The sequence below is a fragment of the Arvicola amphibius genome, chromosome 10, assembly GCF_903992535.2.
Source record: "Arvicola amphibius chromosome 10, mArvAmp1.2, whole genome shotgun sequence".
NCBI lineage: Eukaryota > Metazoa > Chordata > Mammalia > Rodentia > Cricetidae > Arvicola > Arvicola amphibius.
This window is the reverse complement of record NC_052056.1, coordinates 80,174,716-80,228,647: the sequence shown is the minus strand read 5'-3', so window position 1 is coordinate 80,228,647 and position 53,932 is coordinate 80,174,716. Positions and strand designations below refer to the sequence as shown.

General features: G+C 49.3%; 2 protein-coding genes across 4 annotated transcripts; one reads left to right on the top strand and one right to left on the bottom strand.

The window, feature by feature from the left end:
- Positions 1 to 2,316: 2,316 nt before the first annotated feature.
- On the top strand, positions 2,317 to 37,177 carry Ccdc63 (coiled-coil domain containing 63). Of its 2 annotated transcripts, none has more exons than XM_038346385.1 (10): positions 2,317 to 2,510; positions 4,816 to 5,005; positions 6,672 to 6,791; positions 11,145 to 11,326; positions 12,821 to 13,002; positions 25,790 to 26,010; positions 29,236 to 29,310; positions 31,283 to 31,475; positions 36,006 to 36,209; positions 37,038 to 37,177. In XM_038346385.1, the coding sequence occupies exons 1-10, from the start codon at positions 2,452 to 2,454 to the stop codon at positions 37,175 to 37,177; spliced, it is 1,566 nt and encodes a 521-aa protein (XP_038202313.1). In that variant the 5' UTR covers positions 2,317 to 2,451. The 2 variants fall into 2 exon arrangements, with proteins under 2 accessions (XP_038202313.1, XP_038202311.1); XM_038346383.1 differs by having other exon boundaries at positions 36,006 to 36,213; positions 37,021 to 37,177.
- Positions 37,178 to 38,336: 1,159 nt separating this feature from the next.
- On the bottom strand, positions 38,337 to 43,737 carry Myl2 (myosin light chain 2). Of its 2 annotated transcripts, none has more exons than XM_038345895.1 (6): positions 43,654 to 43,737; positions 42,160 to 42,235; positions 40,810 to 40,914; positions 39,725 to 39,803; positions 39,594 to 39,642; positions 38,337 to 38,435 (listed from the first exon to the last, which is right to left on the bottom strand). In XM_038345895.1, exons 1-6 carry the CDS (start codon positions 43,687 to 43,689, stop codon positions 38,337 to 38,339), a joined length of 444 nt encoding a protein of 147 aa, XP_038201823.1. In that variant the 5' UTR covers positions 43,690 to 43,737. The 2 variants fall into 2 exon arrangements, with proteins under 2 accessions (XP_038201823.1, XP_038201824.1); XM_038345896.1 differs by lacking the exon at positions 43,654 to 43,737 and adding an exon at positions 42,440 to 42,451.
- Positions 43,738 to 53,932: the final 10,195 nt, after the last annotated feature.

Below are 53,932 nucleotides of genomic sequence, written 5' to 3'. Positions count from 1 at the left end.
CTCCCTGCCATGGTTATTAAATGGAATATGGTAAAGATGGCAGGGTGGCTAACAAAATGGGAGGTGTTCAAGATGGCCTGAGTAAGGTCATTCATTCAAGTTGTGTTTGGGAAGGCTCCAGAAACTGTCAAGACATGGCCTCATGGTCATGACCTCCTCACTGTCTCTAAGAATCTTCTAGCATTATTTTATCTTCAAGTATGGTATACTGAACCAGCCATCTCCATAATCCCCATGGAGTCTCTGACAGCTCACGCAAGCTAGCAGATGCCATGGGGCTACATTTTCCTTGCTTCTCAGCCTTCAGCCAGGCGCTCTCTCTGCCCAGAATTTCTCATCTCTTTCTTATTCAGCACGGCTTGGTGAGTTCCTATTCATCCCACAGAACACAAGGGCCACATCTTGTTGGAGCCTTTCCCACTCTTTCACCCTGGGCTGCCTTGGTAGCATCTTGAAGATGACTCATTGCTCAGTTCCCCCACGATATTAAGCACACAGTAGGCACAGTTTTGCATGCCAAATCGATTTGCACATTTGCACTGCCAGAACTCTGGTGGTTTACAGGCCCCAGAAAAGTCACTTCTGATTGCTTTCATGAAAGGTTCTGATTGGTGTGCTTGGACACGACCCAGAAGCATCTTCCAGTCTGGCTTTGGTGTCTATGGTTTATCTTGATTTAGCTTGATTCTCAGGGCCCTGTGGAGATGGCTGTCCACGCACCTGACCTCAGGTTCCCAGGGTAAAATTCATCCTGCAATAGCCTGAAGTGCTGAATTCTCTCCACACCTAGCAGGGAGCCTGGGAGACTGGGAGCCCAGGCCCACACTAGTGGGCAGATGTTATGCAGATTAGGTGAGCGTACTGATTGGCCTCTACCCTTTCCCGTTTTCCAGAGTGGAAACTGAGGTTCCAGAGAGCAGGAGGGATGCACCTAGGGTTCATCAGAGGCTGGGGAGGAATTTGAATTGAGACCCTGGAGTCCACATAGGACCTCCCAGTTTCTGGGACACAGTGGGTCTCACAGTCCTGTGGGGTTTGTTAGACTCATGTCCACTTGTCTGAGTGCCTCTGGCAGGTGACATTCAAGTTCTTTTTTTTTTTTTAAAGATTTATTTATTTGTTATGTATACAACATTCCACGTATGCCTGCACAGCAGAAGAAGGCACCAGATCTCATTTCGGATGCTTGCAAGCCTCCATGTGGTTGCTGGGAATTGAACTCAGGACCTCTGAAGAGCAGTAAGTGCTCTTAACCTCTGAGCCATCTCTCCAACACCAACATTCAAGTCTGATGTGCTAAATACGGGTCTGGGTTACTGGCTCCTGACCTGAGAGAGAGGGGCCACAGTGTGTGTGCATGTGTGTGTGTCAGTGGGTAGTGCTTGCCCAGCATGTGTAAGGTACTGGGTTCAATATAGCACCACCACATAAATTGGGTGTGATGGCACACACCTATAATCCCAGCCTGTTGGAGGTGGAAGCTTGAGGATGAGGAGTTCAAGGTCGTCCTTGGATACAGATTGACTTTGAGGCCAGCTTGGGCTGACAGGAAACCTTGTCACAAAATCAGAAGGCTCCCTCAGGGTGCTCACTATCTGCGGCCTTTGTACCCCTTTCCTTCAGAGATGTGGGGAGAAGGGTATGCGACAGGCTGGAGCCATCTGCCCGGGCCCTAATAATAAACTGGGAGAGGAAGAAGTTCCAGGCACGCTTGGCTCTGGGGGAAGAGGCTCTAGTCACACCCAGCACCATCTGCCATGTCCCCTTTGTATGCCAAGCTGTGGGCGGGAGAGGGGACCGTGAGAAGGAGGAGAGGCCCATGGGTCCTCACTGCCAGAAGGAGCGGCCCTCTTCCTTTTTTCCTCCTTTCCCTCTGGGCAGGATGTTGCAGAGAGACAGAGAAAGAGAACAAGAGAGAGAGGGGTGGGCTTGCTGGCTGTGGCCTCCAGGATCCAGTGTCTAAGCAGAAAGGAAGCTCAGATCTGTCTCAATGCCACTGGTAGGTGATGACCGCTGGCTACTCGCTATCCCTTCATGTACCATCTCACCCTACCCAACACCCCATCTCTGGGCATCAACTGCATAGACGGGAGGCTGGAGTTCAGGACTTTCTCAGGCTCACAGCAGAGTAGGATTTGAACTCAGGACCCTAAAGAACACCTTCTCAACTCAGCAAGGCACCTCCACAGCAAGTTCGACTGTCACCTGGCAGCCCTGGGTGGGTCTCCCCTGTGACAGACAAGCAGATGACATCACCCTGGAGTGGGTTACCCCCTCTCCTGGGAGCCACCTGAGGGCTTCTCTGATCACCTGGGCCTCCTCTCTCTCCATTTCGCCCATGTAAAGAAACACAGGAGGAAGGGCTCTTTGAGCTCTCCGGAGCTTTCCGAGAAGGTCAAAGAGCAGCTGGCAGAGGCGGAGCTGAGGAAACTGAGGCAGCAGTTCCGCAAGATGGTGGAGAGCAGGAAGTCCTCCAACTTCCGCAACCAGCGCATGATTGCCAACCAGTAGTAAGAGGGGTGTCCCCGGGTGGGCCTAGGGCACAGCGGGGGCAGGGAGCACCCTGAACCCACCTGGGGGCCGGGGATCTTTTATCCTACGCCCTAGAGCTTCATAGGAGGGCACCCAGTGAGCAGGATCCAGGGTTTTGGGGGGCTCTGAGGGACAGGTGACCCTCAGCCAGGCCCCTGACCCTCTGCTCCACCCTGTGCCTCGCAAACACACCCTCATCTAGTAACCCATCCAGCACGGGGCGGGGGTGAGGTGGGCGGGGAGGGGACTGATTGGTTTAGGGGTCTACTCCTGTCCAACCAGCTGTGGCAATGACGGGGCGTGGCCATTCTCTGGCTGGTGCCTCGTGGGAGGTTGCCAAGCTGCCTGGGCAGGGCCCAGCCTTTTGCAATTGGGGAGACGCGGTTGTGAAGCCCCTTCTGCAAGGCCAGAAACAAGCCTCCATCCACCCTTACTGTCTGCGTGCTTGGAGTTCAGAGGAGGGAGCGGAGATCTTTCATTTCCCCTGGATCCGTTTACTCTATGAGAGACTGGTCCCTAGGAGATATCCCTGTCAGTTCTTAAAAGAAGTGTTTGTTCCAGAGCACTTTACTGCCATCTGTTGGAAAAGTGTTTATTATATAGAACCAGAGGAAATGTCTCAGGCTGGGGAGATGGCACAGCCTGACTCCAAGCCTAATGGCTTGAATTAGATCCCAGAGAGCCACAAGATTAGACTCGCACGTTGTTTTCTGACCTGCATACGCACAACGCGGCATGCTAACACCCACGCACATGTTCATATATCGTGGACAAATAAATACATGTTGAAAAAAGAAGCTCAGCAATTAAGAGCACTTGTTGCTCTCGGAGAACATCTGAGTTCGGTCCCCAGCACCCACATCTGTCTTCCTGCCACCTGGAACTCCAGCTCTCTTCCGCTACAGGCGTCCCTTGTCACCCACTCCCATATAGATAAAAATGACAGGATAAATAAGAAATTTCGGTGTATGGTGGTGCACACCTTTAATCCCAACACTTGGGAGGCAGATGCAGGTGGACCTCTGAATTTGAAGCCAGCCAGGGCTACATAGGGAGACTGTCTCAAGATTTAACAGGAAAGCATGGGCAAGCTCTGACTCTGAGAGCCCCCTACACTCTAGGGCTCTGGCTCCCTTTCACCCAGTCCAGCCCTGCCCATCAGCCTGTTGCTTTTCCTTGTAACCACTGTCCTCCATGAGGAACTCAGCTGCTGCTGTTTTCCTTCCACCTTAACAAGGTCCGCCTCCAGGAGGGAGCTGAGGGGTGGAAAGGCCCAGCAGCCTTGGAAAAGACCAACTTCTAGATTCACCGGTCACACATGGTCTCTGAAACGGTAGTGGGTTAAAAAAATGAAGCATTTGGGTTTTGGTGCACACCGGAAGTGGGTCAAGGGTTCACTAGTCTCCTGACAGTGCAGGGACAGGACAACCTTGTTTGTTTGTTTTTGTTTTTTCGAGACAGGGTTTCTCTGTAGCTTTGGAGCCTGTCCTGGAACTAGCTCTTGTAGACCAGGCTGGCATTGAACTCACAGAGATCCGCCTGCCTCTGCCTCCCGAGTGCTGGGATCAAAGGTGTGCACCACCATCGCCCGGCCAGGGCAACCTTGTTATTGTCTTTGTAGACTGTCCCATTGATTTCGTCTCTGACCATGATCAATTGGTTGCTGGGTTTTTGTTTGTTTGTTTGTTTATTCAAGACAGGTTTTTTTTTTCAGTGTAGTCCAGGCACTCCTGGAACTCAGTCTGTAGACCAGGCTGACCTCAAACTCAGAGGTGCCCTGCCTCTGCCTCCCCAGTGCTGGGATTAAGAGTGTATGCCATCATGCCTGGCCCATTCTTGTTTTGTTTTTTTTTTTTTTTTTTTTTTTTTTTTTTTTTTGAGACTGTGTCTCTCATTGGCTTATAGCCCCTGATGAGGAGGGATCCTCCTGCCTCCACTTCCAACAGCTGACTTTGCATGAGTGCTTGGGTGGACTTCAAGTCCTCATACACAGGGAACTTTTTAGCAGCTGCTAAGCCATCTCCCAAGCTCCTCCGTGAAAGGTTCTGACAGGGCAGCCACCCCTAGAAGCATGTATCCCTCCAGGAAGGTGGAGAGGAGAGATGGAAATGACGAGGGTCAGGGACATGGGGTTTCAGATGTGGACCCAAGCCCCAGCCCTGAAGCTTTCTGCTCTCACTGGGACCCAGGCCTTTCCCCAGGCTCCTTTGGGGTAAGGAATCCTGTGGGTTCTGTGAAGGCATTTAGGGGCTGCTGGGTTAAATCAGAGATGCTTCCCCTCAGTAAGGAAATCGAGAATCTGAAAGCTCAGCAGGCAGAGACCACCCTGCTCCTGAGCCTTGTGAAGTCTCCCAAGAACCTAGACCTGAACCAGAAGAACTTCATGGAGCTGCGCTTCCTACTGCAGACCAAGGGGGACTACGAGGCACTTATCACCTCCATGAAGGTGCTGCTGGGAGAGCTGGATGACAAGGTGAGGCTTTCCTGGGAGACTGAGCAAAAGGGGACAAGGACAACATACCCATGATGCTCTAGGCAGAGTGGACCATAGCATGGGAGCTCAGCTCCATCAACCCTACAAGTCCAACCTCAGCATCCTTAGCATCGACCAACACAGGCTAGGTTTTGGTGCTGTAACAAAGATCACCGTTGGTTTTGAATGATGCTAGTTTCTCCCTCCTTCACCCTATGCATCAGTCTTTTTGTCCTGGCACTAAGATCTGGACAGCATCTCTCTGGGACATTGCTAGGTGTTACCGCAGGAGAAAAGCCTTTAAGAAGGTCTCAAGTGGGCCATGGTATACACATGCCATTCTGAGCATGATTCGTTGCCTCAAAATCGTCACTCAACACTACACATCATTAGTGTGATCCTCCTGGATGGCGTCATTGGCTAGGTCTGTCTGTGTCCCAATCATTCCTTGTAGGAAAGGGAATTTACTACTTACTGAGTTTGTGTGTTAGAAGTATATAACTTTATAATTTATTTGTATTTATTTATTTTTGAGGGATATATTTATAGCCCTGGCTAGCCTAGAATTCACTCTGTAGTTCAGGCTGGCCTTGAAGTCAGAGATCCACCTGCCTCTGCTTTTCAAGTTTAAAGCATGCCGTCATACTCAGCTACCCTTACTCTTATTTTTTATAAGATTTTATTTTATTTTATTTAAAGATTTGAGTGTTGTGCCTGCACACCAGAAGAGGGTACCAGATCTCGTTACAGATGGTTGTGAGCCACCATGTGGTTGCTGGGAATTGAACTCATGACCTCTGGAAGAACAGCCAGTGCTCTTAACCCCTGAGCCATCTCTCCAGCTCCTTTATTTTATTTTTAATTATGTATATATGTCTGCGTCTGTGTGAGAATATGTGCATGGGAAGGCAGTGCCCGTGGAGTCTAGGAGGTGTTGGATCCCTAGAACTGAATTATTGAGAAAACTCATGTGAGTGCTGGGAACCAATCTTCAGTCCCTCTGCTAGTTCCTTGGGGATGGAACCTTGTGCACGATAGGCAAGCCCTCTATCACTGAACTATGTTTCTAGTCCTTTATTTATTTTAAACCGATATGGTACCTGAATAAGACTCTAAAGTAACAAAAATGACACGAAATTCAAATGCATTTTGATAAATGAACACTCTGGTCCAACATCTAAAATGGTCACAGGCCACACATCTGGGTTTTCCAAGCCACAGTGCCTCTGCGAAACTAAGCTCCAGCGGCATAGCACCAAGGCAGTGGCCACAGGCAGTACAGAAATGATTGACCTTTCTAATAAATCTTTATTTGTAGCAATAAGCTGTGGGCCAATTTTAAAGGGCTGTAGTTTGCAGCCCTTGGTGTGATTGATGCAGCCAGAGACCGCACAGTTTCCTCTAGAAACTATGCTGTCAGGGCTGAGGAGATGGAAATTTTTTGTTCACTAGTAGGAAAATTCACACTCAGAGCCAAGAGTCATTATTTTTCCCCCGGAATGGGTGAGAATAATTGAATGGAGTGGGGGTAGGAAAGCCAGAGTAGAGCTCTGTCTATTGGATGAAGTCAATCTCCCTTTTGCTTTAGCCCCTTTTCCTGTGTGAATGTCACTCTGTGGGGGTGGACAGATGCTGATGCAGCTCAGCGCTCCCCTCTCTCTTTCAGATTGTTCAGATGGAGAGGAAGATCAACAACCAGAGACAAATCTTCTTGAAGACACAAGAGGCCAATAACCCCCGGAAGCTGCAGAAACAGATCCATATTCTGGAGACCCGACTGAATCTGGTAGGTGAGGGGCTGCCCTCTGTAGACTCAGCACTCACCCCTCATCCCCACCCCACCCACCCCTCATTCCCACCTCACCTACCACTCATTCCCACCCCACTGACCCCTGACCCCCACTCCACTCCACTCTCCCTCATCCTCACCCTACCCCTCATTCCCACCATCATCCCTACTCCATCCCACCCCTCATCCCCATCCTTACTCTACCCTCACCCCAGCCTTCATCCCCACCCTCACCCCACCTTCACACAACCTCTCAATCCCACCCTCACCCCAACCCTCACTTCACCCCTCATCCCCATCCCTCATCCCCCCTCACCCCATCCCCATCCTCATCCCCACCCCCACTCCTTTATACTTCCAGAAATGAAGCTTGACCGCTGAGCCAGCAGTGGAACATAGGCTTGCGTGGTGCTTGAAAGAGGTGGACTGGGCTGGAGAGATGGCTCAGCGGTTAAGAGCATTGCCTGTTCTTCCAAAGGTCCTGAGTTCAATTCCCGGCAACCACATGGTGGCTCACAACCATCTGTAATGAGGTCTGGTGCCCTCTTCTGGCCTGCAGGCATACATGCAGACAGAATATTGTATACATAATAAATAAATATTTAAAAAAAAAAAAAAGAAAGAGGTGGACTGAGGGTACTCCCACCACTGCAGCTCCCACTCACCCTCCCTTACCTATCATATCCCCAAGGCCACCAGGAAGGTGAAGACACGCCTCCTCCCCTGGCAGGAGGCACAGGCCTGTGCAACAAACATTAGGACATAAACCTAATATAAATGTGGAAAAAGTCATGTTTTCTGATTGGTGGCCTTAGTTTGCAGTGACATTTTTGTAAGTGACCTCCAGTTCCATAGTGCTTATGATGGAGTTGGTAAAGTCACCCTAACCGAGTTGAAAAGTTCAGAGGTGGAAGTAAGACCTTAAAGGATGGCTTGGTCCAGGTGCTACAAATTATTTATTATTTTGAAATAATTTATTTATTCTTATGAACATTGACTAGTGTTTTGCCTGTGCACATGTCAGTGTGAGGGTGTCAGGTACCCTGGAGCTGGAGTTACAGACAGTTGTGAGGTGCCATAGGTGATGATAATTGAATTCTGGTCCTTGGGAAGAGCAGCCAGTGTTCTTAACTGCTGAGCCATTCCTCCAGACCCCTACTTTTTGATTAATTAATTGAGACAGAGTCTCTCTATGTAGCCTTGACTGTTCTGGAACTCACAGAATGCCTAACTCTGCCTTCCCAGTGCTGGGATTAAAGGTGTGCACCCCCATGCCTGGGCTCAGAAGAGAACCCAGATTAGTTTCCTCGTTCACAACAGCTTGTAACTCTGGTGCCCTCTTCTGGCCGTCTCAGGTACCTGCACTCAGGCTGTACATGTACATGCAAGTACTCACATAAACATGAGCAATACAGTAAATCTTTTAAAATAGTAAAAAAAAAACCTCTACAGAAATCCAGGACTGGGCTAGTGAAAGAGAAACATAGAGTACACAGTGCAAAGTTGAAGGAGGCTTTCACGCACTTTGAGGCTTGTAGAATGCAGGGTGGCTACCTGGCCGTATGTGCCTCCTTAAATTCTAAGAGCAGATTGTCTAGCTCCACTTGCCTCAGTTTTGGGCCTTTTAGAAGGATTCTCAGGAACACTTGGAGAACCTCTCCAAATCTTTTACTATTAGCAATCTTTCTTTCTAGTTCATCACCATCCATGGAAGAATTTTGCATCCATACCTACCCCTCCCAAGTGAAATTGTGTGTATGTGTGTATGTATCTTTGATTTTTTTTGAGACAGGGTTTGTTGCCATTTTAAAAATGCCTCCAAGAGAAGTCACACCGCCAAGAGAAGTCACACCATGCAATAGGACTCATGTGGGAGTTCATTGGAAGAAGAGAGAGAAGGGGGCAGAGAGTGGGGCAGAGTCTGGTTCCTGGGAACAGGAGTGGTGGAAGAGGAAGAGAGGGAGAAAGAGAGAAAGAGAGAGGAGAAGCGAAGGAGAAAGAAGAGACAGAAGGTGGCAAAGTCCACCTTTTAAAAGGGAACGTAACGAATGTGCACAGGAGATGCTCTCTCTTAGTGGCTGCAGCTGAGGATGCATCCTGTCAGGACTCTAAGGGCAGATCAGTACAGATGCCTGAATATTAACAGGGTTCCTCTGTGTAACAGCCCTAGCTGTCCTGAAACTTACTCTGTAGACCAGGCTGGCCTCAAACTCACAGAGATCCACCTGCCTCTGCCTCCCAAGTGCTGGGATTAAAGGCGTGAGCCACCACCACTCGGCAAATATGTTAATTTATTAAAAGGGGAAGAATATAGGTAAAAACTGCATGCCACTGGTTTTAAAATTACATGTATGCGTGGGGGCGTTAAGGAGAGGTCAGAGGATAGTCTGCAGGAGTCAGTTCTCAGCTTCCACCATGTGGGTCCAGGAATCAAACTCAGGTCCCTGGGCTTGGTGGCAATCCAGGGCCACTTTACCTGCTGAGCCATCTCACTGGTTCTGTTGGAGCTGTCACAGTTGGCTTCAGATGCCAACTTGACGCTCCTGGGGAGAGGGAGCCTTACTCAGGAATTGCCTCCATCAGATTGGCCTGTGGGGCATTTTCTTGGTTGCTAATAGATATAGGAGGGCCCAGCCCATACTGAATGGCGGGAAAGTGGACCTGAGCTGTATAGAGAAGTGGGTTGAGCAAGCCATGTGGATGGAGCAAGGCAGTAAGCAGCTTCCTCCATGGCTGCTGCTTCAAACTGTCTGAACTGTCTTGACCTCGATCAGGGATGAACTGTGAGCTGTAAGCAAGATAAACTCTCCTCCGAAATTAGTTTCAGTCAGTATTATAGAAAAGCAACAGAAAAGCAAACTAGAACACTTTTTTTCAAGACAGGGTTTCTCTGTGTGTCTCTGTCTGTCCTGGAACTCGCTCTGTAGACCAGGCTGGCCTCGAACTCACAGAGATCCACTTGACTCTGCCTCCTGAGTGCTGGGATTAAAGCTGTGTGCCACCACACCCAGCTGACACTTTTTTGGACAGTTTCACACTGTAGTCCTAGCTGGTCTGGAACTTGCTATGTAGACCAGCTTGGCAATCACTCATGGCTATCCTCTTGCCTGAGTGCTAGGAATACCACCATGCCCAATTGTATTTAATGTTTTTCTTTTTCCTCTTTCATCTCTTTTTCTTGCATTCTTTCTACTATAGTGCAGGCTGGCCTGTAATTCACTCTATGGCTGAACTTCCAGTCCTCCTGCCTTCACCTACTGAGTGCTGGGATCAAAGTCGTGTGCCACTGTACCCAGTTGGTTTATTTGAAATTTCTTTAATTTCTCCTCCTCCCATAGCAAGACTGGTCCACACTCTCATGAGCTGTGTAACCAATGTCAACTTTTAAAAAGTGTTTCAAAGCCCTAAGAGCCATTTACTCGGCTGTGGAAGGTAATGGGAGCTAGGATGATGTCACATGCCTGGCACGTTGACTTGTGATGTGAGTGTGTGGCTCTCTCTGTCTGTAAGTCTTTCCCGCCTTGAAGTACTTTAAAAATAATAACTGTTGGGGCCGGAGAGATGGCTCAGTGGTTAAGAGCATTGCCTGCTCTTCCAAAGGTCCTGAGTTCAATTCCCGGCAACCACATGGTGGCTCACAACCATCTGTAATGAGGTCCGGTGCCCTCTTCTGGCCTGCAGATACACACATAGACAGAATATTGTATCCATAATAAATAAATAAATATTAAAAATAATAACTGTCCTAATTTAAGGTAATTTAAGGAAAGGCATTCAGACATTTAGTCCCAAATCCTTCTGTGTTAGCTAAACATTGGTCTTCTTTTACAACCACAGCACCAACATTGCACCTTCCAGAATCAACATTTTGTTAATAGTTCTCAAAACTTATCTGTAGTGATATTTTTTTTAACCAGACCCCAAACATTTTTTGTCTTGTTTTGTTTGTTATTTTTTTTTTGAGACAGGGTCTCTCTACATAGCCCTGGCTGTAGATCACTATGTAGACCAGGCTGGTCTTACACTCACCAAGATCTGCCTGACTCTGCCTCCCAAGTGTCCCATCATGCCCAGCATTTTTTATTTTTTTCCAAATGTCTTCTAAAGATTGATTTGATCAAGATCCCTGGAGTTTTTAAATTCTCAAATCTCCTCAACTTAGAATTAGCTGCTCTTAATCAGAGTTGACTTTGCCTCCAAAGGGATGAAGGGGACACATCATTATAGTTGGGCTGGGCTGTGTGCTACTGGCACTCAGTGGGCAGCAGCAGGGCCTTGATGTTCTCCCAGGACCACCCAGTCCAAAGCATATTTGTATGAGACCCGGTTTGAAGCACAACCTCCCCACAGGTCACTGTCCACTTTGACAAGATGCTGACCTCCAACGCCCAGCTCCGGAAGGAGATTGAGGATCTCCTCTTTGAGAAGGCCGCCTATGACCATGTCTACCAGCAGCTTCAACGGCGTCTTCAGACACAGAAGAAGACCATGAATGTGGCCATCGAGCAGTCTGCCCAGGCCTATGAGCAGAGGTGCCAGGGAAGGCCCAGCTCCCAACTCAGCACCCATTCCATCCTCTTGAGGGCCAGGGCCACAGCTCACAACAGCAGCAACTCGGACACTGACCGTGCACCCAGCAGGGTGTCGTGTACCTTGATGCTTCCATCTTTTCCCCACAGCATGAGGAATTAGTGTCTCCCCTTTGTCAGAACAAATGGGAGCCCATGCAGGACAGTGCAGATGGGGGATCTATGACTCCTGCTCTCTGTCCCCTACATGGTCCCTGGTCCTGGTTTGAGGGGAGTCTTTATCCATCTAAGTCTTTCCTGGCAGAGAATGTGGCTCTGGAGAGCTGTTGCCTTAGAGTCTGGGGAAGATTCCTCCCTCCATCACTTCTGCATTGTTGTGGGATCTATGTAGGTGGCAGAGATCAGAAACTAATCCATGCACGCAAGGGATAAGTGGCAACAATGGTGGTGAGGAGGAGGATGGTGGTGATGGTGGTGATGGGAATGATGGGAATGATGGTGATAATGGGGATGATGGTGGTGATGGTGATGATGGTGGTGATGGTGATGATGGGGATGATGGTGGTGATGGTGATGATGGGGATGATGTTGATGATGGTGGTGATGGTGATGATGGGGATGATGGTGGTGATGGTGATGATGGGGATGATGGGGATGATGGTGATGATGGTGGTGATGGTGATGATGGTGATGATGTTGATGATGGTGGTGATGGTGATGATGGGGATGGGGATGATAGGGATGATGGTGGTGATGGGGATGATGGGGATGATGGTGGTGAGGAGGATGATGGTGATGATGGTGGTGATGATGATGGTGGTGAGGATGATGGTGGTGAGGAGGATGGTGGTGATGGGGATAATGGGGATGATGGTGGTGATGGGGATGGGGATGATGAAGATGGGGGTGATGGGGATGATGGGGATGATGGTGGTGATGATGATGGTGATGGGGATGATGAGGATGGGGATGATGGAGATGATGGGGAGGATGGGGATGGGGATGATAGGGATGATGGTGGTGATGGGGAGGATGGGGATGGGGATGATGGTGATGATGGTGGTGATGGGGAGGATGGGGATGGGAATTATGGGGATGGTGGTGATGATAGTGATGGGGATGATGATGGGGATGGGGATGATGATGGTGATGGGGAGGATGGGGATGGGGATAATGGTAGTGAGGAGGATGATGGTGATGATGGTAGTGATGGGCATGATGGTGGCAATGGTGGTGATGGTAATGATAGTGGTAGTGTTGGTGTTTATATTGATTATAATGGTGGTGATAGTGGTGGTGATTGCAGCTGTTGCTAACAGTAAAGAGGGTGACAGGAAAATTACTTCCTGGGGGTAGTCTAGACTCAGAGCTCTGATAGAGTCCTGAGTTTGGTCCCCACCGCCAGAAAAAAATTGCAAAGAACTTCAAACAAACCCGTGGCCTCTGGGCGAGTGTGCAGTTGTCTGGGACTAAGCCCCATCTGCCATCTCCACACAGGGTGGAAGCCATGGCTCGGATGGCTGCCATGAAGGACCGCCAGCAGAAGGACATCTCTCAGTACAACCTGGAGATCCGAGAGCTGGAGCGTCTATATGCACATGAGACCAAACTCAAGTCTTTCCTGCTTGTCAAACTCAACGACCGCAGTGAATTCGAGGAGCAGGCCAAGAAGGAGGAAGGTACAGCCACAGTCTCCCTCTCCCTCCGTCCCTCCCTCCGTCCCTCCATCCCTCCGTCCCTCCCCCCCTCTCTCTCCCTCCCTCTCTCTCTCTCTCTCTCTCTCTCTCTCTCTCTCTCTCTCTCTCTCTCTCTCTCTCTCTCTCTCTCTCTCTCTCATAGTAGAGCACCAATCATAGACAATAAAAATACAGCTACCTGGTTAAACTTAAATCTCAGGTTAACAATGAAACTTACCCTTTTAGGATAAGTTTGCGCCATGCAGTATTGGGGATACACTTCTACTGATAGCTGTTTGTTTCTTAGCTGCAGTAAGGACTTATTTTGATTTTTGAAAGGGGAGTTGGCCTGTGATTCCCGTGCAACCGCTTGCCTGTGTTTTGTCTGCCAGTTGCAACCTGCAAATGTCTTTTCACCCTGAGGCTGTAGTTTAGTTTAGGGGACACATGAGGATCAGGGGACTACTAAACCCTGGCTAGGTTTTTGTTTTGTTTTGTTTTTTGAGACATGTTTCTTTGTGTAGCTCTGGCTGCCCTGGAATTCACTTTGTAGACCAGGCTGGTCTCAAATTCACAGAGATCCACCTGCCTTTGCCTCCCTGAGTGTTGGAATTAAAGGTGTGTGCCACCACCACCTGGCGACTCTGTCTAGGTTTGATGACTTTCCTGGGGTCTTGTCAGGACACAGCACATGGTCATACTCATGGCTGGAATATACTATGTGAGATGGTAAAAAAAAGCAAAATGATTGGTGCTGGAGAGATGGCTCAGAGGTTAAGAGCACTGCCTGATCTTCCAGAGGTCCTGAGTTCAATTCCCAGAACTCACATGGTGACTCACAACCATCTGTAAAAAGTTCTGGTGCCCTCTTCTGGCCTGCAGTCATACATGCAGGCAGAATACTATATATACTATAAACTAACAAACAAACAAAAAATGCCAAGTTCTTACAGAAAAAGCTCAATAAGTTAAAAAAAAAGCAAAATGATCAAAGGGAAAAGACACAAAGGGGGTGAAAACTAGGGGAAGCTGCCCCGAAGGTATATTTGATCTTTGTATTTTTAGGTTTTAGGGACTGAGCCCAGGGCCTAGTACACACTAAGTATGTTCTTCCTGGCCACACCCATCCTCTTACTTGTGTTCTCTTTTCCCTGCCTTTTCCTGCCTTATCACTTGGGACTGTGTCGCTGCAAGTGTTTTTGAAAAATCTTGTGTATGTCTTACTCCCTAAAATAAATCAAGGACCACAGATTTTTCTTTTTCCTTCCTTCCTTCCTTCCTTCCTTCCTTCCTTCCTTCCTTCCTTCCTTCTTCCTTCCTTCCTTCCTTTCAACATTTGGTCTTCCTTTCATCTACTCTCCGCTCACCCTTCTTGTCACCATTCACATCTACCTGTCTTCCACCCATCAACCACCTTTATCCGCACTTCCATCCTTTATCTACCATTCCACCCGTCACCTACCCATCTAGTTACAGCTAGTTTGTGTAAGCCTCTACTATAGCTGTCTGGCATGTGTGGTTTCTATATGACCCTCAGGATTATACCAAGAAGTAGGCATTCCTGCAGTACCCCAGCTTCGGAAAAGGATCCTGCAGTTCAGAGTGAACTTACGTGTTCACAGTAACTAAGCAGATTCAAAATTCCATCCCAGATAAATCCTCTGTTTTCAGTCTTAATCCTGGGAGCAGCCTCAAGACCTCACAGCCATATATAAGTCAGGAAAGCCACCTGCACCTCTTCATTCTCACTGCCAGCCCAGGTGGTCCTCTGGATGCTCAACGTACCCTCACCTCCCTCTTACCACTGCCTCGGTACTGTCATCCCCATCACTTCTGTTCTAGACACTTCCATGGGAAGTTTCCCGTGTTCTGCTCCAAACTGCTCTCCAAGTGACCTTTTCCCATGGTCTCACCATCGTGAACTGTGGATTTTGTCATTTATCTGACTGTCCAATCGGGTCCTCTCACCCAACAGATCTACTGGTCACTTACCCTGAAATAGGCTCCTTGCTTAGGACAAGATAGAGCACTGAACGTGACAATATTTGCCATCAGTGCCGTAGGGCTTACATTCTAGACACTAAGACAAAGGGGAAATAGATGTCAACCTAGATGAGTACAGACACCTTAAGTCACAGCAGACTCTTATCCGAAAGAAAGCAAAAGATGGAGATAGGAAAGAGTCACAATGGGGCAGCGGGCACAGTGTAACCATCGTGGGACAGACGGCTGAGGAAAGCAAGGCATGGATCTTTCAGACCAAATGATGAAAAGAAGCTGTTAATGTGAGAGCCAGGCATCCAGGCTGAGAGACCAGCAAGGTCAAGATATGGAGGTGGGGACAGATTAGCCTGAGACACGGAGACGGGAGAGCAAGCCGAGGCACTCCCATGGGCCTGCGTTTCAGATGGCTGCCCCCACATCTGTCCCTTCAGCATCTGCAATTCAACCCACCTGTCTTTTCCTCTAAGAGGCGACAGGGGCTGTCAGAGATGGCAAATCACACTCAGGTTTGACCTGGTTTCTCATGAAGTGGAGTAATTGACAGAGCCTGAGACTGCTTTATCTATGGTGGTTTGGGTGGACCATTCAGGGAGGTGACGTGTTGGCAGAGACGTGAGTGACCCAAGAGTGCTTCGGGGACCATAGGGGAAGCCGAGAGCAGCTGAGACGTGTGCAGAGGCCCTGAGGCGTGAGTGGGGTGATGTGTGGCTGGACAAGGACGAAGGCTCACGGCTATCAGGAAAGGTGCACAGGGCCGGAACACACGAAACTTCATAGATGAATCAGGAACAGAGCTGTACCCCAGTGCAGCACGGAACCTGGAGAAGACATGGGCGTGTGGTGACATGGTCTGCTGAGGAAGAGGAGGACCATGTTTAAAGTGACAAGCTTCAGCCTCATCCCAGGACAGTCATAGCAGGCCAGAAGTACTGAGAAAGATCTAGAAGGTTCCATCAGATTGCCATGGAGAAGCCATACCAAAGAGACAGAAGACTTGGGTTCAGGGGAGCCTGGGCTGCTGCAGGCTGAGCAAGGCTCAGAATTCTCTGGGTCAGCCAGTCAACAAGCCTTCCTGAGAATTCCCTGCCCCAGAGGCCTTTCTTGACCTTCCTTAACCTCCATCCTGCTCACAGGTCACCTCTACAGGGAGGTCTTCTCATCCACCTGTCTCAGGAATTCCCTAACAGCAGAGCCTGCCTCCATGTTGGGCACTTGGTAGTGCTTTATTCATATTATTTTGGTTTATTTGTGTGTATGTGTAGGGATGGATGTGTGCATACCTTTACTCCTGAGTGCTAGGAGTAAAGGCACACACTGCCATGCCTGACTGGCTCTTGGATTGGATTTTTTTCCTTTTTTCTTGAAACAGGGTTCCTGTAGCTTTGGAGCCTGTCATGGAACTAGCACTTGTAGATCGTAGACCAGGCTGGCCTTAAACTCACAGAGATCCACCTGCTTCTGCCTCCCGAGTGCTGGGATTAAAGGCGTGTGCCACCACTGTCCACCTGGCTCTTGCATTCTTTTTTTTTTTAAAGATTTATTTATTTATAAGCCGGGCGGTGGTGGTGCACGCCTTTAATCCCAGCACTCGGGAGGCAGAGGCAGGCGGATCTCTGTGAGTTTGAGGCCAGCCTGGTCTACAAGAGCTAGTTCCAGGACAGGCTCTAAAAAAGCTGCAGAGAAACCCTGTCTCGAAAAACCAAAAAAAAAAAAAAAAAAAGATTTATTTATTTATTATGTATACAGTGTTCTGTGTCTGTATGCTTGCTGGCCAGAAGAGGGCACCAGATCTCATTACAGATTTCTGTGAGCCACCATGTGGTTGCTGGGAATTGAACTCAGGACCTCTAGAAGAGTAGTCAGTGCTCTTAACCTCTGAGCCTTCTCTCCAGCCCTCTTAGATTCTTTATATCATTTTATTTTTAAGTTACTCTTCTTCTGTTTTGGGCATGGTGGTGCACACTTTTAATCCTAGCACTTGGGAGACAGAGGCAGGCACATAGATATGAGTTTGAGGCCTGCCTGGTCTACAGAGTGAGTTTTAGGACAGTTAATGAAAGACCCAAATTTCTAGGGACCAGGGAAGGATCCCCCAGACTCAATAAGCCACGCCAATGGATGCAATCAGCAAGAGGATTCTTTATTGTTGAAGGCGCCAATGGGTGACTCAATACTCCAGTGAGACTGAGCACCCTGAGCATTTTCTCAGCAAGCATTTATAGGGTCTCAGGGTTACATAACAGGGAAGCATAGCAACAGCAACATCATTGGTCAATGCAAATCAACATATGGATTAAACAAGGGACTGGGTGTTTTTACCTCTTTGGCAGGTAAAAACAACCGGTCTCGTGGCTGCTTCTGTTGCCTACAGATATCCTGTTTTGACCTGGCCTAGTTAATCATAAAAACATCTTAAGTTGGAGACTAGGGTTGGGGTCTTTAATTCTCTCTTTTTTAAAATCATGAGTTAAATCTTTATATCCATTGGTCCTGATCCTTAGCTAGATTAGACTCCAAATCTGTTTGTCTCAGCATTTGATATTGCTGGGCCAGAACCTTAGTTTGTATTACGATAATCTGTCCTTCATAGACTGTACTAACCTGTTTAGGATGCAGGGGCCAAAAGTCAAAATAAGCAATAATATGATTAGGGGTCCAGTCAAGGTGGATATTAGCATAGCTAACCAGGGTGAAATATTAAACCATCCTTCAAACCATCCTTGTTGTGACTCAAAATAATTCTTTCTTTGGGCAAGCCTCTCTCTAAGTTTGGCCATGGATTCCCTGACCACTCCGGTGTGGTCTGCATAGAAACAGCATTCTTCTTTCAGCGCAGCACATAGCCCTCCTTCTTTGGGAAATAGAAATCTAACCCCCTTCTGTTCTGCAGTACTACTTCCAATAAGGAGGTGATGGATTTTTCTAAGGCTGTTACTGATTTTTCTAGGGCTTCTAGGTCTGCAGCTATGGCTGCCTGCAAATGGATCATTTGATTACTCTGTACCATAGCTGCAGTCCCTGTCCCAATACCAGCTGCTATGCCACCAATGCCAAGAAGGATGGCCAATGTCATGGTGATAGGCTCCCTTTTGTTCCTAGGTTTTCCCTCAGTAAGAGCCAGAATATTTTCAGATGTATGATACGTAACATGGGGTAAGACTTGGACCATGACACAATAATCAGAAGACACATTTAAAATTTGTGCAGAGTTGCAGGGAGTCAGCCCAGTGTTACATGCCCAATAAATTCCATTAGGGGCCTGAAGATAATAATTGCCTTTGTGGACCTCATGGGTCGATTTGCACAATTTCTGGTGTGTGGATGGCACTTTCTCTAGGCAGGTATCTTGGCCCTCTACTTGGGGTAATATCAACTGGTGGGGCAACATGCTGGTGCAGCTAGATGGAGGGCTGGTGTGGCTGGTGAAATTACTAAAGATGGCAATTCCTTCCTAGTAAGGCTGGCTGGACACCAAACAAAGCCAACAGTTCTCAGTTCTGTTGGGCTGAGTGTTATTTAAAGCTGAGAAAGCTCCCTTGATTAGATCAAACAACTGGTTCTTGGTGATATTGGGGGCAATACCCATCTTTGTGAGTAGTCCTCCCTGGTGAGGGAGGACACTATTAGGCTCTATCGCTTGAACATTTAATGATTGTGACTCTAATCTAATTTGAAAGGTCAACCCTTTGTCCCATCTAGTTATATAGAATCTAAGTCCCCAGGTATGGCCTGTTCCCCATTCAATGTCCTTCTGGCTGGCCTGGGTAAAACAAATGGTAAAATTTGAATTATTAGAGTTATTTCTTTTAACTGTAATTAGGTCCCATGATGAGGAAGGTTTCCAATATGCATCCCCTGTGGTCTCACAAGACAGTAAAAGTCCTCAGATACACCACATTTATTAGCCAGCCCCCCGATCTCGACCATCCCTGGGGCATACATAAAATGGATCTGTTTGAAGGTTATATTTAGCTAATGGGTCTCTACATCCTATGTCAGCCCTGGGGGGAGTTTTTCCTTTGATTTTTCCAGTTGGGAGATCCCAGGAGTCTAATTTGGAGATCAGCTTACATAGATCAGGATGCAGGCTGGGCCACCAGGTATTAGGAGTGTGCACTCCAGTTATGGACCAAATTATGTCACCTGTCTGAGATATGACCTGCCAGGTTAGATTTCGAGTGAGATGGGGACTCTCACTAGCCTCAACCAAGAGACCAGTCAATAGGAGCAAAAAGGTCAGATATATAGAGGTTGCAATTAAGAGTGAACAAGTCTTATCTTTTGGGGGGGGGTTGAGAGCATTGAAGTTTCCATGAGGATTTTGGGTCTGGGGTGCCAGCGAAATGCTCTGGTTGGTCTGCTTTAATGTGCAAGGCATGGATCCAGGCAGCAACTCCATCTACCTTTAGGGCCGTTGGGGTCGTGAGGAGAACCGTGTATGGTGTATCGTCCCTTCCACCGAGGCTCCAAAGTCTTGGTCTGATGGCGTCGGACCCAAACGCTATTGACTATTTTGAAGGGGTGTGGGATGACAGGATACTGGTCTGAATCCTTGTAAGCTGCCCCTAAGGGCTTCCAGATCTCCTGCTGTGCCAGCTGGAGGGCTTGCAAGTGAGCCTGCAAAGTGGGGGAGGTTGCATAATTAGCAATATCAGAATCAAAAAAGGCTATAGCTGGAGGTGGGCCTCCATATAAGATTTCAAAATGTGGGCCAGGGGTAGGAGCTGTACCTGGCTCGATACAATGCCAGGGGTAGGAGCTGTATCCTGGCTCGATACAATGCCAGGGGTAGGAGCTGTACCCAGTCCCTAGCACTGATCTCGAGCGTTAATTTAGTTAAAACCTCCTTAATTATTCTATTCATTCTTTCTACCTGTCCTGAGCTCTGGGGTCTATAGGCACAATGCAATTTCCATCGATCCCCAGTAACTTGGCCACTAACCGACTTACCTGGGAGACAAAGCAGGACCATTATCAGTCCCAAGTACCCTGGGTAGTCCATACTGTGGGAAGATTTCTTCCAAGAGCTTCTTGACAATGGTCTGTGCAGTTTCCTTTTTGGTAGGGAAGGCTTCAACCCATCCTGAAAAGGTGTCTATAAAAACTAGCAGATACTGATAACCATACATGCCAAGCTTAACTTCAGGAAAATCTATTTTCCAATGGATCCCAGGCCTATGCCCCCTGAGTCTGAGTCCAGGCAGCCTGTTTGTTTTGCCAGCATTCACTTGGCCACAGGTTTTGCAATTGTTGATGATTTGTTGTACCAGGGTCGCTTTCTTGGGTATATAGCTACCCATTTCCTGTCTGCTGAGCAGGATGTTCATCTTTTTGGTGCTCAGGTGGGTCAATTTATGCAAGCAGGAAATGAGCTCTCTGGCTACCTGTACAGGCATTACAGTCTTTCCTTGGAACATCCATCGTTGTCTGTCCCCAATTTCTGGACTATATCCAGATCTTCATTGGTAGAGTCAATTGAGTCCAGGTCTCTTTCCAGGCCTTCCTGTTCAGTAAATACTGTTACCGACAAGAGCTGAGGGCCTAGGGCTGCCTGCTTGGCTGTTTCATCTGCCAGGCGGTTTTCTTTAATTGTCTCAGTCTCCCCTTTCTGATGTACAGGACAATGTATAATGCTTAATCTCTTAGGGAGAAATAAGGCTTTAAGCAGGGCCAAGATTTCAGCCTTGTTTTTAATGTACTTTCCTTCTGAGGTTAGAAGACCCCTCCTCCGATATATTTTCCCATGAACATGAGCCGTGGCAAAAGCATAGCAGCTATCGGTATAGACATTGAGTGCCTTACCTTCTGCCAGTCGTAGGGCTTGGATGAGCGCGATGAGCTCCGCCCGCTAAACTGAAGTTCCGGGTGGCAGGGCGCTGGCCCAGATTACCTGCTTTCCATCCACTATTGCTGCTTTGGCCTTTTTTTCTCCATTGAGCAGCTAACAGCTTCCATCGGTGTACCAAGTCAAGTCAACCCCTTTCAGTGGTTGGTTCGTCAGGTCCAGCCAGGTTCCATGCATTTCCGCAAGGATTCGTTGGCAGTCATGAGGGTTGAACCCTCCAGAGTGGGGAGCAACGTGGCAGGATTCAGGATGACTGCTGGGCTGAAACGGACCCTGTCTGCATCCAGCAGGAGTGACTGATAATGAGTCATTCGGGCATTGGAGAGCCAGCGGTTTGGTGGCTGGCGAATGAGTGACTCAACCGCATGAGGGGTGAAAATGGTGAGGGGCTGTCCCAAGGTCAGTTTTCCAGCATCCTTTATGAGCATAGCTATGGCAGCTATCATCCTCAAACAAGGGGGCCATCCTGAGACCACCGAATCCAGTTTCTTGGAGAGGTAGGGTATAGGCTTCCTCCAGGGCCCCAGTTTTTGAGTGAGGACCCCCTTTGCAAACCCTTGATTTTGTCTATAAAAAGTTCAAAAGGCTTGGTAATATCTGGCAGTCCCAGGGCTGGGGCAGAAAGCAAGGACCTTTTAATGGTATCAAAGGCCCGCTGATGTTCCTCAGCCCAATCGAAAAGGGCTTCATTTTTGGTTAGGGGATACAAGGGGGCTGCAATTTCTGCGAAGCCTGGAACCCAAAGTCTGCTGAATCCCGCAGTACCTAGGAATTCTTGGAGTTGCCTGGCATTTTTAGGGCACGGAATGAGAGCAATAATCTCTTTTCTGGCTTCCGTGAACCAACTCTGTCCGTTCTCTAACTGATAGCCCAAGTAAATCACTTTGGTCCTACATATTTGGGCCTTTTTGACTGAGGCCTAATAGCCCAATTCACCCAAGGTCTGTAGGAGGGCTCATCTTGCATGCATCCCTCCTTGGTCGTGGCCGCCAGGAGCAGGTCATCCACATATTGGAGCAAGATCAGGTCCAGGTGTTATTTCCAGAAGGCAGCCAGATCTTGATGGAGGGCCTCATCTAATAGGGTAGCGCTGTTCTTGAAGCCCTGGGGTAGCCTGGTCCAAGTCAGTTGTCCCGAGATTCCCTCTTCTGGGTCCTTCCATTCAAAGGCAAACAAGGGCTGGCTTTAGGGGCTCAGCCTTGGCAAAAGAATGCATCTTCAAATCTAAGATGGTATACCAAGAGTGGGTTGGAGGCAATGTGCTTAGCAAGTTATACGGGTTGGGCACTGTCGGGTGTATGTCCTCTACCCATTTGTTAACTTCCCTTAGGTCCTGCACTGGACGGTAATCTCCAGTGCCAGGCTTTTTCACAGGGAGTAGAGGGGTATTCCATGGAGACCAGCAGGGGTTTAATATTCCCTGGTCTAAGAATCTCTTGATGTGGTGTTTGATACCCTGGTATGCCTCCTGGGACATGGGATATTGCTTGATGGAGACTGGGGTGGCAGTGGCCTTCAGGGGTATCATCAATGGGGGCTGCTGAGAGGCTAGCCCCATGCCCCCTGTCTCCGCCCATGCCTGGGGATAATCCTCAATCCAATGTGCCTCCATATTTCCCGGGGTTGATTTTTCAAACAGTTTATATTCATCTTCAAGTCTCAATGTTAATATATGGAGGGGCTCACATTTTGGTCTGGATATTGTGGCCCCTTCTTTTTCAAAATGAATTGTGCCCTCATTTTTGTAAGCCGGTCCCTCCCCTGCAGGGGATAGGAACAGTCAGGTACACGGAGGAAGGAATGGGTCACCTTACCCATCGCCAAGAGCATGGGTAAGCATCCTTTCAGTGGTCCAACCGTATTGTTTCCCTCCCGTGGCCAATTGGACCCAAGTTGTTCGGCTGCTCAATGGGTCGTCTGCTCTAGTTAGGACTGAATGTTGGACTCTGGTGTCTATTAGGAAGGTGACTAGTTGCCCCCCTACTTACAGGGTTATCCGGGGCTGGTGGGGGGCTCCTGGCCCTGACTGGCCTAGTCTTCATCTAAGGCCAGCAATTGGGCTGGTGGCTTCCTGGGATTTTTGGATCTCTTAGGACAGTCTTTGACCCAATGTCCTTTCTCTTTACAGTAGGCACATTGGTCCTTGTCTACCCGTGGCCCCCTTCTGTCTCCCATCCTATCTGATCTCCCTGCTTCTGGCTTAGTCTGGTTAGCTACAGTGGCCAAGATCTTGCTTAATTCCCTAGTTCATCTCTTTTTCCTCTTGTCTTCTCTATCTTCTATTTCCTTTTTGAGTCTATCTTCCCTTTCTTCCTGTAGCCTACGTAAACTTTCTTCTTTTTCTTCTGGAGTCTCCCTCTCATTAAATATCTTTTCTGCCTCTTTCATGAGGTCCTGAAGGGTGTAATCCTGCAGTCCTTCCAGCCTCTGTAGCTTATTTCTAATGTCTGGAGCAGACTGCCAAATGAAAGCCATGGAAACATTGCCCCATTGGTCTGGACTCATTGGATTATAGGGGGTGTACATACGGTAGGCTTCCATCAGCCACTCTAGGAAGGTGGCTGGCATTTCTTCTGAACCCTGTGTGACTGCTCTTACCTGGGCCAAATTGGTAGGTTGGCACCCGACGCCTCGGAGGCCCACAATGAGAAGCTGACAATAGAGACAGAGACACTCCCTACCTGTATTGGTGTTAAAGTCCTAATCCGGGTGATTGAGAGGGAAGGCAGCATCAACCTCATTGGAGAGCTGGGTTGGGGCCCTGTTGGCCCCTGGAACATTCTGTGTGCCTTGAGGAAAATGCGCTGTTTTTCCTCCGAGGTCAGTAGAGCCTGCAAGAGTTGTTGGCAATCATCCCAAGTGGGTTGATGGGTTATGAGAATAGACTCTATTAGGGCCATGAGGGCAACGGGGTTCTTCAAAAAGGACGGGTTATGGGTCTTCCAATTGTACAAATTGGAAACAGAGAATGGCCAATATTGAATCTGGCCATTTCCTCTCTGTTACAGGGGGAAGGCTTGGGAGACAGGTTCTCTGGGCTCATGACGCCCCCTAAAGGTGGCAACTTGGAGGGGATTCCCCTCCTGTTGCCCCGGCCATGGTGGTGCTGTCTGGAGGGGTCTTGCCTCCCGGTTCGTCGACCTTGTATTAATGATGTCCTTCCTCGTCCCCGACCGGGGCTGGTGGGGGCTGATATGGTGGGGGTCCTCTGTTAGGAGGTCTATAAGTGGTCCCTCCGAGGGAGCGAGGACCGGCTTGGGGGTTGTGGGCTTGGACATAGGTTTCTCCAGAACAGGATAAAGGTGGGCAGGTTGGGGTTTGAGGGAGGCATAGGGACTGGGGGTTGGTTGCAAAGGGGTGGAGGAGGAAGGAGGTTGAGGAGCAGAGGGCTGTGGGGAGACAAAAGGGGAAACCCAAGCGGGTGGGTCCTGAGCCAGAGATTCCCAGGTGATGATGTAGGGAATCTGGTCCAGGCATCCTTGGGATCCTGAGCTGAAGACCCGCTCCTTCATCTGCAAGATAATATCCAAGTTAAAGGTACCATCCCTTGGCCAGGCAGAATTAAGAGTCCGCCATTCGGAGGTACAAAGGAGCTGCCATTTCTTCTTCTTGACATCCACCCCCTGGCCATCGGCCCAGAACTGGACAAATTTCCAGTGTCCTAGAGTCAAACTTAAGGGGGTGGTTAGATTTTGTCCCATATTGGGTTTTTTTTTTCCAAATAGATCAAAACAAAAACTATACAGACAAGACAGACAGACAGACAGCAGGCCAGAAGCCGCGCAGCACATGTCGGCGTAAAACCGAAAGCAAATGTTCAGAAGGAGAAGGCGAGACTATGTCTCCCCTGCTCTCTAGTAGAGTGGCCTGTTCACTCTCAGAAACAAATCGGACATCGAAAAATCGGGCCCCCAGAACGTCTTCCAGGGTGGCCAGTGAGGAGTCTGGAACTCGTTAGTTCCCTCTCTCAGGTGGTCTTCAGAGCGCTTGTACGTACAAATGGCTTCAAAATCAACGAACAATAATGGACAAACAGACAGACAGACGGGGTGAATCCGCCGGCCGGTTTACCTCCCGATTGGCACTGTGGGTTACCAAGTAGGGGAAATCTCGGTGGAACCTTCATTAGGACTTCACTTTTTTTTTTTTGTTGTTGTTGTTGTTTGAGACAGGGTTTTGCTGTAATTTTAGAGCCTGTCTTGGAACTTGCTCTTGTAGACCAGGCTGGCCTCGAACTCACAGAGATCCGCCCGCCTCTGACTCCCAAGTGCTGGGATTAAAGGCGTGAGCCACCACCACATGGCTAGGACTTCACATTTTTAACATGGGTTCTGGGTAACTGAACTTTCATCACACCTTTGTTGATCAATGGCTTCAGATCCTGTCTCAAAAAAAGACCTTATCTTTTTTATATCTGTAACTGTATGCCACAGGTGTGGGGGTGCTGTCTGAGGACAGAAAAAGTTGTTAGATCCCTTAGAATCAGAGCCATAAGCAGTTGTAAACCCCAGGATGGGTTCTGGGGAATTGAACTTACATCCTGACACCTGAACTTGGGTCCTCTAGAGCAGGCGGTGCTCATAACTGCTGAGCCATCTCTCCAGGCATACCTTGGTTCTTGAGTCTCTCAATGAACCTGGAGTGCACTGGCTCTGCCGGCTAGCCACCGGGCCCCAGGAAACCCACCTGTGCCCACCTCCCCAGGCTGGGACTACAGGCAAACATCACTGCACTCAGCTTGGTACCCGTTCTGGGGTTTGAACTTAGGTCCTTGAGTTTGCGCAGCAAATACTTCACCAGCTTTCCTAGCCCCCTTAGGAATTTCTGATGGGGCTCACGAGCAGAATTGCCTCACCCCCTCCCCAAGACAGTGATGAGAACAGGGAGCCTGGGTCCTTTTCCACACCTCCTGTGGTCCTTTTCTCTCCCACCCCTTTCCAGTTGTGAAGTCCAAGAAGCATGGGAAGAAAAGCAAGGGCGAGAGCTTCGAGAGCTACGAGGTGGCACACCTGCGGCTGCTGAAGCTGACGGAAAATGGGGACCTAAACCAGCTCACCGAGGACTTCTTGGCCAAGGAGGAAAAGAACTTTGCCCGCTTCACCTATGTTACCGAGCTCAACAATGACATGGAGACCATGCATAAGAGGACACAGCGGATCCAGGTGCATGGCTTGCAGAACCTTCCCCAGGTGGTCCCCATACAAATCCACCTGCTCTGCCGACTATGCCCATGGGCCCTGAGTTTGTCCCCAACCCAATTATGACAATGGCATCTGCAGCAAGTGCCATCAACTCTGGGCTATGACCTAGGAGGGTGCTCTAAAAATTTGTTTTATTTTATGTGTATGGATGTTTCACCTGCGCGCGTGTCTGTGCACCATGTGCATGCAGTACCCACAGAGGTCAGAAGAGGGAGTCAGCTGTCCTGGAACTAGAGTTAGAGATGGCTGGGAACTGCCTAGTGGGTGCTGGGAATCAAACCCCAGTCCTCTGCAAGAGCAGCCAGTGCACCTAACCACGGAACTGTCACCCCCACTCCTCTACCTTGTCCTCTGAGACAAAGCCTGTGAATAGCGTTTGGAGCTCAACAACTGAGCCCCAGGGACTCTCCTGTCTCCCCGTTCCCATACTGGGGTTACAAGTGCATGCCACAATGACCAGATTTTTTTACATGGGTTCTGGGGATGGAACTCAGGCCCTGCCACCTTTGGCTTCCGGGTGGAAGAGAAGTGGTTGGTTGGTGCTCATCTCAGACAGGCCCGGTGCTCATTAGCATAGCGTTGCTGTGACCGGGCCTGAAGGAGAAAAACCCACTGCTTTCCTGAATCCATATCAGCTCTTACTTAAGTGGCTTCTGGGCCTCCTCACTCCCCATAGCACAAACACTTGCCCAGGGCAGAGTCCAAACCACTTCATGCCACACGCCAGTCCACTCAGAACCTGGCTGGCAACTGTCTTTGTGGTTCAGAACCAGTGATGACCCCCAGCCCCTCCTGGAGTTGCCCTACCTGGCTGTATTACTCACCCCCTCCATTGGTTCCCCCCCAACTGTGCCCTCCCCCTCTGATGATGTCATGTTCCTCAGGCCTGTCCCTGCCCTGCTGTCGCCTAGGGAATTCGTTATGCCTCCTTCTGAGGCCCTGTCATGTTTATGGGGAAGTTTCCCACTTGTGGGGTATGTCTAGGATAGGGTACCAGGCCCTTGGCTTGCCCTGTTGTTTGAGGTTAACTGGCCTGTCACTTCCCAGGCCATCTCATCACGGGAGAGCCAAGATTACCGCGGTGCATCCCCACAGCTGACTTCCTGTGGGTGGTTTGGTTTCAAACTCAGGTCCTCACAGTTGCACAGGTGCTTACCCTCAGAGCCACCCCTCAGCTCTGCAGGAGATGAGTCTCCCTGCGTGCTAGGCTTCAGCTTTTCCTTGGGGTCCACTGTCTCAATAGTCTGCAAGCCACAGGCTCCGGATTATTCTCACTCCAGCCAGGATGGTTACTCTGGAGCCCTGGCTGCCTTCTTGCTTTGTTTTGTGTTATTTTTTATTTTTATTTATTTATTTATTTTTGAGATAAGGCTTTACTTGGTAGCCTAGGCCGACCTGGAACTTACAGCAATCCTCCTGCCTCAGCTTGGTGATTGTGGAGATTTCAGGCATGAGTCACCAGGAAGCATCTCTGTTCACACTAGAATCCGGTTTTTTTTCTTCAAAGTTTTTTTTTTTCCTATTGTACACATCCAGCTTCACCCTTTTCCGGTAACCGGGTCATGGGTCCATCCTATCTGATCTCCTGTTAAGATTTGTTCAGCAGTTAAGAGCAGTGGCTGCACTTCCAGAGGACACAGGTTTAATTCCCAGCACCCACATGGCAACTCATAACTATCTGTAAACCCATTTCAGGGGGTTCCAATGCCTTCATACAGATATGCAGGCAAAAAAATGAATATATACAAAATAAAAATAAATAAGCTATTAAAAAAGATTTGTTCAGTAACTATCAACATTCCTTTCATTGCCGGGCGGTGGTGGCGCACGCCTTTAATCCCAGCACTCGGGAGGCAGAGGCAGGCGGATCTCTGAGTTCGAGGCCAGCCTGGTCTACAAGAGCTAGTTCCAGGACAGGCTCTAAAAAAGCTGCAGAGAAATCCTGTCTCGAAAAACCAAAAAAAGAAAAAAAAAGCAGAGCTTTCTATACAAACCCCCAAATTTCTAATTTCTCTGGGGACATCAAATCGGACACAAGGTGGTGATTTGTATAAGTCACTGTGGCCCTTGAATGCATTGCCACTGCCCTCTGGTGGCTGCCTGCAGTATGGCAGGAAGGTCTTTGTGGTCCTGCCTGTTCCAGAAGGGAGGAAGGCCCTAGTCCCTGTGCGGTGTGGATGCAGATGGATGTGAGGAGCACTTTGCAGCCTCCACAACACATTGGACCTTTGAGGGCTTTGGTAAGGTGGACTTTCCCTCTTTTGGCCTCAGTTTCCCTATTTGTTCTGTGATGTTGGGACCAGCATTGTAGCCTCCAGGCTCTTTGTTTGCTTTAGAGAATTGTAATTAGAGCCTGGAGTTCAAATGTCTGTTAGGGAAATACTGCACCTCAAACTGCACGTGTCCAGGATCTACGCCACACCAACAGCTCCGCAGACGGGCTCGTTATTGGCATTTAGCCATTGTGTGTGTGCCTTGAATTTACGGTCAGTGGTCAATTTGTCACCTCTCAGTAAATTTGTCTCCTCACTGGAGTGGCCACCTGTGCTGGCATCTTCCAGTATTTCTTGAGATGAGACCTGGGGATGGGAACTTCTGTGTCAAAGGGCTTGGACACATGCCCTGGGGACGATCAGAAAGGATGGATGTCTGGCCTGGCTCCAGGCCTGGAACTTGGAGTGGTCCTGGCTGCCTGAGCGGGCAACTCAGATTCTTGTGAGAGTTTGAGGGACCCCGGGCTAAGCCGCTGGGTTCAGTGAAGAAGCCACTAGTCGCACGTGGCTGTTTAAATTCTTACATGTAATACAGCAGAAACCCCAGATGCCCAGTGGTGGGAGTGGAATGTGGAGGACTCTGTTTATTATTCTGTTCTAGATGGTTCTAAACCTGTGGGCTGCCTAAGACCAATAGAAAACAGATACTTACAGTTCCTAACAGTAGCAAAATTACATTTGTGAAGTAGCAATGCAAATCATTTTATGGTTGGGGTCACGAGAACATGAGGAACTGCAGTAAAGTATCGCAGCATTATGAAGGTTGAGACCCACTGCTCTACATATTTCTAGATGATTCTCAGAGAGGATGAAAAAAAAGAAACCCCTGAAGAGGAGGAGGGGGCAGAGAGTTCCTTGATGGGTTACCCAACACTGGAAGTTTTTCCTCACCGATCCCCCTCTCTCCGAGCAGGATGACATCATCAACCTGCGGTCACAGCAGCAATCCTCCCATGAGGGCACTCGGAATATCCTGAAACAGATGGAGGTGAGCTGGATGCCCAGGGAGGGATGGGGAGCCTCCGGAACCTCGGAACAGGTGTCTGTTGTCACCTGTCCGTGGTCTGCCAGGTGGCCTGTCCCAACTACAGAATCTTGTGCCTGGGGTCTATTTATTGTAAAGATGAGTCCCTTTGCAGGGGGTCAAACCCCAGCCCTGGGGCTGCGATTCCATCCTGACACATCTCTACCTCAGCTTCTCCTTCTAATTCTTCCTTGGCCCAACTCCACCATTTTCACCTGTGATAATGACCACAAATCAACCTCCTCCCTCCCTTCCTCTCTGTGTGGAGAATCAAGCCCAGGGCCTCCTTCACACTAGCTCCTCCCGCTACCAGTGAGCCACAGCCCACACCCCACATGCAAATGCTTCCTGTACTAGTCAGTAGAGACCAGGCTATGCCTACTCCTCTGGCCCAACCTCCCTTCATCACCCTGGGGAGCAGGTGCCACTCGAAATTTTTCCATTTCTCAGGTGTGGAAACTGAGGTCAGAGAGGTAAAAGTGACTTGGCCAACCCTAGGAAGCCGAGATATCCTGGGGTTTGGGTCTTATTGGGGGGGCACAGGGTCTCATTATGTAGCCCTGATGGTCTGGAATTCACTATGTAGATAAGATTGACTTCAAACTCACAGAGATCATCCTGCCTCTGCCTCCCCAGTGCTAGGATTTCCCACTTCCCTGATGATACCCTGGGAGCCTGAGAAAACTAGAAGGATTTTTTTGTATTTTTTTTTAAAATAAGCTGAAAATTGGCACTTCCAGGATGGGAGGATGGGTGTCCTTGTGGTGGCATTTGCCACCCAGGCTCTCCTTGGTGTGTGATTTCAATCCCAAGGATGCCTGGCGATTGCATTAGAGCAGCCGGGGACCCCAGCCATCATATACATGCTCCAGGCAGGAGGAAGGTGGACACGTGGTGAGAAGGCCTCACTGGCTGAGTCAGGAAGCTTCAGTCATCTGTCAGGGCACCCCCGGGCTAAATGGGTTCTCTCATGGAGGTGTAGGGAAAAGGAACAACAGACACCGGGTAATAAGTGGATTGTGCCTGACTGGTTTGGGTGTGGAGTGCGTGCTTGTGATCCCTATGCCCAGTAGGCTGAGGCAGGAGGATCCAGAGCTCAAAATGACAGTTCCTGCCCCTGAGCATCTTCCCTCCGATCCCTTGAGGCCGGCTCATTTCTGCCCTGTTTCCCCGACCAGGTAGGTGGCACCATTCTCGACTCTGCCTATGGGGGGCAGCAAAGCTCAGGTCAAGGAAGAGGGCTGGGCCCTGTTGCCATTCAGGCTGGCCTCGGCAGGTGGTCTCCGGCCTAACCCCACACCCTTTGCTTGGGGGCACCTAGAACTCTAGACTCTTCCCTGGGGTTGGGACTAGCAGTGCCTTCATTGGTTTTTCTCCTCCTGGCCCTGTATTTACTGTTTTCTGTCTTCATGAGGGGAGCTTGGGGGCGCTGTCCCCCTCCCAAATGCAAATACCTCAGCAGGAGAATCCATTCTCGGAGCTATGAACTCTCAGATGTTCCCACCCTGCTGAAGGCTGTCTCCACCTGTCAAGTCAGAACCCTCCCACCCCGCCCTCTTCACCATCTCCTCTCTACCCAGGAGCCCAGGTTAGGCACTCAGAGCAATCACTTATTTTTGAGACAGGGTCTTATGTACTCCAGGCTAGCCTCAAACTCGCTACGTGGACAAGGATAACCTTGGACTCCTGATCCTCCTGCCCCCGCCTCCAGAATTGCAGGAGTGCACACGGCACAGGGTTTACGCAAGTGATCCACCCGCCGAGCGAGCTACACCCTTAGCTGTCTGTTTCTTCTTCCTTTTGTTTGCCGCTGACAGGAAGCTTCATTTCTTTGATTGCTTACCCTCTGGGGTCTGCAAGCCTGCCTGGGGTCCCCCAGTCACATGCACAGAGAGTCCCCAGCCTCAGGCCAGGCCTGGTGTCTGTCTGTCCCCAGGAGAAACTGAGGAAGACCACCGAGGATGCAGACATTTTTGAGAACAAGTACAAGGAGATGAGCAAGACCTTGGAATATCTCAAGAACTCAGTGGAAAAGCTGTTCAAGAAGATTAACTGCGACGCCACGGAGATCCTGGGCAAGCTGGGCGAGACCGGGAAGATAACGGACATCAACCTTCAGCGGTACTTCGGTGAGCACAGCCGTGGTGCAGCCTGCCTGGGTTCAAATTCTGATTCTTCACTTACTAGCTGTGTGACTTTAGCCACGTTCCTGACCTTCTCTGCGCTCAGGTTCTTTCACCTCTAAAATGAGGGTAAACTCAGGTGCTACCTCATTGGGCTGTTGGGAGGATTAAATATGGGATAGTTGGTGATGGTCTCAGTGGACACAGGAGAGCAATTAGGGAAATTCAATGCCCTTAATGAGAAAAACTAAAAGTAAAAGGGAACTTTCTTACACGCATACACAAACACTATACACATACATGCTCACACACACCTGAACACATGGATATACACACATACACATGTATGTGCACACACACAGGTACCCATACAAACCTATACACACAGACATTCACACACATGTAAAAGATACACTATACACATGTGTGCACACACATGCAAACAACACACACACAGATGCACAAACTTGCATGTACCTGCATGAGCATGCATATAGTCACGTTCACACATAAACACACACACACACACACACACACACACACACACACACACACACACACACAAACGAACGAAGCAGGATAAAGACTCAGAGACAAGGCCGGGCAGTGGTGGCGCACGCCTTTAATCCCAGCACTCGGGAGGCAGAGGCAGGCGGATCTCTGAGTTCGAGGCCAGCCTGGTCTACAAGAGCTAGTTCCAGGACAGGCTCTAGAAACTACAGGGAAACCCTATCTCGAACCCCCCCCCCAAAAAAAGACTCAGAGACAAAAATTGCAGTTCAACCTGAAGACCAGAAAAGTAAAGCAGTCAGCAACTGGCTTTTACCTAGACCTCAGTTCAAAAATGGTAAGCCTGCCTCCAGGAATCTCAGAATGAGATTGAGACTGTGAGTTGTCTCCTCATGTTTTATAATCCTCTCTAGGGTTGGGGTTAAAGGTGTACACCACTGGATTAAAGACATGCACCGCCTTGTTTCTATGGCAAACTAGTGTGGCTACTGGGATTAAGGGTCTGTGTGACCACTTCCTGGTCTGTAAGGCTGACCAGTAGGACTGTCTTACTCTCTGATCTTCAGGCATGCTTTATTTATTAAAATAAAAATTAAATGTCACTACATTTCCCCTTTTTGTCTAAAATAAAAGAAAAGGCTATAACTACTATAAGAAAAACTATATACAATAAGTACAATAACTGTACACAATATATTTAGGCAATAAATACATCAACAATGATGTCTAGTTCATTAGCATTTGATAAATTCAGAGAAAATACTCCATATCTATCCTATTTTGATGAGTCCAAAATTTTGTACCTAAAATAATTTCTACCACAACTTGCATTATCTTCCAAAACTATCTTCTGCTATCTCACAACCTTATATACTTTATAATTTTTTTAGTGAATTTCTTTTCTGAGTCTTATAAGGGAGACTATAACTATCTAGTCTTCAACTATCTCAGAGACCCAAGAAGGAAATAATATTAACTGAGTAAGTAGGAAGTGGAAGCAAGTGACTTCCAAAGAATGTGAGAAACGACAGAAACATCTGACTGCCTGGACAGTCACCCAGAGTTCCTCTGCAACCTTGGGGCATCCATCTTCAGCCTACAGGCCTAGCATATCTGACAGACTTTTCTGTGAAGCAGGAGATTCTCAAAGGCTGTCCCTCCTTGTCTTGACAATGTTTGTCAGTCATTTTATTTTGTGTCCTGCTTGTCCAATTAGGACAGCACACTGTCAACAGTCAAGGCAAGGGCACTTTCTTCCCAGTGGCTTACTTTTGCCACAAAGAAAGCAAGCTATATGTGGAATTTCTTTGGTGCCCATCATCCTCTTTGAAGTAGATTGGTGCTTCCAGGAGCAGACATGTCTCATTGTCATAAAAAAGAAAAAAGAACCTATGTTATTAAAACATCTTAAATGCCATATTCAGTATATCTCTAAAGTGTTTGAAGATGACCTGTCTATTTAAAATATATCTCTGTTTGACCTTGAAATCATACAAGTTCAATTATACTAGGTGATTAATTACTAACCTGCATTTCTTATTATCTTAAGTAGTTGGTAATAATAACTTCCAAGGACTATAAATTTATATTACATTGTTAAATGAACGTATAGGTACAGTACCTTGAATTAGGAACATATATATATAGTCTGTTTTAACAAAATTAATCTCAAATTTGTATCAATATATAAAATTTGGATACAATATACAAAAGTCCAATCCAATGTAAAACATTTAAAATTAGCAGTTGTTTTTTTAAAAAGTAGATTCAATAATCTACCTTTTTTTTTGGTTTTTCGAGACAGAGTTTCTCTGTGGCTTTGGAACCTGTCCTGGAACTAGCTCTTGTAGACCAGGCTGGCCTTGAACTCACAGAGATCCACCTGCCTCTGCCTCCCAAGTGCTGGGATTAAAAGGCGTGTGCCACCACAGCCCGGCCCTAGCCAGTGCTCTGCCTCCTGAGTGCTGGGATTAAAGGTGTGAGCCATCACCACCCGACAATAATCTACCTTTTTATCTTATCATATCTATATCCTTCCCTTTTCTTTTCAGAGTAGATTCAATAATCTACCCTTTTATTCTATCCTATCTATAATATCCATAATTCATTGAACAACCAAAAACCACCCACCCCACTTCTTGGGAATGTGACCTCACCACTTGGGAATGTGGGTGCCATATTCTTAAATTCACTTTCTACTGTCTGGGGGTGATGGTATTTTTAGGGAAATCTTGAAAGAAAAATTTGGGTTAACTGTCAAGTCCTGGGAGAGGTAGCTGTATCACTCAGCCTATGCATCATGGGAAAGTGCAGGGCTTGTCTCAAGTCCTGGCTGGAGGGGTCTGTGAGGCTGGGTCATCTCATCTAGCCATCTTGAAATTGTTCTGAGAAGTTGATAGTCCAAAGCCAATCTTTAAGGGGTGCTGTCAGCTGGATGACATCATATGAAGCAGGTAGAATCGTTGTTGTGGGGCCCCATCTTCTTCCTGGAGACTTCAGACATTACTGTAGGAAAATTTATTGTTCACTGTGGAAAACTTAAACATTATTTACATCAAAGTGGAAGGTTTGAATTTCAATAAGCATATTCAAAGGAAGGTACCATAGAGATGAAAATAGGTATGCGGAGAAGTAAAATTTTTGAAAGCAGAGCTTTGATAACCTTAGGCCCTAGATTTTCTCTGCCTTCTGTCCCGCCATGGGGCTGGGGGCAAGCCATGGGACCACAGGAACCACAGGAACCACAGCAGCTGTGGGGGACGGACGGACACTCAGAGTGGTGCCCCATGGGGTGATGGGGTGGCAGCAAGGATGGGCGGGCACGGCAGGAGAGGAAGCTGAACAGGGGCGGATGGGAGCTGGGAGAGCTAGCGCTTCTCCTGAACTCAGGTGGCTAAATTTGGATCCAACTCCTACAGGAATTCCAATCCCAGCTCTGGCCTGGGCTGGCGGCAAAAAAAAAAAAAAAAAAAAAAAAGCCCCTCAGGCAAATGGCTTTTTTTTTTTTTTTTTTTTTTTTTTGGTAAATTTGTGCCCCAAAAGCTGGGCACCAAATAAAGCACAATTAATAAAAACTCAGAGACAGAAATTGGGGTTCAACCTGAAGACCAAAAAAAGCAAAGCAGCCAGCCACTGGCTCTTTCCTTGACTTCAGTCTGAAAATGGCCATCCTGCCTCCAGGAATCTCAGACTGAGACAGACTGAGAGCTGTCTCCTCCAGTCTTATATTCCTCTCTTTGGCTGGGATTAAAGGCCTGAACCGCCTGTTTCTGTGTCAAACTAGTGTGGCTGCTGGGATTAAAGGTGTGCGTCACCACTGCCTCGTCTGTAAGGCTGGCCAGTGGGGCTATTTCACTCTCTGATCTTCAGGTAAATTTTATTTATCAACATACAGATGAAATACCGCTACACACGCATACGTACACGCCTCGTATCTGAGCCTCATGCTTTTTTCTCTAAGATGAGGAAGAAGGCAAGCATGGGGCTCCATTGAGCTTGTTTAGTGCCGTATAGTAACCCTTGCCGAGGCAATAAGACAAGAGAAAAATAAAAATCCCGATAGGAAGCAGGAAACGAAGCACTCAGAGTGGGACCCGGTATGTAGCGTGTGCTAGCTGACTGCCCTTTGCATTTCCAGGTTTGGCTTCATGTTCAAGGTAAAGAGCAGACATGAAAACTCAGGTCACGGCAGCTTGGCATGAATGGTGCCCCCTCTATTCTTAAAATTTAACCCACAGGGGCTGGAGAGATGCTCAGCGGCTAAGAGCCTATACTGCTCTTGCAGAGGGCTTGGGTTTGAACCCCAACAACCACATCGGTGTCCCCGACAAAAGAAAAGACATAAAGGCCTGGAGTCAGGATACCTTGACTTTTAGTTTACAGTGGAAAGCTGAATTTTGGTCTTCCCATTGTCAACACTGAGGGAACCCTTTTCAGACCATGCTTTCTGAGAAGCTGTCACTCGTGGTGCTTTGGATGCAGGGCCACCCAGGCGGCAGCCGTGACCACGACCCCGTTGTCTTCCAGCCATCATTGAGAAGAGGACCAATGACCTGCTGCTGCTGGAGTCGGTCCGGCGCCTGCAGGACGCAGAGGGGCCCGACGTGGATGTACCGCAGCCCTTTGTCAACCCCTTCTGGGGCGGCTCTGCCCTCCTCAAGCCCCCAGAGCCTACAAAGGTTGTGCCCCCTGTGTTTGGGGCAGAATCCTTCAGTGACAAACTTGAAGAGGGTGAGTTCTTTCTCAATGCCACCCAGGCAGGCCACTGGATAGAGTCTCTTAAGGAGCCTGAGTCCCTACAGGGTCTGTGGGCCAAGCCTCAGTTTCCCTTGTTACTTCTTTGAGTAACATCCCACTGTGTGAGCAACCATCCCACTGTGGCACTGGTTTGAAAACACAGATGGGAATATATCCTTATGGAAAACTGAGGGGTCAGAGCAGAAGTAAGACCATAGTCACTGTAGCCTCAAACCAGAAACAAGCAAAGGATCCTGCATGTGTGCGTGCACACACACAAACACACACACACACACACACACACACTCTCTCTCTCTCTCTCTCATGTACATACTCATTTAAACATGCAAGCATAAACACACACTTATTCTCATACACTCATACGCACATACATTCTCAAACACATGCACACACATTTGCACACACATACACACATTCTCAAGCATATACATACACACATGTATGCACACACATTCAAGCATACACATACACACATGTATGCACACATACACACATGCACCATTCACTCTTAAGTCAGAACTTAACAAACAATGGAGTATTATGCAGCCACTAAAGCAAATGTCACTCTGGGTAAGATAGCTTGGCCATCAAACACGGGCTGTGCAGTACAGTTTTGTTGTTGCTATGAAACCAGCGGTTCCCCCACTCTGACTTGGGAACTCCCCGAGGGCACATCTCTGCTTGGAGCTCTCCAGGGCTTTCCACACCATGCCCGGCTCGGCATGGAATGACCTGTCCCTGGGAAGGAAGTGAGCTGGGTGTCAACTCCCAGCTCCTCACAGAGCTCTGTCCTGGGTGCAGTGGAGCAGCCCCTGGACCACAGCAGCCTCCGGCAGCTGGTCTTGGAGAACTACCTTCAGAAGGACCGTGGCAAGGACCCACAGGACACCCTGTCGGAGAAGGGGGATGAACTGAGGCCCAAGAAGAAAATGGTAGGCTGAGCTGGAGAGGCTGTGTTCCACACCCAGAGATAATAAATGTTTTCTTCCTGAGCCCCAGGGCCTTTGCATGGGCTGTGCTGAGGCGCTCCGAGGGCTGGAAACCAACCTTATGTGGGGTGGAGGACAGAGAAGGATGGAACTCAAAATCTGGGGCCCCAGGTTAAGTGCTCCTGGAAGAAGGGATGTCCCTGAGGGATGCTCTCAGGACCACAGGTGGGGTATGGAGAGTCAGAGTTTGGGGGCTCTGACCCTCCAGGAACCACCCTTTGAACTCCAGCTTCCTGCAAGGGGACCATAGGGACTTCATTGATTGCACGGCTGGATCTGACCCTGGGGATGGGACTGTGGGATCCTTCTCTCTCAGACAGGGCCTTGCTGTGTAACCTAGGCAGTCACCATGCTTGAAGTTGGCTTTCCATTTTTAGTTCATCGATAGTGACTTGGCTCTAGGGCCATACAAGGCCCAGGTCAGGGGAGTCAGGGACTGCTACCAGTTTGTTTGGGTTTTTTTTTTGACACAGGCTTTCATTATGTAGCCCAGGCTGGCCTGAAACTCACTATTTAATCCTGTCTAAATCTGGAACTCACAGAGATCCTCCTGCCTCTGCCTCCTGAGTGCTGGGATTAAAGATGTGCTCCACCATGCCCAGGCTGTGCTGTATCAAGTCCCCCTCCCCAAAGCAAACAGAGCTAAAGGAAAGCTGCCTTGGGGCAGATGGATGGCACTGGCCACCCTGGATGCAGCTGCTCCCGAAGCCCAGGACTTCTGAGCTTTTGGAACCTTTTGTTTTTATTTTTGTTTCTTTCTCTTTCCTTCCTTCTTCCTTTCTTTTTTTGAGACAAGGTTTCTCTTTGTAGCTCTGACCATCCTGTTACTCTATCTGTAGACCAAGCTGGCCTCAAACTCAGAGATCCACCTGCCTCTGCCTCCCGAGTGCTGGGATTAGAGGAGTGTGCCAGGCAAAAGTCCTTTTTTTTTTGAAATGAGATTCCTGCAGCCTTCACACAACCCAAATATTTTTTGAGTTTGGCTACACAGGACCAACAGCCATCATGACTAGATCCAAGACTTCCTGTTTATTTGCACATGGCCTTGGCTGGGGTGGCAGGGGCTGGGCTGGAGAGCAGGCTGTAGGTCACCACAGGCTGGGCTCAGGGCTCAGTCCTTCTCTTCCCCGTGGGTGATGATGTGGACTAAGTTCTTGTAATCGAGATTGCCGGTGACATCTGGGGGAAAGGCTGTGAACATCTGGTCGATCTGAGAGCAAGAATGGTAGGGATAGAGACAATGAGAGTGGCAAGGGGCAGAGAGGCCTGAGAGCCCAGGAAAGACCTGGGAAGGACCCCTGTTCCACAGCCGCCAGTGGGTTGAGGCAGGAGGTCCAGCTCCCTGGGCACTCAGCCCAGGCTACCGTCCTGGCTCAGTGTCTGTGTCCACACACTCCCGTGTCATTACCATCCCTGCCTCTATTCCCCAGGGTGACCCCAAGGTCTCCTAGACACCCCAGGCACCCTGCAATGGAGAATAGAGGTCCAGTCGCACAGGGAGCTGGGTGGATCAGGCTCAGGTATGCCAGGGCCTGGTGGGAACTGCAGCTGAATGCAGGCAGAGGGCCCATTGTGGTCACATGGCCAAAGAGGTCATATTCTTGGAGGGAAACCAGAAATGGAGGTGGGTTATTTTACATACAATTTCCCTGTTTAAAAAGTATTGGATGAAACAGTCATAATGGTGCCTGTGATCCCAGCACAGGGAGGCAGACAGAAGGACTGGGAATTTAAAGTCACCTGGATTAAGTAGCAAGTTCTAGACCAGCCAGGGCTGTGTAGTGAGACTCTGTCTTAAAAGGCACCCCCTCCCCCAACATGGTTTTGAATGTTTACTATTGGTTCCCCTGACTTTTCTCTATCTTGCCGTGCTGGGGATTGAACCCAGGTTTCCTTGCACGTCAGGCAAGTGCTCTAAGCCTGAGCTACAGTACCAGCCTTGTTAATCTTTATTTTGTGGCAGATCTGACCAAGTTGCCCAGGTTGGCCTTGAATGCTATAGCTTGCGCAGGCCTTAAACCTGCAATCCTCCTGCCTCAGCTTCTCTGGTAGCTGGGGTTGCTACAGACTGCCATAGGCCTGTGTCATGAGACCTAGCTGGCTTGAATTTGTAACCACCAAAAGTCACTGTGCCCTGGCCCTGTGATGGCATTGTGCACTGCGAACATCACTGAGCCTTGTGGCATGTGGCAGTAGATTCTGTTCTCATCCCACCTTGACAGATGGGGAGACTGAGGCACAGTGAGGTTAAAGTCTCAAGTCCCATGAGTGATGGAGTGATGGATGGTTCTCTCGGGAGACAAACACCAGAGCGAGACAGAGCTCTTGTGAAGGGGGCTGGGCAGTGGGGACACTGGGAACCCTGTACCTCCTCTTTGGAGAATCTCTCTGCTTGTGTGGTCAGCATCTCCCGGACACTGTAGGAGAGGAGAGAGCAGGTGATGGTGACATATGTCGGGGGTGGAAAGTGGGGACCCCACTCCCTCAGAAGTCACTCACTAGTCAGCCTTCAGCGACCCTTTGCCTTCGGGGTCAAACACCTTGAATGCGTTGAGAATGGTCTCCTCGGGGTCAGCCCCTGTAAGAGAAGGTGGGCTTACCCATCTGATGGGACTGGAGCCACTGGGGCTGCAGGAAGTGGACCCAGGTCCCCCAGAGCCAGAGGGGCTGGGGTGAGGCCATTTCCCTCCCTCAGGGAGATCTGGGTTTGAACAAGGCTGGGGAGTTGGCTCAACAAGAGGGCTTGCTGCTCCTGAGTACCCCCATGGCAACTCACATCTTCCTGTAACTCTGCCTCTTCTGGCCTCCATGGGTACTGCATGCATGTGCTATGCATGCACATATACCCATAAATAATAATATCTTAAGAGAAGGCTGAGGAGCCAACAGGAAGTCAAATGCAAGGGAGGCTTCAAGAACAAGACTGGGCAGGTTGACTCTGGGACGTTGTGGGCTGCAGGGGCTTTCTGTCTCTGAATGAACCATGACCTGGGGGGTAAGAGTAGAGCCAGCCACTCAGGTACTCCAAAATATGTCAGTAACTGAAGCCGATCAGCCCAAGGTTGGGTAGAGGACTTGGAAATAACCCATTGCCAAACAGCTTCCCCTGCTGGAGGAGTGACCCCAGCTAGAGAAGTACACCCCCACACCGCCACTGGAGGAGGGATCCCCTGCTGGAACAGCGCCACCAGCAGCTGAAGCAGCTACCCTGCTTGCTTTTATGCTATTTTTCTTCTTATTATTTTTCATGTGCATGAGTCTTTTGCTTGCATATATGTCTGTATACTACATGTGTGCCTGGTCTCTAAAGAGAGCATTGGACCTCCTGAAACTGAAGTTACTGACGGTCGTGAACCACTATGTAGGTGCTGGGAATTGAACCTGGGTCCTCTGGAAGAGCAGCCAGTGCTTTTAACCATTGACCATCTCTCCAGCCCTTCCACACTAGTTTTCAATGGATACTTTTCCACTTGTGAGTTACCCATCTTTCACCCATGCTGTCTCTTCTAGAGCTTAATTCATGTCCACAGGTGAACACACACGCACACACACATGCACGCTCACACTCACATGCACAAACTCACCTTTAAGTTTCTCCCCAAACATGGTGAGAAACACAGTGAAGTTGATCGGGCCCGGAGCCTCCTTGATCATTTCATCAATCTCTTCGTTTTTCACATTCACGCGTCCTAGCAGGAAACAAGGGCTGAGCGCTGGGAGGGGCAGCGGTGGCCCTCTGTGATCCAGCTTCCAGGAAGCTGGTCTGGGAACCGTTGGGGACAGTGGTGTGCGTGTGTGTGTGTGTGTGTGTGTGTGTGTGTGTGTGTGTGAAAGAGATAGAGAGAGAGAGAGAGAGAGAGAGAGAGAGAGAGAGAGAGAGAGAGAGAGAGAGACAGACAGACAGACCTAGGGCAGATTTCCCCAGCAGTGTTCTCGAGCAGTCAGCCAGCATCTGATGTGGACTGGGGTGGTTAAAACATTGTGGTCAAGGCGGGGGTCATGGTTCGGGGGATTAAGTGGTGGCCTAGAATGCAAGAGGCCCTGGGTCCCACACCCCAGCACCTCATAAATCGGGTGTGGTGGCGAATGCCTGCACTGGGAAGATCAGGAGTTCGAGGTTCTCCTGGGCTACATAGTGAGGTTGAGGCTAGCCTGGGCTACATGAGACTTGCGCTCATTAAATGAATAATGTCTTCAGGCCTGAAACCTTTAATATAAATAAAACATGCTTGTGTTGCGATGCCCTTCTGAGATGCGGGTAGAGGGCTACGTCTCCAGTCACCAAGGGAACTCAGTCAGGCTTGCTGCAGCCCGAGCTGCATGGTGTCACATCCCTGCTCTCTCTCCTGCACACATATGCCTCTGTGCAAAACAGACAAAGCTGGTCCCTTCCTAAGACTACATTTTTAAGGTAAAAGGCCGCAGCAGATACAAAGGTGGATTGTGTGGTGTCCAACTCCCAGAGCTGTTTTTGGAGCCCTGAGTTCTGCAGATGGGCACAGGTGGGACTGGCTCACACTCTTGAGATGCTAAATAAGTCAAAATCCCAAATGGGATGACCCCAGTAGCTTGAAAAACAAATATCTAGAAGGATTTTAAGGATTGAGACTGAAGCGTTGCTCGGAGCATGGCTTTCTGGCTAATTCTGTTTTCTCCTTTATTCTTTTCTGTGTAGTTTGAATTTTCTATTATGAGTCAGGAGTGTGTTATAAAATCTGTCTGTACTGCCCCCCCCCCCAACCCCTTGGGTTAAAAAGGAAAGGAGGAAGCATGCGAAGGCCCCTGGAGTTGCTCCCAAAGCCTGGTTGCAGCTGAAACTTTGGCAGATGACAAACAGGCTCTTTCTTGGCTTCTTTTGATGCCCACACCACCCCTCCTCCACCTTCTACCCTAGTATGGGAAGGCAATCTCTGTGCAGGGTTCATGCCACATACCTAGGGCAGCAAATGTGTCCCTCAGGTCATTCTTGTCAATGAAGCCATCTCTGTTCTGGTCCATGATTGTGAAGGCCTGTGGGGCAAGGAGAGTTCAGCTGAGGAGGGGGAAGGGGTTTCTGGGAGCTTCAGGGACCACAACATAGAATGGATTGAAGAATTGGAAACAGTCTGAGTTGATTTAACTGCAATGTCCCTGTTAGGCCCCCACCCTAGAGAATCAAAATCATGTCCCCATAAAACCCTGAGAGGTAGAGTTGCACACCTTTAATCCCCGCACTTGGGAGGCAGAGGCAGGTAGATATCTGTGAGTTCAAGGCCAGCCTGGTCTACAGAGTGAGTTCCAGAACAGTCAGGGCTATTACACTGTCTCGAAAAACAACAAAAGACACTGGCCAGACATGTAGGAGAGCCCCAGGCACACCCTAACATCTTCAAGGGAGGAATGAGACACCAAATGAGCTCATGCTACCGAGCATGGTTCAGTCCTGAAAAAGCACAGTGGTCCCATCCTTGTCACAGCAGGGTTTCACAGAGGGAGCAAGGCCACCAAGATGACCGACCATGGGCCACTGGTTGCCTGGGTGACCACAGGCACTAAGTTTCCTCTTTTGAGGTGACAGGTGACCTGAGGTTTCATGGTGGTGACTGGTAAAGACACGGTAAGAGCAAAACCTGGTGATCCACAGCAGGTGGTGTTAGTAGGGACAGAGGAACCGTCTTAGAACCTATGTAGAAATGCTTCTGTGACCGCAGCACCCACCCCCGCCAAGGGCCAGGTGTAAGTGAGGACTGGGACATGACTTTGAGCTTGTCCTTCTTGACCATGGCCAGTGGCTTCATTTGGCCACTTTAATTAGGGCCAGAAGTGATTGCAGCAAGGCACAGCCCACTGTTGAGGGCGACAGGCTTCACACAGAACCGCACTCAGTTGTCCGAGGCGGCCCTGCCCTTTCTGCTTTGGCACTGGAAAGGAAATTCTTCATGGTTAATATGCAGAGACGCGGCAATGATAGACATATCAGTGATGGGCATGGGTGGACGGCCATGCTGCCCAGCCCACACACCAGGGCCCAGGCAGGGAAGGGGAATCAGGAAGGACTATAGGGACCAGGGGCTGGACTTGATCCTCCTGCCATCCCCTCTCTCTGTTGTTCATCATTTTGCCTCCCCGCCCCCAAGCACAGGAGCGACTGAGGACCTCAGGACACAGGTGACCAAAGTGGGAATCAACACTGAGCAGAGATTGCCAGTGGGTGACTGTGGCTCCCCAGCCCCTCTCTTCTGGGCTTTTCTGGAAGATTCCCTGTATGTCAGCCGTGTGTGTGTGTGTGTGTGTGTGTGTGTGTGTGTGTGTATAATCTATAGAAGTTACTAAGACCAAGTGTTTGTTCAGGGGTTTGCAGACAGTCTGAATGAGCCTGGGCACGTGGGCATGCAGGTCATTTCCCCGGTTGAGTGTTCTTCATCTGGGGAGGGGGCTGCCACACCTACCTCCTTGAACTCCTGGATCTGGGCCTGCTCAAACATGGAGAACACGTTGGAGCTTCCGCCTTCTATCCTCTTCTTGGCTTTCTTCGGTGCCTGGGGAGGAAGCAGCCATTAGACACCGCTGAGGCCCAGGCCTGCCCTGTCACCTGGTGAGGGAATCCCCTTTGCCCAGACAACATGAGAGAGAAAATGACACTTGAAAGCATGCAAACATTATCTCATTCTCTCTCGGCTCCACCAAGGAGACAGACTTACTGAGGCTCAGAGAGAGTGAGTCACTTATCCCAGGTCACACAGCCACAGAAACCCACATAGTCTGTGACCCAGCCACTGTCTCGCTCTGACTAGGAGGTTGGGAGGCAGACACATACCCAACACTACGAAGTTGCAAGTTCAGAAGATAGAACCAGAAAAACTTTCCCGAATGGAAAACGAACAACCCAAAATGAAACCCAACCCAAAACAAAACCCAACCCAAACCAAAACCCTCCCCCTTTTTATTCAATTTTTGCAAGTCTCCTAGAGCGCTGCTCTTTTCAGCTCCTTGGGGACACTGATTGGGGTCACTCTGCATGGCTGGTGCACAGTGCTGGTCTATCTAGGGCTGGGGGGGGGGGTTATGAAAACTTCCCTCCTCCTCCAATGGGGTCCTTGGCTTACAGGCGCCTCTTGATTGCCCACCCTGCATCTTCCCTCAAGGGTCTGCTGGCCACTCACCATAGTGTCTGGAGCTGGCTACTGCCTCTGGAGAATTTCACGAGTCTACTGGCCTGCATCTGCTGTGGAACAATAAATACCTCTTCCCCGGGGTTAAAAATAACCCCATGACCACTTTTGGCAGTTGTAGGTAAGGCAGAGGCCACCTAAGCCCCCCCACTCCATGCCGTTCTTCTGAAGTAAGAGCTGCTCACTGGCGGCCACCGCCTGGATTGACACGTGAGACCCAAAAATGCCTTCAAGGTTAAAGAGGCAGTGGCTGGAGCCTGGCCTGGGAGTAATGCTCGGTGCCGCCTGCCACGCCTGTCATTGTCTACTGGGGAAAAGGTACCCTGGAGGAGGTGAACCTCTGTAATTGGGCTCCCTAGTACCTCGGGGCCTGTGCACCTGCGCTCCTTGGGCAGCCTCTGGGGCTCCCTATCTTTGCTCAAATGTCAGCCACCCTCGTTCTTGGCCTCCCTTCCCGGATTTGTATCCCTACCCAACCCTGCAGTGTTCACGCTCTAAGCAGGCAGTGTGATGGACAGCCAGCTCCTGAGGTTGGGGTCTTCTCGGTGTTTCTCCCTCTCCAGTCTACTTCCCATGAAAAGCTTCTTGGCGGCCCATACTTGTTGACTTACTGAAGAAATGACACACATCACACTCACATTCAAGTCTCCAGCCACCCCACGGGAGCGAAGTCACCTTAGCAATTGGGTTTCCATCTCACAGCTATGAGAAAAATGAGCTCTGTGAGGCAGGCCCGCTGCTGGGACAGTGGTAGAGTGGCCTATGTCCCCAAGTGCTGGGGGGACCAGAGTATGTCAACTCCTTTTCTTTTTGAGACATGTCTCATATGTAGCTGAGGGTTGCCTTAAACTCAAAAAATAAAAAAGGGAAACACAGGCTTTATTCTTCCATTTCTTGCACTCAGGGTGGCCTTGAACTCACTATGCAGCTGAGGCTAACTTTAGAATCCGGATCCTTCTGCCTCCTCCTCCTCTTGAGAGCTGGGAAGACGAAGATGAGTTTCGGGCAGCCCACCCTTCGTGAGGTGACCTTCTGAGGTCAAGATTGTCTCAGTCTGCGGGGCACAAACGTATGGCCAGATATAGCTATTAGAAAGAAGGGGGGCACTAGAAATAGCTCAGCTGTTAAGAGCACTGGCTGCTCTTCCAGAGGACGTCAGCTCAATTCCCAGCACCCACACAGCAGCTCACACCTGTCTGTAACTCCAGTTCCGGAGGATCTGACACCTTCACATTGACATACATAAAAAATAAAATAAGAAAAAAGGGGGGGTTAGGAAGGTAGGGAAGGGAAGTGGCATACACCGATTACCCCAGTACCCAGGACATTGAGGCAAGAGGATCAGAGTTCATGGTTAATCCTTGGCTACATTGTGAATTCAAGTTTAAGGCCAACCTGGGCTACACGACTGTCAGCAAAACAAAATACAACCAATTGACCAAAACCCCATTTCCCTGGCTTATGGAGATTGTGTTGAGGTGCATGTGACTGGCCAGGAGCCATGGTGACTGAGAAAGGAGGTGACCCACAATGGTGTGAGGCTGGAGGATGAGGTCTGGCATTACCATGAGCCTTGGGCCCCAGAGGTGACCTGCCCTCATGGCCACTTTTCTACTGAGCTGTCTGAGGAGCCTGACTTATGTTGCTGTGTAGGAGACTTTTTGGCGATCTGGTGAAAAAAACCCTGGCCTGAGGACCTCAGAACTTGAGGCGGCAGGCACTTGTCCATGGACCTCCACAGCCTCCGTGGGCTCCTGTTCCTTCCGGTAAACAGAGTCCCTTGGACTGTTGGACTCAGTGAAGGAGACCAGAGGATTCTGGGATCATGTTGGCCCAGCCAGGGTGCAGAGGCACGCATTGCTGAAGGTGCAATGTTTCTGAACTCTCAGTCAGAGGCCAGATCCTTGAAGAGGCCCAGGATGGGTCCAGGCAGGGGACTTAGCTCCCTTCTTACAGTTCATGGTGGAGGCACACAGGGGCTGACACTGCTCTGTCCCTAGGCTCTTGTGTGACACCCATCTTGTGTCCCCAAGCTCTCACTACTTGTGAAATTTCTGCAGCCTAGATGTTTCCGAGATCCACTGAGCATGGAGAATCAGGGCCCCCCAACCCAAGCAGAATTGTCGGAGCCTCCAGACCAACTGAGAACAAAGCGAGGGTATGACTTTCCCACTGCCCTTAAAAAACACAACGGTAAACCCCGTGGCCCACAGCATCTAAGCTCCTTATCTGGCAGGATTGGCAGTCAGAAATAGAAATCGAGCAGAGGGCTGCATCCTACTGTGGATGTGGGGACAATCCCTTCCTTACGCCTTCCAGCTCCTGGCAGCTGCCGGCATTCCTGGGTTCACATCCCCATCAGAACAGTCTCTGTCTGGCTTTTCTGGCTCTTCAGTGTCCCTCACAGGTAGTCACAACAATAAAGCTTAGATGTATATAAATGCATGGAAAAATATACACCAAAGAATAAAAGGAAAACACATCCTGTCCCAAAAATAAACAAAGGTCAATACTCTTGAATAGTGTATGGATATGTATATGTATATGCACATTTATCTACATCTACGCACACACACACACACACACACACACACATCCACATACAAGCTGGGCAAGGTTGGTGCTGGCAGAAAGCCCATCACAGGGGACATGGGAATAGGAGTTCTCTGGCTCGCTGGCCAACAAGTGCAGCCTACAAGCAGTGAGTCTCAGGCTCTGTCTCAAAAAATAAAATGGATGGCCTCTTAAAAATGACCCTGAAGGTTGACCTCTGACTTCTATGGGCACACACAGATGCATATGACAGGTACCTGAACTGACTTGAGTGTGAGCACACACACACACACACGCACACGCACACATATACACACACAAATAATTACCCATTGACAATTTTAATAGTTGAGAGGAGAGGAAAATATAGACCATATTTATAAATACAAAAATGATTTTACCCCTCATTCTTTTTTTTTTTTTTTTTTTTTTTGCGGAGGATCTCTGTGTTTAATACATTGAACCTTGGAAACAGCTGTGTCTAAGACAATGAAGCCTTCTTTCCCCCCTTTTAAACTACATGATGGTGCCAATCCGAAGACCACCCGATTCCTCACTGCCACCATCACCAGGAGGTGGAGGGAAAGGATCCTGTAGACTAGAGGGTGACAGCTTTGGATGACCCTTTGGACTTTCTATGTAAGAATGCAGCTGCTAGTCTCTTCTCAAGAGAGGGGTAAAGAGATTTGTGGAGCAGCTCAAATAAGGAGATCCTTTTCCTGAAGGGAACACCGTGGGCCATATCTTGAATCAGCCAGGACCAGGGTGAAAGCCAGGCCACTGGAAGGCACTGTTAGCGCCACCAGGACCGCCTCTCGTGGCGTGTTACCCCTCATTCTAAAGGACTTTATGAATTTTATTGGAGCTCTACTGTGTGTAGGATCCCTGTGTACATCTGGAGTTAGGGAATATTGGGGTTTAGGTATGTTGTTTGAACCCCAATACAAGCCAGATGGTGGTTGGCACATGCCTTTAATCCCAGCAGTCAGGAGGCAGAGACAGGCAGATCGCTGTGAGTTCAAGACCAGCCTGGTCTAGAGAGCAAGTTCCAGGGGATGGGGTCTGTGAGAGGTGACAGAGGTCGGTGAGGTCATGAGGGGTGCCCCCCATGGGATTAGTGATTTAGTAAAAGAGGGGACAAGGACTACTAAGCCCCCTTTTGAAGCAAATAATCTTTTGTGTTTGCAACCAACCAGCCTCTGGCTGCTGTGTTGTTAGAAACATTGATACACTGATTAATTAACTCAGTAGAGATGAACTTCCAGTCCTGAGTTGTATGCCCAACGGTTGTACAGTATAATACAGAAGAGACGGAATATCTTTTCTGTTCTTCTTTCTTATCTTGGTCGTGGTCGTTTCTTGCGTCTATTTATGACCTTCCTTTCCTTCCTGTCATTTCTTTGCTGTTACTTTCTTTGCGTGTCTTTCTTCTGTTCTTTCTTTCTTTCTTTCTTCTTCTTTCTTTCTTTTTTTGGTTTTTCAAGCTAGGGTTTCTCTGTGTAGTCCTGGAACTCACTCTGTAGACAGGCTGGCCTCGAACTCACTATGATCCACCTGAATCTGCCTCCCAAGTGCTGGGATTAAAGACATGTGCCACCAACTACCTGGCTATTTTTGTTTTGTTTTTGCTTCCTTTAGATCAAATTTCATGTAGCCCAGGCTGGCCCTGAACTGATGTGTAACGAGACTGACCTTGAACTCCTGATCCTCCTCCTGGCACCAACTCCTAGGTGCTGAGTTGATCTGTATATGAAATGCCTTTGCTCTTATTTTAGGCCTAAATATTGATTTATTCCTCTAAGCAAGCAAAGAAACAAACCAAACAACTCCCAAAGGCCAAACCTCAGGGAAGTTCATGTAAACTTCAGAAATGACCAGACGGAGTCAAGTCTTCGCCTCTGCGCTAAAGGGGAAGTGGGTTTGCAGGATTCAACTGTCTCCAGCTCCAATCCTGGTACTGGGTTAGAGAAAAAAAAAAAACAGTTTTAAATTGGACAGTGGTGGCGCCACGCCTTTAATCCAGCACTCTCAGGAGGCTGAGGCAGGCCGATCTGTGAGTTCGAGGCCCAGCCTGGTCTACAGAGCAAGTTCCAGGACAGCCAGAGCTACACAAAGAACGAGACCCCTGTCTCGAAAAAACAAAACAAAAACAAAAAGATGTTTCTTTGTCACAAAAGGATGGACAGAAGTGACTGATGGTGGTCTGGTTGTGGGGGCGCCAGTGTGTGCCACACAGGGACCGTCCACAGAGAAGGACACACTCCTCGGGCTGGAGAGACTCCCATGCTCAGAAACAAGGGGAAACGCACCAGATCCTGCAGTTTGAGGAACCACAAGACATCTGACATAGTCCCTGGCAGAAGAAAGAGGTGGCCCCTGTGAAGTAACTCATCCCGCTAGGGAATGTCTGCACTTCTAGGGAGGTGAAGGACTTCGGCCCACACACCCAAGTGTGAAGAAGCATTTGGCATCTGTCTGACTGGAGTCAGGGGGAATATTCACCTTTGATTCTCCTTGCTTGGGCATTGAGCAGCTGTGTGACACCAGGTAGGATTTTTATCCTCTCTGAGCCTCACTGTGCTCATCTGTAGAGTGGGCATGATAATGATGTTACCTTCTTGGGGTTGTCATGAGGATAAAATCAGAGATTTTTGTCTTTTTTTCAAGACAAACTTCCTCTTTGTAACAGCCCTGACTGTCCTGAAACTCACTCTGTAGACCAGGCTGGCCTCCAACTCACAGAGGTCAGCCTGCCTCTGCTTCCCAAGTGCTGGGATTGTAGGCATGTGCCACCAACATCCAGCCAAAATCAGATTATTTTGTAGTTGTGAATATTTTGTGGATGTTGACATGGGGACTCCTGTTGGGGTGAAGAGCCAGCTAACTTGTCCCCCCAGGCCTGGGGATTGGCCTGATAGTGAGGGGCAAGCTTGGAAGTGGAGCATCCTTGTAGATGGGCTGTGGGCACTACGGTCAAGGTGTCCATCTGAACCTGGGCCTGACACCTCCTCCACCTGGGCTCACAGTGCTTTTGAAGAGAGCCATGGAAGGAGGGCACACGTTCTACTGGCCTCAGGCCCTGGATGGAGCGCCCCACTTCTGGAGGCCTGTTAAAGTAAGTTTCATTTCTGAAACTTAGCAGTGAGCAAGCACTGGAGTCAAGAGCACCAGAGCCAGTGATGTCTGAAGCCAGGATGGCAGGGGAAGAATAGTAAGGCAAGACGGGGGCTGGAGTTCCGAGCTTGGGAAAAATAAAAAAGAATAAGGGCTGGAGACGGCTTGGATGTCAAGAGGACTCACTGCTCTTCTAGGGGAGCCGAGTTTGGTTCCCAGCACCCAGGCAAGGAGACTCAACAGCCACCTGTAACTGTAGCTATAGGGATTTGTCGCCCTCTTCTGGCCTCACTGGAACACATGCACTCTCTGGGCATATCTACATACATACAGACAGACATATAATTAAAAAGACTAAAATAAATTAAAAAGCAAAAGAAAACAAAATCCTGAAACAGGATTCCTGTTAAAGTAGAATTTGGGATAAATTGTGAGCAATTTGGAGACTTGGGTGTGCAGGGCTGTTTTATGCCTTTTATCCATCTGTTTGAGATAGATTCTCACTATGTAGTCCAGGCTAGCCTTGAACTTGTGATCTTCCTGCCTCAGCCTCTTGAGTGTTGGATCACAGGCCTGGACCACCATGCCCAGCCTGGGGAGGATTTGAACTCATCTTCTCTGTAGGTGCCTTTCCCATGCCAGCTGCCAGAACGGAGTCTAAGCTGTGTGGCTCGGCTGTCAGGAGCGAGGAGGCCCCTTGTGCCTTGCCGACACAGTTGGTTTTGAAACTTCTCAGTGGAGCCCAGGAGCTCAGAGGGAGCAGCAGAGCATGAGGGGCTGCCCTCTCTAACTGAAGCAGAGCAGGTGAGAGGAGGTACCTACCATGGCTTTCTGGTCTCTTCAGAAAGTGGCCTCACCACGGCCGACCTGCCTTGGGTACTGGGCCATTTAAGGAGGGTAATGGAGTGTGAGTCTTTGTAGAAGGAGGGCCCTGACATCCTGGAGCTGTGACTGACGGCTGCTGTCTCCACGGATAGCTTATCTCCTTCTGTCAAGACTCGGAAGGTGCTGGTGACAGCTGCCCCTGGGGAAGCAGTCACTCCAGCTGGCCAGGGGGAATAAAGGGGGCAGGCTAGCACCTGCTGGGGGGCACTCCTAGAAGATGCACACACAGAACTACCTTCAGCATTCTGGAATGCTCCTGGGCACAGCTGTGTTCGGTCAGGTCAGCTCTTATACACAACGCTCGGTGGACACAGAGGCACCACAGTGTGCAGTCCTCGTCCCTCTTTGTCCCCAAACTCTTTTTTCATTTCTAACTCTCCCACTGATTCCCAGACCCAAAGCCCCTGCCGTCTCGATTCAGCCCTGAGAAGACGTTTCTGTATTCTGCCCCAGGATGCCTTGCTTCTGAACACAGTTCCCTCTAAGTCCCCCCCGCCCAGATCTTGCTCATGACAGTAGCTACCATACTTTGGAGTCTCCCCTCTCTCACCACTCTACGCCCCGCTCTGATGGCCCCTCTGGACCACTCTGCCCGACAGTTAAATCGCTTAGCAATTGACCTTGACCTGCTAAGTGCCACAGCCATGGAACCCCGGGACTCCAGGTCAGCTTTCCTGGGGGCCCTGGACGAGACTTCACCAGACCCAACCCTGGCATTGTCACCCTGTGGACAAGCAAATAACTCTAGTCTTAAGACATCGCTGTTTATTAAATGATGGTGAGCAGCAGCTAACATGTACTTACTTTGTGTTACGGCTGCAGATGGCCTGTGCAGGTCTAGATGCGGGAGGACAGACAGACAGACAGACAGACAGACAGACAGACACACACACACACACACACACACACACACACACACAGTGGGATTGGGGAGGGAGAAGAAATTGAGATTATTGACTTCTGCCTTCCTGGCTCCACTCTACTGCAGGAGGACAGACAGACAGACAGACAGACAGACAGACACAGTGGGGCTGGGGGAGAGGAGAGAAAATTGAGACTATTGTCTTCTGCCTTCCTGGCTCCCACTCCCCACTCCAGGCCGCAGACACTCTACTCTTTAGGACAGACGCTCTGAGCTGGCTGAGTTCGAGGTGGACACGCCCTATGCCCTAGAAGAGACAAGATGCTTGTGCTGGGACCTCAGGACTGGAACAAGGCTTCACACTGTGGCGCCCCCAGCCTCTTGAATGGTGATCTTCCTGTACTGAGAGACAGCAAGCACTTATCGCCAGCTTGCCTACCTCTCTAGTCTTCTCCCTGTCTATTTCACCCCAAACCCACACACCATAGGGCCGATGTTCGGATTCAGATCCTTTTTCTCAGATGAAAAGAACTGAGGTTTGGAGAGGCTCCTTGCTGGGCCTTACAGTCAGAGTCTCTGCCTTGGGCAATGCTGGGTTTGGCACCAGGATGCTGGGGTTTCCTTCTTCTGCCTCCCTTAGGCCTGGGATCCAGCTGCCCCCAGCTGTCCCCCACTAGGAAGCAGAGGGTCCCACTGGGAGCCAGACACTATTGGTGGCTTTTTCTCCCATTGTATTTTCAGCCTGGGCTGACTGGCTGGCGAGGCGCCTTTTACCAGCGCCCTTCAAATACCCTCCGGCAGCTGTCATGGCGAGCACAACATTCCATGGCATTGTCCTCTGTGTGAGACCCAGATGCCAGTGACAGCTGTGGCCCGACCTTCCTGCAGCCCCTTCGCTGAGGGACTTGGAACCGCGACAGCCTCAGCGGGTTCTGAGCCCTCTGATCTATATAAAGGCTCCTCAGTCATGCGACCTGAGGTCATGGGGTAAAGAGCCTTTCAGCTTGTCCTCAGCCAACACTCTGTGGGCCCCTGAGCCCAGGGAACACAGGCTGGTGGCCTCAGCTCTCTACACACACAGAGGCAGTGCCTCATGGCTTTGGCAGGATGAGTAGCCACTTTTGTGGTCTCTCCTCAGCTGCTGCCAGGAGCAGCTTCCGCTGGCCACATGCCCACAACCAAAATGTCCCCAGATGCCGCCAACTATTCCCAGAGAGAAAGGAATCAGTGGCTGGGATGATGGCAAGGGTGAGGTGGTCTCCTACAGGGCACAGTCCCCTTCCTGTCCCTGGATGACACAATCACTATTATTTACCATGCGCTGTAGCAAGTACCAATGAGGGACCTTAGCAACAGTCAGCCCTTGCGTGAACTTGAGTACTGGTCTCTTGGGACACAGAACAATGCCAGCTACATTTTGTCTTGCCTGATCATATGGCAAATATACAACTCTCTTGCAGATGGCAGTCCTCTGGGGTCACCCTGATTATGATAGGGACCAGACATACCTCCAGCAAACAGTACCCAGTCAGAGTTCCTGAGTGTTTTGCTGAATGACTGGATGATGATCTCTGGTAATGCTATCTCTTTCTCTAGAATTTTCCAGGACGAGAGTAAGGAACTGTCCATCATTTGGGTTCTTGTTCCTGGCACACAGTAGGTGGTCATCAAGACTGGTTCCATAGAAGTGAGTTTTCTCGTTGGGGCAAAAGGACAGTCAAAGTTATTTTGCCTCCAGGGGAAAAGTGTATAGAAATAGCTGGCTAGTGCCAAATGGAGAACAGAGGTAAGGTTGCTTAGTCCTATCCAGGAACAAGGGCTCTCTCTACAGAGGGCACAAGAAGATAGGAGAGAGGAGGGAGACAGAGGCGGGGCTTCGGGAAGGAAGGTATGTAGATGGTTGGCCTTGGGGTGGCTCAGGAGTTTCCAAAAGTGATCTGGCCCCATCACTATGCCCTGATTGTCCCTAGAGTGAGCCAGGGAATGTTTAGACACAGGGAAAAAAACCAGCTGCTTCTAATCCTGAACAGGGCCCAGAACTGTGCGGGTTTTTTTCATGCCTGCCCTGCTTCTTGTTAAGTGTTTTATTTTCAGAGGACATGCTCAAGATGCGGTCCATTGAGCTGGGGAGATGGCTCAACC

Excerpts from the sequence above, each read along its gene's own strand:
- Ccdc63 (XM_038346383.1), top strand. The coding sequence starts at position 2,452 with ATGGTGGAGAGCAGGAAGTCCTCCAACTTCCGCAACCAGCGCATGATT. Across the intron at positions 13,003-25,789 it reads GCAGGCCAAGAAGGAGGAAG|TTGTGAAGTCCAAGAAGCAT; the intron begins GTACAGCCACAG and ends ACCCCTTTCCAG. Across the intron at positions 29,311-31,282 it reads ATATCCTGAAACAGATGGAG|GAGAAACTGAGGAAGACCAC; the intron begins GTGAGCTGGATG and ends GTCTGTCCCCAG.
- Myl2 (XM_038345895.1), bottom strand. The coding sequence starts at position 43,689 with ATGTTTGAGCAGGCCCAGATCCAGGAGTTCAAGGAG. Across the intron at positions 40,915-42,159 it reads GGACACATTTGCTGCCCTAG|GACGCGTGAATGTGAAAAAC; the intron begins GTATGTGGCATG and ends GTTTCCTGCTAG. Across the intron at positions 38,436-39,593 it reads AGAGATTCTCCAAAGAGGAG|ATCGACCAGATGTTCACAGC; the intron begins GTACAGGGTTCC and ends TCTTGCTCTCAG.